The 69150-nt window shown below is 37.9% G+C and overlaps 2 protein-coding genes across 4 annotated transcripts in view; both read right to left on the bottom strand.

The window, feature by feature from the left end:
- Positions 1-9168: 9168 nt before the first annotated feature.
- tbx15 (T-box transcription factor 15) lies at positions 9169-47895 on the bottom strand. Its single transcript, XM_017430185.3, has 9 exons — positions 47736-47895; positions 47414-47604; positions 40695-40902; positions 37834-37935; positions 27966-28137; positions 19234-19401; positions 19009-19073; positions 14462-14559; positions 9169-11188 (listed from the first exon to the last, which is right to left on the bottom strand). The coding sequence occupies exons 2-9, from the start codon at positions 47598-47600 to the stop codon at positions 10356-10358; spliced, it is 1833 nt and encodes a 610-aa protein (XP_017285674.1). The 5' UTR covers positions 47601-47604; positions 47736-47895; the 3' UTR covers positions 9169-10355.
- A 4604-nt stretch (positions 47896-52499) lies between these two features.
- Positions 52500-69150, bottom strand: part of wars2 (tryptophanyl tRNA synthetase 2, mitochondrial) — a 68305-nt gene continuing 51654 nt past the window's right edge. The window contains exons 2-6 of one of the 3 annotated variants that reach the window (XM_025009054.2): positions 66829-67089; positions 59447-59527; positions 58435-58517; positions 56552-56640; positions 52500-53811 (exon numbers count right to left, since the gene is read on the bottom strand). In XM_025009054.2, coding sequence (XP_024864822.1) covers positions 53363-53811; positions 56552-56640; positions 58435-58517; positions 59447-59527; positions 66829-67089 — 963 coding nt within the window. In that variant the 3' untranslated portion in view covers positions 52500-53362. Of the gene's footprint in view, positions 53812-56521; positions 56641-58434; positions 58518-59446; positions 59528-66828; positions 67090-69150 lie in introns of all 3 variants that reach the window. The other 2 variants (XM_037976310.1, XM_017430140.3) reach the window with 2 other exon arrangements.

The raw sequence follows: 69150 nt of genomic DNA, 5'->3' as shown, positions 1-69150 counted from the left end.
AGTGCACAACACAAATAGAATACTTAAAAGAGTCTTCACAGACACAAGAAGTTTTACAAAGGCTTGGCACTTTACCACGAAGGCAAAAACAATGCTCCAGCGCTGGTCTGGTTCCCACTGCAGCCTTAAGTACACAGGTGCCTGACGAGCCTGATCCGCTGCAGGTGTGGAGGGCGTGGAGAAGGTGTTGCCAATCAATGGCCAGGACGCCCACCAGGAAGTAACAGCAAAAAATCCCAAATCATCACAGCAGTAGAGCTACAACTGCATCTCAGCTGAGGCGGGGGACATTAAGTTCAAGTGGGCCATGTTCACCACCGCTATGGGGGAGGCGGCTGCCCTGAGCTGTGGCCCCAATGTTGTTGAGGCCTCTCGTGGCAGCCATTCTTGAACCCGATGGTGGACACCCTGGGTTAAAAAGCCAGTCAACTTGAGGAAGGTGTCCTATTGTGCCTTGTTAGCTGGTAGGACTCCAGAGTCAGCTGAGTGGTATTAGTGGGCCAAGCGGGCTACCTTCGTGGATGTTGCTGAAGAAAAGGCTTTGGTGTGGGACGAGTTTGAGGAGCCTTGGATAGAGGTTCTTGATTGGTTCAGAGAACATTCTGACAACCATCAGGCAGCTGAGGAGGGGGAAGCAGCACTTTATCAACACTGTGTATATTGGAGGTGGGATGCTGTTGACCTCAACCAGTAATGTCGTTCGGCAGTGGAGTACTTTAGTGACCTTTTTAATCTCATCAACATGCCTTCCATGGGGGAAGCTGAGTCTGGGGACTCTTTGAGCGGGTCCACCCATAACTAGAGATGAGGTCATTAAATACGTAGTTCTGCAGGGACAAGGCTCCAGGGGTGAATGAGATCTGCCCTGAGTTCCTCAAGGTTCTGAATGTTACTGGGCTGTCTTGGTTGACACGCTTTTGCAACATCGTGTGGACACTGGACTGGCAGACTGCGGTGGTTCCCCTCTTTAAGAAGGGGGACCGGAGGGTTTGTTTCAATTACAGGGGAATCACACTCCTCAGCCTCCCTGGTAGGGTCTATTCAGGCGTGCAGTGGTGGTCATCTTGAATCAGGTTCCCGCTACATGTTGTTGTTGTGAATTGTTTTGAAATATGGTTACATTTGTAAAACAACAACAATAAATATTGTAACAACACAAAACTCCAAATTTTTAAACTGATCTGGTTCAACTTTTTTTTCACTGTGTTAGTAAATCTTTTATCAAATAAAGTTTTATCATCTGTTTACTATTTTTAAAAAAAATCATTTTATCTATTACTACGAGCATTTTATGTTGCTGAATAATTTACACTGAAGATCTGACAAAAAGCTCTACTGACCAGTTGACAGTTTGAGAAAATGGAGCAACTTTCTTGTAATTATCTTTTTATTTGACCATCCTCCTTATATAACATGTGACTCATCATGTGCTGTTTCACCCCATCCAAATCTCCAAGTCTCCTCATTCCCTGTCATCACACATCTATTCTTTTACATTCAGTATGTGTTCATCATTAAAAGTGAAACATTCTGATATTTATTATGAATTATTTATTTTTCAATGATTTATTGGTAATATTATTGAACATGATTTTAACACTTCATGTATTTAGGCTTCCCAAAACTACATAAAGTCCAAAATCAAGTTAAATAAATAATTACCTGATTAATACATTAATAAATAAGTCAAACTTTTTTATGTAAAGCAAAGGGAAAAGGTGATTTTGTGCATTTTAGAGGTCATAGATCTGTTAATTGCAGAGTAAATGATAATCAGTAGTTTTTACAGGCAGTTTTTTTACATTCAGCTAAAAGATGAATCAGTTTCACTTTTGTCCAACTTGACCAGCTAACGTTTAACATTGCACACCCCTCTGATGCTCCACGGCTCCAAGTCTCACACTCTGAAATCAGGCCCCTGTGGGGTTTTTGATATCCGGGTCACCTGCCCGGTCAGTCACCCAATCCTTTGGATCTCTGAGGACCTGGCTGAAATCATTGCGTTGCACCGGACCTCTCTCATTTAGAGCCTGCTGGACGTATTTGTACTCAGCAGGCGGGGGACCACGGGACAGCCCTGGATTGCTCTGTCTTTATCAGAACCACCTGCCAGAGGGTGGACCATATCTCCAAAATCTTTTTTTCCCCCATCCTGAGGAAGAAGAAAAATCACTTTGTTTTCCTGTTGATCTGCATTCTGAGGCTGAGGTTCTGAGAGACTGTGTGTGCGTTTTGTTGTTATTGTTTATTATTATTATTATTATTATTATTATTATTATTATTATTATTATTATTATTATTATTATCATCATCTTACAGATGTGTTAGGTTTTAATGTAAGAAGAAATAAAGCGGTTGGATGTTGGAGAAATTTCATTTACAACTTTTTTTGTCTTGTAATTAGTGCATACAACAAATAAATAAAAGATATACTATAATTAACAAACATATTCTGTCCACTTTTAACATTTCTTTCTTTATTTTGAGTTTGCATTGCACTTGCTTTTCTTTTTTCCCAGTATGAAATTGGTGAATTTATTCACCTTGCAACCAGCTGACAAATTATACAGAAGTGGCTGTTTAGTAGCAGCAGAAAACTTTTGTTTTTAGGTTTTGAGTTTTATTTAAAAATGAATATACAACATGTTTTGTATGATTAGCAAAAATAACTATTTACATACAGTTTTGTACTGTAAAATAAATGCAATAAATCTTGAAAATTGCTTGTTCAATTGATGAACCAGTTTGACATATGCATAAAGTTTCAATTTCACAGGATCATTTACTTTGTCTGCACTTTTTTTTACATACACTTTAAAGTGTGAATTTGTAAAGAAATAATTGTTAAAACTGTTTTATTTTTTATGGATTTAGGCCAAAAATTGTTCAATTCCGGATTGGGTGTGGTTGACATTTACACAAGCAGAGTGCTTTAATCCAGGATGAGTTTTATTCTGAATTTAATCTGCATTTGTTTGTGACAAATTTATGCTTTTCTGACAAAAGAAATCCATTACAGTTTGTACTGCTCGGTTGTGTTACTGTGATTTTTTGGGGGAAAACAAGAAAGTATATGACAATTTGCCCCATTTTCTAATTTCCCAATGCCACCACTGATGATGTTTTACTTCTTTGATCCGAAGTGAATAATAGCTAAACTAAATAATTGAAACTAATTGATTGGGGGAAGGATAGTTCCAATTTTGTGGGGTTTTTTTTTAGAAAGGTCATGAACAATTAATATTTTATCTGTTGCAAATAGCTCTTTGAACTGCCTCATTTTGGAAAAATAAAGGTTAAGTTTAGGCAAAAATAACCAAAGGCACTCCAATCTCAAAATGATGACACTTGTTTATTTGATCACTGTTTTATAAACTTTAACAGTGTTGTCAGTTTTGAATTGCATGGGTAATCTACAGAAATATTATGAAATTCCTGCTCAAGGTGTCTCAGGCTGCACCAGAGGTGCTACAGCTAACTGCTGCTGCAATCTGTACTTCCTAACAGTCATAGAAATTGACGGTAGTGAAAAGGGTTATTAAATAAGGTTTGAAAGAACTTCTATGGCAATTTTGAAATTAGTTGTTTTAACATGACTAATTCTTTTTAAAACTCTATCTTCTAAAAATGATAAAAGATCAACATAACTACAGAACAAAAACTGCTGTAAAGATGTTAAAAATCATTAAGGCAAATCAATCCTACTTGTACTCCTGTGGCTGTTCACACAGTGGCCATGTCTCCAAACTCTGCTCCCCTTTTTTAAGCTTGACATCTGTACCATGACTCTATCAATCCTTGAATGTTTCAAGATGTTCCTCACAGAAAAAAGAAGATTGGTGTAAAATGGCTGAAGTCATGAGATGGTCCTTTGGAAAAAATAATGATTTATTGTTTCAATACACATGTCAGGTGAACAGTAACACCTCAGAAAAGAGCCTCTAAGCCCCTAAGTCTAGTGTCAGTGATAATTTACTGCAAAGATGAGGAATCTCAGACATAAGAAAGAATTAAACACAAGAGGGCAATAGTTTACTAAGATTTTCTGATTGAAGTGTCTAAAATAAACTCATACTTTATGAAAAACAGATTCAGATCTCAGAAATGATTTCAGGGTTTCCAGGCTCTTTTACACGTGGTCTTGGCTCTATATCGCCAGAATAGCATTCAGTAAAATTCCTCCAGAGAGCAATCTCTGACTCTTAAAATGTCTAATGTGTTAAGAAAAACGGATCAGTGACTGAGGCTGGCAGATCAGGGGATACCTTCCAATCAAAAAGTTGTCATTCAAAATGACTTAAAGTGACATCTCTGTCAGAGGACCTTGTTAAAATATCTAGACCTGAATTTCAACTTCTCTAAGTTTTATGACAAGAGTGGCCACATTGTACCATTAATCAGTCAAGAGGTAATTGCCTGATTTTACTCAAAAAGAAGAAGCAACAATGAAAGCCAGAGAGTGGCTCAGATCATTCTTTTCCACCTAAGGCTCTGATGGATAATTTATAGCATAAAAACAGACCTGCTTTGTATTACATTATACCACCTCTCTGTAGGCCTGTACCCGCCTCTCCTCTTTAAAATATGCCTTCTAATTTACCAGGCCCTGAGGTAAATTTGCGGTGAAGACGGGTGGGGGCAAATGGGCTATTCCTATGCTGCTGGAACAAGAATGTGGGGTGCATATCTGACAAATAATGTGAATAATTATTGGAAATAATGTCCAGATAGGTGGAGTTGAGCCAAATAATGAAATCATGCACTCCTCTTTGGTGCATCACCCTGCTCATTATTTGAAGTCATGCTTGAAAAACAGGTGTTTCTAATACTGGGTTGCTGTCTCAACGGTCCTGCACCCCCATCGTTTTCTGATGATGGTTCAGATATGATATTTCATGGTTAGAGCTTTGCAAAAGATAGGAAGTGACTGGAGAGAGCTGCTCAGAAGACATCCATGTAATGGATGCTGATTGGGTTCATCTGAATCCCTGGAGCTTTTGCCTGAGCAACAAGAGGGGAACCACAAAGCAGGAGCAGGACTGACCCTAAATGCAACAGGTCCTCCCCCCTCTGTTGGAGGTTTAAATGATTATGGGGGGGATTTCTCTGTGTTGTTAAACAGGGGCCATATTTTTGCACTTGAAGCAGTGCAGCTGATTGCACAAGACCTTTATTCTTTATTCACATAATAAATAGAACCAGAAGGGAGAAGAATTTGTCTTTTTGGGTTCTTTGTCTTCCAGTTTAGCTTATGATCAATACATTGTGTCAGTGTTTAAAGTCTAGAATGTGTTGCAGAGCAGATGTGTGTTTTTATAAGCAGAGAACCTACTCTTGTGTGAAAAACAGTTCTCAGGCTCTGACGGACAGGAGAAGCAGCTTTTATACAGTTACAAAACAGGGATGCAAACAAGTAGCAATTACAAATAAAGTAACATGTTTCACATTAGGTGACTTTTTAAAATAACTTAGAGTGCATTATTTGTTTTTTTCATTTAGCAAAAAACTTAGATTTCAGCCATTTTTATAAAATAAAATAATATATGGATGCTTATCTATAATATCACACAAGTTTGTTTTTAGGTTTTCTGCCTGAGAGCTGCACATTGGATTAGTTTTATGTTAAGAAAAAAATAAACAATCAAATTTTTAGTGCAGTCTTTGGGCAGAAATTCCCTCAATTCTGTATCCTTTTCAGAATTCTCAAACCATTAAAACCAAAGAGAGCTCTAAGCCAATGAACACTTTCTTCACAGTGTATTCTAAATTGTCTAAATGGATGTTCTTCTGATGGGAGAACTTGCTGTTTGGGACACAATGAGAACCTTAGCTGTTAATTTAAAGCTGCAGAAAAGTGTTAAAGGATGTAATCTAAGAACAACAATCATCATGAAACCTTTTGGAAAAACAAGAATATTTTCAAAATCATCCAGAGTGACAGCAAAGAACATTAATGGTGAGTGAAACTGACTGGTTTTGCTGAAGTGGTTTTACTACAGTGGTTATTATTGAACCAGGTAGTTTCTCTTTTATTCCCAGACATACAGTAAATAATGCTTGTTGCACACTTGTTGAAGGTATGTTTTAAATGTGTCCGACATGTTGCAAATCCTGCATTTTGACTTGGTCTGCTTTGAACTTCAGTTGTGAGTGTTGCCTTAGGCCTTCTTCATTCTAGATGATGACTTTACTATAATTTAAAAATCTACCCAGAATATGGATGGTCTTGGTGAGAACTTTAGATGGGTATTAAGAACACAATGGGTGCCTCAACCTGTGTGGTAGGGCATGATGATGTTTTGAGCATACACAAAACTTTGGTAACGAGATCATGGTGGTTTATTTTCACAGTGGCAGCATACTGGGGTCCAAAGTGGAGTGTTGTGGCAGCATATTGATATTCAACGTATATTGGCGTGGCTTTGCCATCAGAACCTGAAGCATGACTGATCTAGGCTATGACTGTAATTGTGACAAGTACATAAAAATAGCCTGATGCAGATATTGTACCTGTGGTGATATTGTCATGCTAGCACATTTCCCAGCACACAGCTGCATCTTCACAGTCTGACAGAGCTGTGCAAATGCAGAGGCCTACACTGTGGTGAGGGTGCAGCAGAGTGAATGGTGACACAGAGAAACATCTATCATAACTTCTATTACAGTGAAAGAGTTGTTTTTTTTTATTTTGCCACTCCACCATGTATGATAGGTTGAGAATGTTGTGGCAAGTGTAGCTGGGTTATCATCAGGGTAAAGGTGGCCTTAGGCCTGGTTTATATCTCCTGTTCTCAACCTCACAAATGACATCTCTCACACAGACTGATGTCACACCTCCAGTTGTGCTAGAGGTGATGAGATGAGGTGTTGTGTCATTTTGGCTTGTCACAGACATCAGTTTTTGTAAACTGTTGCACTCTGCACGAATAATTGTAAAACAGGAAGAGCTGGTTTGTTTCTACAGGCATTAATACAACTGAACAAAAGCCAAGAAGGTCCAATCATTGCAGATATTACATAAACTTTAAAAACAATTTAGATGAAAAAAAACTTTTAAGTTATGTTCCTTTATTAAAAAAATGTACTGTGCACAACTTTTATTCTTGTGCCATTCCTGCAACAAAACAAATAAATAAAGGTGCCTCTTGTTTAAGCAGAACTGCTGATTTTAATGCAGGTACTGCATAAACAAAGTCTTTACTCTTTTGACATCAAAATTTGTTGGTACCATGAATTGGACACCAGTTATTCATGGACTGAGAGCTTAAAAAAAGTGCCTGCACAATTATAACTTATTATGTAAAATGTGAACAGGTGTGGGGGGTGGGGTTCAGTAGAGAAGGCCCAGCTGGAATAGGCATGTTTCCTCTTCTCCATAATAATCTGAAAACAGCACATCCACATTCTTACTTTATGGGATATGAAGTATCATAATTAAATCTCATAGCACTCATAAACTTTACTCAGTAATCATAATGTTTTACCTAAACAGAAGATCCCACACTGTCCAACTTCTTTAATGGTTGGAATATTTTTTTCTTGGGCTCTTTGCTTTCTGTCTTTGTATTTTCCTATCCTATGTGTCACATTTCCAAGTGTTTCAGTTCAAATTTAAGCACTTTGTAGGATTCAAAAAAGGTTAAAAAAACAACTGGACTTCTATTCTGGACATTTCATTTCTCAGGTATTGTCCACATATGTGCCAAGCCACCTCCTTCAAACCTCTCACCACAGGAAAGAAAAACTCACATCGCTCAGCCAGGACCAGAACATCACCATTTTTTGCCTTTTTTGGACTGTCTGCTTCACATGGAAAGAGAGGACAGTTGGGATGTTGAGACTGTCTCAACATCTCAACTGTCCTCTCTTTCACACATATGTGGACGATACCTGGGTCAAAATCCAATCTAAAGAAGTTGAAGCCTTCACCAGGCACATCAACTCGGTCAACAACAACATCAAGTTTACCAGAGAATATGCTAACTACAATAAGCTGCCTTTCTGGGACTGTCTGGTTCACATGGAAACAGAGGACAGTCTCAACACTGAAGTTTACAGGAAACCAACCCACACAGATCAGTGCCTTCTGTTTGACTCTCACCACCCTCTGGAACACAAACTCTCTGTCATCAGAACCCTACAGCTGAACACGTCCCAACGAAGACAGAAGGGAAGGAAAAGGAACAGAAGCACATCAAAAAAGCTCTCCAAACATGTGGGTATCCCAATTGGGCTTTTGTCAAGTCAGCTAGGAAATCCACTAAACACACCAGGGAACAGAACAAGGAGAGGAACAGAGGAAAGAACATTGTCATTCTTTACGTTGCTGGAGTATCCAAAACACAACATCCCAGTACATTTCAAACCCAACAAGACTCTCAGGCAGAGGCTGGTCCATCCTAAGGACAAAACACCCAAACCCAAACTGAGCGGAGTTGTGTATGCAGTTCAGTGCAGCGAAGAATGTTCAGACCTNCTATATTGGAGAGACCAAACAACCTCTCCACAGACGCATGGCTCAACACAGGTTCACCTACACCTCAAGGATAAGGGACACTCCTTTGAGGACCAAAATGTTCATATTTTGGACCGAGAAGACAGACGGTTTGAGAGGGGGGTAAAGGAAGCCATCTATGTCAAAAGGGAGAAACCAACATTAAACAGAGGAGGAAGTTTCAGATTCCAGCTTTCAAAAACATATAATGGAGCTTTAGGCCTCACTCCAATCAACATCTACACTCATGTGACCAGAGGGGCCCATCAGTGAGTCAGATGAACGAGCCTCTTTTGTTAGGAGAGTGAGAACAATTTGCAAGCAGTCCATCTTACATCACATCTCAGCTTTAAAAGCTCAGCTCCACACTCTCTATTTCTGAATTGAGAAAGCTCCTCGGATGAGAAGCGAAACGTCTTCAACTACAGAAAAGATGTCCAGTTGTTTTTGTTTTTTAACCGTTTTTGAATTTACCATGGCCTGGATGACTGAGAATCTACACCAGCACTTTGTGGGAGTCTTTCCAACAAAGTCCATGTTTGACCTGCTTTAAGCAGCATGTTTTATGTAAAGGGAGCTCTCAAAGTAATGTTTTTATAATCCATAAGCTATTTTACATTTGAAAACTTACTTCATTTGTTCATCTTGAATACAGAATTATTTAACACATCCAATTTTATATATTGATGGGTTTATTTTGTTCTGTTGAGGTTCAGACTGTAACCAAACATTTTGTTACATTATTTTCTAATACTGCACAATAAAATACATTTTCAGAGACACTGTGTTTAAATAAAAACATTCTGCTAACAAAAGAAAAAAAAGTCCATGTGTACGAAGTAAGATGTTTATTTGGGGTTTTACGTGCTTGGCACATGTATTTACATTTATTTTAAAATGCTTCAAAGAAGAATTACTTTGAAATTTCCCTTTTTCACACATTTTAATATCAGACTGGATGGGAAAATTGCTATATTGCCCAACACTTAAATATGCATTTCTAAAACACACCACAACTCTCTTATGCTATTTCTTGTATTTTTAACTTTTCACACAACTTTTTAAGCTTATCTTATTGATTGCATTCACCATCTCATATATATGTAGACTTTAAAACACAATTCACTCAATCATAGTGACAGTCTATTAGGAAAAACAGATTAATGAAGTTGTATGGTGGAGTCCTGATTTCATACGTGCTGTACATGTCTGTCAGAATTTTTAAAAGGAACTTCCTTAATAAACAGAACATTTTTTCCTCTTACTATGGTTGGTTCTGAAAGCAGCAGCTTCAGTGTCCAGATTTCTCTTCTCTTAATGAATGTGAAGCAGTGATTCATTTGGTGATTTTGTCCACTTGTCGTCTTCATTCCAGTCAAAACCTCAACCATGTCAGCAGTCCATTGACTCTTCGATATTCCTGAACCAAAATGGCACAAGTGCTGCATGAAGCAAAAACTTCTGGATTACAGTGAAAATGCCTTTGTTTGCAATATGGCAGAATAACCAAATGACCTTTGAGTCCCTAAAAATAAAATACAAGTCACGTGAAGAAGCTGTTATTGCACCTAAACGTTTTCACATGCTTCTGAACCAGAGCAACCCCGTTTTCTTCTTCTGTGTTTGTTGTTTCTTTGCTGTCAGACAGTAAGTGATTTCAGAAGCTGCTCTATGACTTTCATAGGTCATTTCTACTTGTTCTGTCATGCTTTGTGAGTTGTGGAGCATTTCTGAAAGGCTTCATGGCACCATATCATATTAATATTTCATGACATCAGCATTAAACCTTTTTAAATAGAGTTTTGATTTTCACCTGAAAGGGTTAAGTAACATGGATCACTGTGATGTTCTGTTCATGATCCTAGACCATGTGCATGGACATCTGAGAAGAGGAGCCATACTGACGTCCATCACAGGAGCTGCTGCCTTGCTGGCTGCTTGTGGTGTTTCCAATCATGTGCATAGAATCCATGCTGCCATTGGACAAGTATTGGCGCTCAGCGAAGGCTCCTGCAGGAGTAGAGGAGCACAGCAATCCACCCTGAGGCTTCTCAGGACTGGCAGCCAGGCGAGGAGAGGTGGGGAAGTTGTATCCGTACAAGTTGTAGGGGTTGTGGAGGGAGAAAGCATTGTAAGAGCCCTGTTGCACATGGTGGTGGCCTCCACTGAACATGTGAGCAGAGGAAGAAGAGGATCCTGATGAAGAGGATGATGCAGAGGTGGAGCTACCACCGGCCTGCATCACATACTGAAGCTGAGAGGCTGGGAAGGAACCGAGCTGACTGCTGTAGGCATCCATCTTTCCAGCCGGGTTACTGCCACTTCCGCTGCTGGTCAAGGAGGCATGAGTGCTGCCCTGCATGCCAGCAGCAATCAAGGAGGAAGTCCTCTGTGGCAAGAAGGATTCAGAGGGCTGAGTGGAGGCCACAGCACCCCCTGCTGCTTGGAGGCGTCCATAGGAAGTGTCAGCCAGGCCGCCGTAGCCCTGCAGGGCTGCCATGTTGCTGCGAGCACAGGCTGGATACTCCGACAAACCCAAGTTGCAGAGCTGACTCTCTCTGCAACCCACGTTGAATGTGTTTGGGGTCAGATGAAAAGTTGGTGGGGAGCAGGAGGGGGACAGGAGGTGTGCTGCACCAGATGGAGAAGGAGTTCCTGTGCTGGAGGTGGTGGGAGATGTTCCAGTGCTGCCACCTGGAAAACAGTAATCAGTGGGAGTCATTTGATAGGTCCTGATGAAAGTTCTTAAAGATTCAACACAAAATGTGAAAATGCCATCTGGGGGTGCTTTACTCCTATTACCCTACCTGCATGTTAAAAAATGTTGTAAACTTTGAGTTTATGGACTCTGACGATTCAGGGTGAGTTTTAAGTCAACCCATTGAGACGCAGTGTGATACAATGAAGCAAAGGATTGAACCCATAAAATTTAACAAGACAAACTATTTTTAAACCTAATTTAAAAATGACCTTTCAAAAACCTTTCATAACACATGATTTACAATTAGGAACACACTAAGACACAGTGTAATATTAAAATAAAAAAAAACTACCAGGACGCAGATGTTCTTTATAATCTTTCAGTAATTCAGAAATGAGCAGCAAAATAAATTTTCTAAATAAAAAGTCTATGGTGTTATCTGAAGAAAAATATTTCACTATAAATTTAATGTTTCTGGGTTATAGAACTAGTATATAAAGGATTTTAGTTCAAATGTTTCTTAACTACACAGTTTTGTTGTTTTTGTTTTGGCTGCTCCCCTCTGCTGGGGTCACCACAGCGAGCGACTTCACTTCAGAGATTTGGCAATTGTTTTACGCTGGATGTCTTTCCTGACACAGCTCAAACTCACAGCCTCAGGATTATTATTCATGCAATGTTATACCAATGAAAACAGAATTAAAGACGTTGCATTGCATAAACTGTTTTTCAACAGATTGTGCGAAATGTCACAAAATAAGCAAAGCCATACATTTTTCACCACATAATAAACAGTGTTGTTTTTATAGGCTTTGCTAAATTTATCTATCAAGTCTTCATCTACCACATGCTTGCATCCTTCTCATCTCAGTCCTCTTCTCAAAAACAGATGGAAAAATAGTGTTTAAAGTAATTGCCAATGGGAACATTTCCAGCTTGTCCACGTGCACAAAATCAGGCTATTAAAGACCGTTGAACATATACTGGATCCACCTGTTGCCAGTTAAATATATAACTTTGTAACCCACTTTTTTATCCTTTCCTCAGACTAACTCCAGATTTTACTATTTGAAAGTGTGCTGGACGTGAGCTCATGTGCAGTACTGTAAAATATATGGCCGCAGTGCAGAGAAAAATTCAGTTTGAATTTGTCTCATCTGTCTGGTCAACAGAGCAAAAAAATGATATCCATGAGTCAAGTCTTTTTGAGAGAAACAATAGCTGTGGGATATCAATCACATAGTTCTCTGTTAATGAGACTTTGGCAATGGTTCCTGCTGCTGGTGGAGAAATTCAGTTTGAATGTAGACTGAGGAGAAGGCAGAACTAAATAATCCAGGACTTGTTTGGCTGGAAGTCTCATTTTGCACCATATGTATTCGATAAGATCACTACAGCACTCTGTTCTGCTCAAGGAGATTGGGGGGAAAAGTCATGCTGAAAAAGATGGTGAGAAAAAGAAGAATCGTTTGGTGATGTCATGTTTTCCTCTGGTTCGAGGTGCTTCAGCAGTGGGGGAACAGTTAATTACTCGAAGGGAAAAGGATGTCTGGTGCCAAAGGGGGCAAAGCTGCATATGAACATACAGTTATTGCACTTTACACAAAACCACACGGTCCTTACAAGGTGAGACAGAGTTCATTGGTGGTGTAGCCACTTTAATTAAATCTTAATTACTGCAGAGGACAAACACATGTCAGCCGGATGAGGCAAAATAAAAAGCAACACGTCATGATAACCTCGAGAGGTAGCCAAGAAGAGGTCAGCAAGGAAAAAGCACAACTTTTCAGAGGCGAGACCCTTGATGAGAGCCATGACCAAATCCTTGTTGTCGACACAGGAGTGGAAACAAAAGGAGGTGGTGCAACTGACGCTGACTCTGCTCAAAAACCTGCAGCTTAATGGTATTATACTGATGGTCTGCGCATGTTATGATAAGTTCTGCAGACATGCCAGAGAAGCAGCAAATGTGGCCAAACCTGTGCAAAGGACGAACATAGCTGCTGTAGTGTGCGCTGATATATGCAGGGAAAATATGCAGAGAGAGTTCAAGCTGGGACAGCACCAGGTTCATGTTGAGTTCCACTGCACACTACTGTTCCTGTTAGCTGAGCAGCAAGTTCAAACCAGTTTTAAAAGAAACTGAATAAACAATAAGCTATAAATCTAAATGAAGGTTCAGTTTCAATTTGTTTTGTCATGTCAATTCCAGATGCTATAAACCATTCAAAAAAATGAAAAATGCCATTTCTGTTTCTTCTCCTCCTTGGCAATGAGGCTGTAATTGTGACAAGATCATGGAAACAACATAGTATAGATAAGATACCCATGACAGCATCATTGTATGACCTTGTTGTTTGTAGCTGCATCCCGATATGATCCATAGGATCATGCCAGAGAAGGCACAGACAGACTTTGCTTCATTAACAAATTACATATTCTTTGGGGAGTACAAACTCATCAGTCCAGAAAACAAAGCCCTTACATTTGTACTTTTAACTGTGCTAGCAACAAAATTGTTTCCCTGCAGTTTTGGAAAACGTCTTACAAAATTATGTAAAATACTGTTTGCAGCATGCAGTTTGCATCAAATATTTATCGTCTCGTGAGAGCTGGTGACATTTGCTTCTGAGGAGAAAGATCAAAGAGAGAGATGAAATCTACTGCACTGCTGTCTTCACATAAAGAGTAGTAATTCAGACGGACCTTTGTTTTTATTAATTAAGTGAAAATAAGAGAATGCAGTGACAAACAATAAGACATGTGACTTATTGGTTTAGAAATGCCAGGATGGCATTTCTAAATTGGCTGTGAATAATCTCTTATTCAGAGAGATGTTGTTCATACAGTTTGAAGAAGTACATTTGAACTTCATCCATTAAGACTTGGAGCTCGTTGGATTTTTTTTTTTTTTCTTTCTGTCACTTTTCTCTGTGATGCTTATGTGATGGACAGTCATTGAGAACAACTGTAATTGCATTCTGATATACAGAAAAGTGTAAATCACAATTGCCTTCACGCTGATGAAAGTTTTCCAAATTTGCTGCAATCCAGCTAATTGATTATAGAGGTTGTGGAGAGCATAGCGGGGTCTTCATCCAGTGTGAAGGGGGCCTTAGAACTGCTATGGTTTTTTTTTTCAACTGTTTCTGGTTATTAAATAAGAAATCCGAACAACGTTTGCTAGCCATCAGACTTAAATTTTTAAATGGCCAAGACAAAACAAGGGATTCGAGATCACAAGAATGTGCATTTGCTGTATATACCTTGTTGTTTCTGCATATTGGTGAAATCTTCAAAGGTCAGGGTCCTCACTGGAGGTCTCCAGAAAGCATATGTCTCCATGATCGCCTCCAGGCCGGTCCTGACAGAGAAGTATGAAGGAAAGAATATTACTCATTTTTCATTCAACAAAACAGAAAAATGGAACCATAATAATTTCTTTGAATGAATTTTCAGTGGGGAAGTTTAGTTTTAGAGTACATTTTGATTGAATTAGAGATTTTATTACTTGACCTGTTGTTACAGCAATCAAGATTGTTTTGTTTTATGTGTTTGTGTCGATTGTAGGTGGCAGTGTGGCCTCAAAGCAAGAAGGTCATAGGTTTGCCTCCCACCCTTATTGGGTGGAGTTTACATGTTTTCTCTGTGCATATGTGGGTTTATTCCAGGTACTCTGGTTTCCTCCCACAGACCAAAATATGCATGTTAAGTTAGTTAGTAACTTGTCCCTAGGTGTGAGTGAGACCATGATTGGTTGTTTGTCTATGTGTCCCTGTGATGGACTTGTGACCTGTCCAGGCTGTCCCCTGTTTTTTGCACAGTGACTGCTGGAGATAGGCACCAGTTCTCTGTGACCCAAAAAAGAGAAAAAGGTAAGGAAAATGGATGGATAGATGTGATGAACTTTACACTCTGTCACATTTAGATGAGGCATCAATACTTCATTGTATTCAGAGTTCAATCTCTCGATCAAACTTTTAATGAATAATTTGTTATTTATATACAAGCCTTTATTTGTATTTTAATTTTTTAAGTGCTGTGTAAATAAAAATCCTTAATATTTGTTGCACACATGGTTTAATTTATAAGAAGCAAACATCTGACCTGTGTATAAGTACAAAAAATATTCAAAAGATCAGTTGAGTTGGGAGATGGACTAAGAATTGAAGGTTAGTGCCAAATGTCTGAGAGATTATTAGACAGAGTGCGACAGAGAGGCAAGAAACTGGAGTCTGGTTGGAGGAAACTGGGGCCCTTAAAAAGGAGGAAGTTCTTTACTGCACACATAAATCTGAGGTGACATTTCATCTTGAATCTGTACAAGGTTCCCCATCCTGCTTGATTTACTTCCCTGCAGGCAGCTCAGCCTCTTCCCAGAGAATTCAGCACCCGTCCCTGCTCCCAGTGTTATTTTAGGCCCGCCAACTCCCAGAGCGTGGCAGCTTGTTAGTGCGCCTTGCTAATCTGCCCAGCTCCCCACCATCACTGCAATCATTCATACAGTCAAACTGCTGCGGGACCAAAACCCAACAAATGAGCTGTATGCCTCCGCCAGGCTATAAAGCCCACTGGCCTGACTCAAGTGACGACACCATGGAGCTTAACTTAGATCTATATTAAGATAAAATGAGAAATTCAGAAAATTAAAAAAAATAAGTTTAATGTTTATTATGAAATTTCCCCTGAATGAATCACTTTACTACTTTAATCTAAAAAGTACCATAATTGTGTTTTTTCAATGACTGCTTTCTGTATGCCACACTTATCAATCAGCTAATCAATGTTTAAAGGAGCAGGTGATATATATATATTGCCTGCTGCCTTTCATGCCAGAGTTTTAGACTAAGATCATAGCTGCTTTGGTCAAACCTTGAAAATACCATTATGTGTGATGTCATGTGATATTTCTAGGTATCACATGATCTGTTAGTGCTCAGAGTATATGCTGTGCACAACTCCCAACTACAGCTACACCAAATTTCAGTTCAATATCTCAACCATTAACCAAATAATCACTGTTTTGGGGTTTGCACACACAAAGACATAATCCAAAACCTTATTGCCCGCTTTGCGGCAGCAGATAGTATTGATTCAGACTCATCCATCCATTTGTCCATATTCTTGACCCGCTTCTCCATTCTGGGTCATGGGGAGCTGGTTCCTATTTCCAGCAGTCACTGTGTGAAAGGCGGGGGGACACCTTGGACAGGTTGCTAAATCAGACTCAGTCCTTAAACTAATATTGACCAAGCTCAAATAAAATTAAAAAATAAAACAACACAATGGTTTTGTCTTAAAAAGTAGTTATAAAAAAAGTATAATAATAATAATAATAATAATATAGAAGGTGTTTCTTCTTGTGAGTCCAGTCTATGGACTTTAAAGAGGCAGTAATATGACTTTTTCTTGAACTGATCTACGCCAGTTTGTTTTAATTGATAGTAAAAAATCCACCAAGTCACAAACTTTTATCCACACAGAAGGTAAAGTAGTTATTCTTTCTGACAAATGTATCCACTTTTCTAAATGCCCTAAACACCTAATTTGTAGCTGGGTTGAGGAAAAGCTCTTTACACAAAGACCTTACAGTGTTTAACTAATTAAACCCTTAAATCAACATAATTATACTCAAACAGCAGCATTGAAGTTGACATTTAGCAATGTACCTCAACAGAGTTCATAAATTATCAAAGAAAAAAAAACTGTATAGGGCATAATATGAAAATAGACTCTGTGGGTTTTAAGGTAACAGAGTCAGAGTTAACAGTCTGAATTCTTAAAGTGACTTTGATCTGAGTAAAACAAATCCCAGAAGGGCAACAGAGAAGGAACCCCAAGCCATACGTAAAGTTTAATTCATTTTCTGCTTCTCGACGGACAAATATCTCATTTTCTGTTATCTTTTCATCTGTAGCTTTTCTCCAATAAAACTCTAATGCCAGTTTATAAATCAAACAGTCTATTGTTTGAAAAACAAAAAAAAGATGTCTCAAAAATCTGTGTGCCATTAATGTGGACCAGATGACGGGGCTGCTTTCATGTGAGAAGGGTCTGGTGGTTCGGCACATCCTACTCATTCCCTTTTTCCTCCTCCACTGTAAAATATATTAAAATTCAAAGACTGAGAGAAAACAAGAGAAAACAAGACAAATCAAGACGGGGAAAAAACAAAAACAAAGGATAAAAGTAAGGAGAAACAGATCAGACAAACAAGGAAGAAAAGAGATGGTTTTCATTTTCTGGCAGATTAAATATTGTTAGTATTATAATGATGATCATTATATTTTATCATTCTTAAGAGGCAAAAGCCAACAGGAGTCCCCTCTCTGTTTGATAGATCAGTGTGTGGTTTTAATGAAGAAGACATTTAACATAAAATGGTTCAGAATGATACACAACTCATCTATTTCACTGTAGTATTTCAAAAACTCCAACATCATGAGTCTCGACAGTGTTGATAACCATAATAATGGTAATTTGCAAGTCAAAAAAGTCTAGACATTAAAATTAAAATGGGACAAGTTTTGTTACTCAAAACTGCTGTTACTAAAGGACTTCACAGCCATATTTTAATTTGAAGCAGGTATGTGTTAGATAATAATGTTAACTAAACACTACAGCTCAAGTTTTCTGACCCAAGCTTTCATAAATAAGCAATGATTTACAGCTAATTTTAGAGAAAGTCAGACTAACAAAGCAAGCTAGATAGAGCAGAAAACTGGTAGAAATGTTGACCTGAACACTGTTGAACAAGATGACATTAAAACATTATCAAGAAAGTTAATTAAAGCCTCTTGTTAAAACCTCTGAAAAAATGTGATCAAAAATTGTTAACACGATTCATCTGGACTGTGTAAACTGATCATGACATATATTGTCCATCTGTTTGGTGTCGTCGCTCTGAATTCTTCACACAGCAAAAAAAAAAAAGTGCTGGTTATATCAATTGGAGACTTCTAAGGCCCCAGCTACACCCATCTGGATATCTGTTAAGCTGATACTTTTCCCACAATTTGAAAACAATAAATGTTCATCTAAATGAGAGGCCGGAAATCAGAACCTATCCACGCTACTTTGGTCATTTAAAAAATATTTTTTCTGCTGTGTTTGCACCTACAAGTCCTCACACTAACTGTGCTTTTAGTGAGAAAAACAAATATTTTTTTAAAAACTGGAGATTTAAAAAAAAAAAAAAACTACTTTGAAGTGCAGACAGGAGGTGCAGAGCTTTGCAGAAACAATGATGCAGCGGCCTGTTTTTGCATAGAACCATTATCATTTTGTACCATTGAGACCAAATGAACAACGGTACTGTTTACCTTTTTTATGTTAGTTTCACTTCCTCCTGACCCTGCCGCAATTAAACTTTGATTGTGTGCTAAAATGGTTAACACCTGAGAAGAAACTGTAAATGGTATCAGTGAAAAAGGAGTTTTGAAAAAATCTTTTGCCAAAGATTAGGCTAGTTAAATAAGGACGTGTCAAAAACCACAATTACACTTGTTTTATTGACATTTAACAACATATTTTATGTCTCATAAATAGGCATTTATCTCTCTTGTGTTGCATCTCATAGTGGGGTTCGACTCCAACTTTGGGAACCACTGGTTTAGACAGGGATTCAAACTAAACCACTGTAAAAATCATGCCACATCAGTAGGTGTGAAAATGGTTCAATACACAAATCAATACTGACTCATTTTTATGCCTGTGAATATTTGAGGCTATCAGCAGTTTCCAGTAAATTGGGGTTACATAATGAGTAAGAACAAGAAGCCAAAGAGACACCGTTACCTAGTTTATAATTTACCTGTTTCGACCTGAGTCTCGGAATCCTTTGGCAAATGGGTTGCGGTCGATCTTTAATCTGGTAATCTGCAGAAAAAAAGAACGGGGATTTTTTTTTTTTTTTAACTGAGTGAATTCATCTTTTTCTTTTTGCAGAATAAGTTCCACAGATAAACCTCCTCGTGCCTTCTTGTTTTTGCTGTAATACGTACAGTTGTCCTGTATGTATGGAAGTAGAGCTGTTTACCTGCTGGTTCTGGTAGGCAGTGACGGTGGTGAAGACCGTCTCAGGGAAGCTGAAGGTCTTCACCCCCTCGCCGGTGGGAACTGGCTTGTTAGGGGACAGTTCGCTGCTGAAGTCCTTTCTGATGATGTGAACACGAGGCTGATACTTGTGCATGGAGTGGAGGATGATCTGTGTGAAATGATAGAACAGAGAGACTTTACTGGTTTTGTCTTATGGTCAGAAATGATGTAGTTCAGTTGATTTATTGTCTGGATTAAATGTTTCTGGGAGGAGTTGAGATGAATTTTGCAAGTAAAGACATTTATTACAAATAATGTAAACCTCTAAACTTGTAGATGGAAACACAAAAACTTTTCCCACATTTTCCTAAACATCTGTCTGTAAAGTTTAAGACTTTGTCCACACAGAAACAATCTTTTCATTTTTGTTTTCTTAAAATATCCTTATACACACACCATTTCTCGAAGTGACTTCATTCACCCAAAAACACAGAAAACAAACCTAATTACTGTAGCAACTAAGCTAGGTCTGTATGTGATACTGTAATGAAAATAAACCAAAAACAGGAAACAAGAGTGGTCCTCAATAGTTTTATCCCAAGATTTCTCCTGTTTTTTTTGGTTTTGTTTTTTTTGTTTGTTTAATTTCCCTCCAGAGAGTCGGGTTTGTGTTATATGCCATTAGTCTGCTCACTGAAGTAACACAGAATACAGTTGAGCAACTAGTTTCCATAGCATCTGCATCACAAAAACCCAAATCTAATCTGCCAATATTGTTGTTATTGTTACGTCTGATACGATTGGCGTCATCCTCATTTTCAAAAGGGTCACATTTTGGCTGTCTACACAAAAATTCTACTATTTTATTACAAATGTTTTTGCTCTGGAACTTGGAAAAAGTACAATTCTGGGTCTTCTTAAACACTGTTTCTATGTGAACACTAAGCTAATAACCATGTAATGTAAAATGACAGAAGTGTAGGAGTTTATAAAGAAGCAGTTGCATGAAGTGCTATGAAGTTTTGAAGACTGGAGCTGTTTTAGGAGGGCAGCACTCAGACTAGACATAAGCTTGTCAGTACTGTTAGAATTAAACTGTATTTCAAGAGAAACTGTTCATAACCTTTTAACAGAACCCCTTTTTAAACTAACTCCCCTCTGCAGTGACATTGACTCTGGGATTATTTCAGAACAGAGGCGTCAGACGGTGCCGGCCCCAGCCTCGCCTCAGGGCCTCAGTCTGCTCCTGATTAATCTGAGAGGGAGAAAACTTCCCCAGAGCCAAACACCCCCGGTCCTCTGCTACAACGGAGTGGGTCATTTCAAAGGAGGGCTGCAGGGGGAGGAAACACCTCTGAATATCAAAAACATTACACTAAATGTTCCAGACCGCTAATCACACACTCAGACAAACACGCTGCTTGGTGCAGACACACAGAGGCATGCTCTAATCTGCAATCCTCATTTTCATAAAACCTCTTCTCCATCTGGGCCGCTCGGCATACTTGTTGTGGTCATTTGCCATGATCCATCCTGTGATCGCCTGTCAATCAAAGCTGTGTGGGCGGCGTTTTTTTACTCGGGTGTTCGATGAACGTCACACAGACTGTATCCCGCAAAGAAAGGCAAGTCTCCTGACTGCATGTCTCGACTTTGGTTTCACACTATGAAAGACATAACTTCATATTTTTGTGGCTGTTTTTTGTAACGCAGCACCCTTTTGAACTGGTGAAACAGCATTTTGAAAATGAAAAGGACTAGGATTTTAGGTGGCCTCTGGAAGTAAAGTAAAAACAAAAAAGACTTTACATAAGGCTTGTTTTACCTATTCTATACATTTTCCAATGAAGTTCAATGCCTGGTAATGCCTTTCCAAGTTTTAATGGGCATCAGACAATGTGTATTTATTGCCATTTACTGTCATGAAAGGTAGGCAGTTGCACAATTGTCTGTCTTTGTGTCTGGTAGCAAAATATCAATATCATGAACAACTGGACAAATTTTATTGGATGTACATCTACAATTGATTAACTTGTTTCAAGATGACTGCCACATCTAATTTACTTTAGCAAACACAAAAATAGTCCCAACTCTGTCTATTTTACAGATATTGAGCTAAAACTTGATGTAAAGTGGCTGAGAGTCCTCCCATCTTATACTCTAAGCACTACTTTTGGCATGCAAGGCAGTGGGCGATATGCATTCCTTCAAGGATTGTTGTTTTTTTAACTGGTGTAAGGGTTAATTTAGCTGTTCTAGTAGCTTCAGAAATAAATTTATTTTATCATTATAAAATAATGTTGCTTTCATTTCATTTTTCATTTTACTTGAGGAGACCAATCAGAAAGCCTTTAAAGACAGATTTTCTTTTTATTAAATGAGTAAAATTGAACTTAAAACACATTTGAATAACATAAACTTTAAAAAACACACATACACAGCTGCCTTGTGACCAAGAGGATTGATTTCTTTAGTCTCTCGTCAACCTGAAGTGATACAAAATCAAAGTAGATGAGTTTAAATGATTCAGGGAGCAGCCAGGGGACAACAGCTGACAGTTGTTCATGCTCAAATAAAATGAGATGTTTTTTGTTTTCATGGTAAGTAAGGATGTCCATTCAGTCATCTTCAAAAATCATTTGGAAATACACAACAAAAAGACCTACATGAGGCTACAACACAGGATGTGAACAGTTTCACAAGCTTAAAACAGCAGAATCAAAGCATTACGTTCCACTGACTGTAGAAAAATTCAATTAAAGACTCTCACCTTCACTCAGAGGTAAGAATTATCTCTGTTTATATGTAAGATACATCCCCTCACCCCCCATACGGCTGAAACCAAAAACAAGTGGCATCTCTCACAAAGGCCAATTCAAATATTTTCAGGGAAAATGTTCAAAGTAAACCGTAAAAATCTTTACTGTTGAGTTTTCAATAAATTTATAGAACAGCTGACAGGTTTGTTACAATGCATCGCATCATTAACGACAAAGAACAAAAGAAAATGAAACATGTCTTGGCTCGTTCTGCCTGCTTTAACATTTTATTAGGTTTTCCCATAAAGCAGCGAGACAGAAAATACATGAAAGAAGAGAGTGACAGCAGCGAGGGTAATTGGTTTATAAAATAAAAATTTAAAAAAGATGCTAGTAACTTAAACCTGCATGATGGATCAGTAATTTGACAGTAAAAAAGTTTCTTTCTGTAACAATTTAAAAACAACTTAAAAAGAAAAAGCATTTAGTATAATTTGGCTGTTTAGTCCAGTGAATTTCTTTTGCTGATATGACACTTTCAATACTCCAACTTTACACAACATTCATTTACATTTACACCTTTTATTTGATCATTTCAGTTATAAATTCTGTTTCAAAGGATTTAGTTGAAAACCCCTGTGAATAACTGTAATGCAAATTTGACAGCAAAAAAAAACAAAAGTTTGAAATGTTTGAGATTGAAGCTGTAACCACAACAGAGGAAAATTACAGCAATTTTATGCAGCACATAAAGACATGAAAATAATCATTGTGTGTTTATCATAATTTATAGAGCTATCATATCATCTGCTAAAGAAGGAAAAGAGATGTCCAACTGAAAGGTACTTCAGTGGAAATATTACATTGTGTTTAAGTGAAATTCTCAGGGACACTTTTAAGTTTGTTTCAAATGTTTTACACCATAATTAATTCTTCTGACAATAAACTGTGTATTTTCTGTTTGAAGTGGGATGGATGGATGGATGGATGGATGGATGGATGGATGGATGGATGGATGGATGGATGGATGGATGGATGGATGGATGGATGGATGGATGGATGGATGGATGGATGGATGGATGGATGGATGGATGGATGGATGGATGGATGGATGGATGGATGGATGGATGGATATGAACTCAGTCAGCAGTTTAAGTCATGCAAAGTATAGGAGATTCTGTTTGTAAATTAACCACTTAAGGCATAAACAGTAATTTAGTTTTCACAGACTCTGCTTCTGTTGTGACATCTGATGATTCATGAAATTTTTGCTGTCTGTTTCTGATGATGCCCACATTTTGTAAAACCACAATTCAAAAAGATGAACGAGAAGTCAAGAGGTTTCTGACACAAAGGGCTTCAAAACCAATTTCCTATTGCCTTTAAACACCCACCAGGAAAACAAAGTGCTTAAACTGAGCAGCAGAAGAGGGAAGACAAACTCCCCGCGAACACACATGTAATATTAAATTTGTTTCCACTGAGCTGATGTGATCATCTGCAGAACACTGACAGAGTGGGACTCTTTCAGACTCAAAGAGCATATACCATCATGTTTTAGTGCTAGAAAACCTACAGATCTTGATATCACTAACATAAACAGATCACCATTGACCTTTTCACTGTTTTCAAAGCAGATAAGTAATTTTGACTTTGGTTTCTGACAAACCAAAAGTTTCTGGGGTCAGGCCTTCATTAAACAGAATCTGCACTGCCATAGTGAATATGATGTGATCAAACCCAGTTCCCCCTCACTGACTGATGAAAACTACTAAACTACAGGTGAGGACACAGCGACTAGGATGAGCTGCAGCTTCAGCCTGAGGAAAGCCACCAGAACTCACAGGTGTGAGAGCAAAATAATAAAAACTTACAGCCATGCAAATTGTGGATATTGCTGTTTTGCAGTGTTGAGGGTCTTGTCCTGAGAATAGCCTACTACTTCTACTTCTGTTGGCTCTGACCACCATCTAGAGTGTCTGTCTGTAGTTTGAGCCACAAATGGCAGGCTGAAGCGGCGGTTACAGAGCAGGTGCCTCGGCTGACATGGCTGCAGCAGGCAGCTGGTTAAAGAATTTAAAGTCACTGTGCAGGTTAGTTTCTAAACATAACCCAGAATTGTTGAGCAGCTACAGAGTAAAGCTTTGAAATATGGTGTTTCTAACTCTGGTCGTCATAGACATAAGTATAGCCAAAATGACAGAACAGACCGTCTTTAATGTGCGGGTCTAGAGGTTTTGTCAGGTGATGCTGTGCTTAAATAGCAAATTGAGGAGTAATGTTGTGCTTTGAAAGCAAACAGGATAAAATTTTGCTTTTATGGACAGCTTTTCTGTAATAAAGGATGTGACTCAGCACAGCTTTACTGAGAATTTGATCATATTACCATACGACCTCATGTTTGATCTTGAGACGTTGATATCACTACTGTCTTCTTGGATGGCCATTATATTCTGCCAGGATTGTATCCATGCCAAGCTCATGGTGTCTCGCCTCACATCATTACGCTACAGCAGCTTTCACCTGTGTGGTTAGATGCCTTGTGGCTTTTTTTCCCAACAACTTTTATGTATTTATCAATTTCAAACATGAAAGTAAATGTTACTATTGTGAGTTATGACCCAGACACAATTTAAAAGGGGACTGCAGCACCAAAACCCCAGCATTAAGTAAAGCTAAGACATCCTGAGCACTTGTGAATTATACATATAAAGGACAGTAACTCAAACAAATCCGCCTGTTGCATTACATGTAAATACTGAACCAATTAAACCTACATTACACACACTCTGTAAAAAGAGATGAGAACTAACATTAAAACACCAACTCTGTTACTTGCTGTTTGCAGTAAATCAGGCACATTGTGGTCAAAGTTAAAGTTTAACTCAGTTCTGTGGTTATCTGAGCAGAATTTAATTTAAATTCACTGATTAAGTATGCCTAACAGAAATGATTAATAACAAAGCCCTTGTGCCATGAAGGAAATAAATATTATGTATTAAAACAAACCGAATGGTTCAAATCCCAGACTTCTAATATGTTTCCTGCATAATATTCAGTCAGAGTGGACTGACTTCAAAAACAAACCATGTGGGAGGGCAGTGTGCGGTACAGCAGAGAGAAAATCGATTCTGAACAAGTCTCATGAGTCTGTGAGTCATAAAAGCATATAGTTCATGAAGATCAGTTTCAGCTTCCCTTTCAAGCAAATGCATTCAAAATATTTCCATCCAAGAACTGCCACACAGCTCCAGAAGAATTTCATCGCTACAGCACCATGGAGTGATGGGAAGCTCACGGAGCGAAAATGAAAATCGCAGCTTGGACATTTAAACTCAAAGCATCTTGGGTAAAATGGGGTTTGTCATGCAGAATTCATAGCAGATCTGTGATGGTATTGTGTGTTGTTACTTCCCTCTCTATGTTGTATCTTTGTGTTGTGTATACCAAGCAGAATATGTATAAAATCTGTGAAATACTTATTTTTTGTTCCAGTAAAAGTAAAGGAACTGAAATAAAGCATTTAAGGCAGTGAGTAGATAGATCTCTTTTGTCATTTTGATTTATACTCAGAATATATGAATATACTCTTGGTGATAGAAATACATTTAGCAAATGATGTCTGATATGGTAAAACTTTTAATGACATGGATCATTAGTTATTTCCAGTCTGAGCCTCCACAAAGTAACCTCATGTGGATAACTGATGTATTACCTCGGAAATCATCAGAGTAAAAGCATTTCCTAGAAAAACAAAAACAAAACAGAAACACTAACCTAACCCCTTCCTCCTCATGGTTTTTTTGTTAGGACAAATACTTTTTCTACTGAACTACAATCCCAATCAGCAAAGCCTATAGTACTATCCTGTGGTAGCTTCACACCAGTTTATTTACTTCAACCCAGTTAGCAGATAAGCAGAGGCGTAACAGCACAATTAAATCCAGGTTCAGTACATACACCTCAGCTTTAAGTCATGGTTTGGTACAGATTGAGTTCAGCAGAGGAAAGATCACCACCATTTTTGTAGTGCTGACTGTTGTGACTAGACTTTTCCCTTCTTGTTTCTCTCATTTTCATTATGATTGGATGTTCATTAATTGGTCTAGTTTACAGAAAATGGTTTTCCAGTCAGGTGTGATGTTATGCAGAGTTAACGTTAATCAACTTTTGGTAGCCATAAATGTCTCTATGTATCCTGTCATGAACAACTATAGCTTGTACGTTTTTATGAAAGCTCAGAAGCAGTGTGTTTGTGGCTATAATGCTGACAAGTGTAAACTTAGCAATGTGTTCTTTTAGAGTATGGTTGCATGTTTGCTGCAATATTGCAAATATTATCCTTGTTTAACAGTAAAATATGCTACTATATTCAGCATTAGATATGCACAGTACAGTACAGCATCTGTCTGTTTTTCAGTTCTCTGTTGTTATTCATTGGCCTTGACGTGAAACGTGTGTTGGTGCTTTGTTTGCATTTTTTCATCCACCCATCCATCCATCCATTTTCTTACCTGCTTCTCCATTTTTGGGTCGCGGGCACTTTTTCATTTATGTTAATTTAATTTATTTGTAAATGTGACTTAAATTAGGATTCAAATTAGGTGCAATCAATTAGTATTTATTTTAACTGTATTTTTGTTTGAAAAAGTATTTCAAAAGTGCCTTTTTGTAAAACTGTAGTTGTGTAAATATTTGGCACAAATATCTTACAATATTGCATGATAAATAGGCATATTTTCAACTTCCCTGTCAACTTTAATCATTTTTTTTACTAAATCATGGTTGGCCGGCGAATGGCTGGCGAACGGCCACCTACCACTGGGCTTAGCCTCTTTTCTGGGGGAAACCCTGATATCACTTAACATATACATATTCTGATTCATATAACATATAGATTCTGATTCTGATTCTGATTCTGATTCTTCTACATACACGCCTAACAGAGACACATAAACATATTTTTGGCACTAATTGAACCCCATACACCTCTAGCGTCAAAAGCGGCGTCATATTTTCTGGTGTCTCGTGAGCGTGCATGACGTTCACGCCCCTAAGAAGGAACCAGCATCAGGTGTTGGGCCGAAAAAAGCGCCCCTGCCATTTTAAAAAGAAAACGAGGTACTGGCATCAACTTGACCACGGACCAATCAGATGAGTACACAGCCAAGTTCGGGCGTGTACGTAAGTATGGCATAACAAGAGGGCCAAGATAGCTTCAGAAATGAGCGGGTTGTCACAAGGTCTTTCTGTGTGGAGCATACATGTTCATGCGTGGGATTTCTTAAGGTACTCTGGTTTTCTTCCACAGTTCAAAAACAAACATGTTAGATTATTAGTGATTATTAATTCACTACTAATTGACCTTAGTGATCAGGGATCTAAATTCTTGGTTGTTTATTGTTGGCCCTGTCATATATTGGCGACCTGTCCATAGCACTGACTGTATATTAAAAATACCAGACATCTGATGGGAACCCAGGACTTAAAGCCAGAAGGGAACCAGAGTCCCTGTCAGATTTAAGTCCCTACAATTAATTATTTCATGCTTTAAAGAAAGGTCATGTTACACAACAATTGTATTTGGGGGAGGAGGCAGGACTTAAAGCTCCACATTATTAGTGCTCTGGAACCAAAAAATACAACATGGCAGCGCCCATAAGTTGGTCCTGCTAGTTTTAATGCCCAACACCAAGAGAAGGCAGGGAGTCAGGGTTTAAATTTCTTAATATATACAGTAGTCAATGGTCCAGAGCGACCTGCTGGAGACTCCAGTCCCCAACAACTGGAAAATGGCAGTAGAAACTAAATAAGTGAGTGAGTGGGCTCTTTAAATGTTGCAATATGACAAAGAGTTAAACATACAAAATAATATTTCTCTAAAATATTTTGTTAAATTCCATGATTGTTTGAGAAAAAAACACTAAGCAGCAGATGACTTGAAAATTTATTCTTAAAAAAAAGCTTTTCTTACATGTCCCTGGTCATCCAGCTCATTGTTGGTGAGTTTGAGCTTGTCGAAACTGACCACCTGCCTCATCCAGGTGTCTCCTGAAGCCAGAGAGTCTGGGTGGATGTAAACCCTTGGGGGCACCGGAGAGTCTGCATTTCCTGCCACCATCCACTTGGAGCTGTGATACACATACCTGCATGAAGAAATGAACAAACCACTGCAAATTACACAATTAGAATCTAATTTTATTTGCAAACCTTACTGATGATGCTGAATACAAATAGATGGTTTTAAGTAGTTCTGATAATGCCTAAATTCAGTTAGTTTAATTACTAATGCAATCTTTACTTGAATGTCACATTTAATACAGAAAGTTAATGAAAATATTTTATGAGTATAATATAGTTGCTTTAAATATAATAACACAACTGTCAGAAAATGCTAAAACGCAGGCAGTAATGTTTTTGCCTACGTCTCGGTGTGTGCATTTATGTGCGTGCATGTCTGTAAGCAAAATGCCTCATGAACCACTGGGTGGATTTATTGAAACATTCAGAAAGTAATCATTGGATATGCAACCCCAAATCTGACAAAGTTGGAACGTTTTGTAAAATGTAAATAAAAATTAATTGCAACAATTTGCAAATTTCAAAAACCCTATTTTATTCACAATGAAACATAGTACAAAAATGAAACATTTAAACTAATAAATTGTACCTTTTTCTAAAAATAAAAACAAGGTCATTTTGAATTTTATGGCAGCAACACATCTCAAAAATACTGAAGCATAAAACCTGCATTTAAATATAGTGTAACCATTTTAGAATAATGTTAGCCCCCCCCCCCCAAAAAAAGAGATTTTCTGATCATCTACAGTTCATAATATCATCAAAAGATTTTAAGAATCTGAAGATATCTCAGTGTGCAAAATACAAGACCAAATGTCTGTGTTCTTCAGGCCCTCAGAGGACGCTGCATTAAAACCAGGTCTGATTCTGTTCTGGACATCACTGATGGACTCAGGAACACTTCCACAGATCACTGTCTGTAAACACAGTTCACTGTACCATCCACTAATGCTGCTTAAAGCTCTATCATGAAAGAAAAAGCTTTGATAATCTTTTTTTTTTAATCTGACATGAAAGGTGTCGGGTGATATGCCATCTACAACTGTTTCTGACTTCTTGTTGTGCTGGTTTCATGCTCTCAGATGTTTGTATGAATCATGTTTAAGTTCCACAGAGAGTTAGTGAAGGTCTAATATTCCCCCTTCATCTTACTGTTTTCAAAACTTGTTTGAGGTCACTTCATGGTTTTTCCAGTTATTTTGAAGCCTGGTTGGATTAAAAAATGCCTCTAAGTGAGATCTATGTACTGGAGAAAAAAACTCCAAACACAAGAGCAAAATTAAATATTCCATATGCAGTCACTCGCTCGTCTGCTTAGTTTTAATTAAGCCGTAATGTTTGATGAGTTTGATCACAGTGGGGCATTCCAGTCATTAAACAGCAGGAAGAGGGAAAAATAAGAGTGAGGAAAGGAAAAAAAAAAAAAATTGTTTTTTTATTTTTTATGCAACTGACAAACCAAAAGTTAACTTCGCATAATAAAAGAAAACAGGCAGCGTGAGAGTTGAAAAAGATTTAATAATTCAAAAAGAAGGACAAAAGAAAAAAAAAGAATAGAAAAGGATTGTGCGACAAAGAAAACAGAGTTCATCATGAGAGAAAACAAAAGAAAAAACAGTGATATAAAAACAGTGGACAGAAAGTAAAAATAAAAGGAAAAAGAAGAAGAAGAATGAGAGAGTGAGGTTAAAATAAGTAGAGGAGAGAGAGACTGGGAGGCACAGCTGTTTGCTTTTAGTTCAAGCCTTGCACTCAGTTGAAAGTGCTTTATCTGCAGCGTCTCTGCCAAAGTCATCACTCACTCCTGAAACATGGACCAAACTTTCATTGGGTACCCTGCCCTTTTCTGCCACAAAAAACCCACACATGAACACAAAAACAATAGAGTACATTTCTGTGATCGCTAGCAAATATACTCACAGACTGCCATATCAAATAAAAAAAGTCCACTCTGCGTGAAAATAAGCTATCCATATGTATTAGATTTGTGAATTTAAACCCTAGCCTTTCTTGAAGTAATGCTTATTGTCCATCACCTTTTATGCTAAGATCAGTTTATGTTGAGAATTTCTGGAAGTGTAGCAATTTTGGTCAAAACCTTGGTCCAATCTAGAAAATAACATCTCATGTAATATTGTGATAACTTGCATGATCTGTTAGCAGTCAGGGTATGTGTTGTGAATGACTCTCATCTACTACCTCACCAAATCTTAGCTCAACAGTTGCAAAACTCACTGAGTTATAGCCATTTTGTGCTTGCTGTGATTGTTTTGTTGTGGTGACCATCTATCATTGGGGTGACTAAAAAGTGAATCAGTAGTAGATGTCTACCCAATTATTATTGTCTAAAAGAATTCATTAAAATCTGTTTAGTGTTTCAGGAGATATTTTGCTAACAGAGTGGATTCTAGTAGTTAATGGCAAAGTCTTGCACTCAGCCTATTAGTAGGGGATCAGTGTCAGCCATTGACACAATAAAGTGTCACTCAGTATTTTTAAAACTGTCAGAGTTGCAGCTATATTTGTGTTTGATAAGATTACTTTGCTGTGGTCACCATCTTTAATTAACTCCAAAAGTTGATTAGTGTACATGTATAGCCAATGGCTACTTTTTAAATGTTTCATCAAAATCTGTCATTTTGAATTTGATGAAAGCAACACAAAAAGTTGGGACAGGCCCATGTTTCCCACTGTGCAGGCCAGTTCAGCACCCAAACTCTTCTACTCTTCTACTATGAAGCCATGCTGTTTAATGTATGCAGTATGAGGTTTAGCATTTGTCTTGCTGACATATGCAAGGCCTTTTCTGAAAAATATCTCTGGATGGGAAAATGTTGTTCTAAAACCTGTATATACTTTTCTGCATTGATGGTGCTTTTCCAGATGTGTAAGCTGCACATTCCAGAGGCACTAATGCACCCCCATACCATCAGAGACGCAACCTTTTTAATTGTGCATTGATAACAGGCTGGATGGTCTCTCTCCTTTTACGTACACAGGATATGGTGTCCATGGTTTTCAAAAAAAAATTAAAATGTTGATTCTTCTGACCACAGATCAGTTCTCCTCTTTGCCTCAGTTCATTTTAAATGATGTTTGGTTAAGAGAAGACAGCAGTGTTTCTGGATGATGTTCACGGTTGGCTTCTTTTTTGCATGATAGAGCTTTAACCAGCATTTGTGAATGAAATGGCAAACTGTGTTTACATACAACCATTTGTGGAAGTGTTCCTGAGTCCATGCAGTGATGTCCAGAACAGAATCAGACCTGTTTTTGATGCAGTGGCCCCTGAGGGCCCTAAGATCTCTTTGTTTGTTAATGTTTGTATGACCATATGATTTTTAGATGTGTTGCTGCATTCAAATTGAAAATTACTTTTGTTTCTTAAAAAGTGGTACAATTTCATTTGATATGTCTATGGTGTTTTATTGTGAATAAAATATGGGTTTATGAGATTTGCAAATCATTGCATTCTGTTTTTATTTGCATTTTACACAACATCTTTTGAGAACTGGGGTTACTAATGAACAAACAGCAAGATCTAAATGCAGGTCATTTAGCTAAGTTTTACAGCATACTCACTAGATTAATAACTTGCTTATAACTTGTTGTCCAGAACTTTTTAATGACACTAATTATTTGTTGTGGCTTGAATCTAAATTATGAGAGAAAGAATAGTCAACTAAAACAGTAAGCAGGTGTTTGCTCATAACTTTCTGCAAGTTCATCAATAACCCTCTTCACACAGTCACAAAAATACATCACCATCACAGCATTTGTGCAATCCCATACCAATTTGCTTAAACGGCTTATGAAAAATACCTCCGCTCTCTGTTAAAAACTAAAATCTAAAAAACTGTAAACAGCTAAAATAGAAACTTATCTACTATATCAGCTTCCTTACACACGTTTCTCTGACTTCTGACCTTTACACACACACTCACAGAAGGTGCTAGGCGTTCCTGTCATTTCCTGTTTGGAGTGCTGTTTATAGTTATGATCGGCGTAGTGAGGAAAGTGTTAAGGAACGAAGAAACTTTAGCCCCAAACAGGACTGGAAATCTGATTAGTCCCTCCGCTTTCATCTTCCATAAATCTGCCATCTGGTACCGGCAAGATCAGTGAAGACTAGACTTTATGTGACACTCTTACAGGACAGATGGGGGATGAGGAAAGGGGGAAAGGGTGGGGGTGGGGGGTGGGGGCAACATCAAACCATAAAGCTGAGAAAACTGAACTGTAATGAACGCTCTCCCTGTCTCATTGACATACACCCAACACGCAGCTTCGGGAGGTACAGAAATGCGCACATCCAGAAAAAAGAAGCAAAAACAGGTTGTCAATATGTGTACATGTGTGTTTTATTCATGTGGCACATTAAAACACATTTACACACACTGCTGAGGTTGTGTATTGAGTTACTTTACTGACAGAGTAAATATTCTAGATCAACTGGTGTGTGTATGTGTGTGCACACACGTTGTGAATTTATAAAAAGACTTAAAGCTTTGTGTGAGATCAAGTGTGTGTTCTCATATTTCCATCCATATGACTCGATGTCCTCACAAAGATTCATGTTTCATGTTTTCATTTTCAGGGTTATAAAGATGACTATTTATAGGGTGATTATGATTACAGTGATTAACCTAAAAATTAAAATTAAAAATCCTAATTGGTTCAGATCAGATTCAGGTTCACTATAGTAGCATGACCAGCCATGAGAGTGTTAATAAAATAGAAAGGGCATAATAGAAAAAACATATTTAAATAAATTAAAAAATATATTTACAAAAAAAAGAAATGATGGAGAGTTTTAGATCAATTTCTGTTTTGAAAATGTAGATGATGATTAAGCCTTACGAAAAGATTGTCCTCTCAATTTTGATAAATACCTGTTTTTTATTTCTGTTTATGTACTACTGAAAGCTACGTGTGATAAACTCAAATTTATTAGGTTAGTGTTAAAACAAAGTGTGGCTGTGTATTAGAGAAAAGTGGTCTCATAGTTAGGACTCTAAAAATAAGACGGCTTTGTTTTCGGACGGTAAAAAACAGAGACAGGGAAAAGGACCGTGCATTACATTAAAATTACCTGTGGATAGTTTTGTCTCTTTGGTCCTCGGCAAGATTTAAGTTTAAAAACAATTGATCAGATACTGTTATTCTGGCAGAAATGTTCTGATATTTCTGCATGAAGTGCTACACCGAGCTGCTGCCATATGTGCTTGAAAACGACCACCAAACCCTGTGAAAATAATGGCGTAGTGCTAATTTTCAGCGATGTAAAACTTTATAAAACAACATTCACATGAAAAGCTATATTTTTTTTTAAGATTGGAGTCATTTTAAGATGGCAGCAGTCTACTTGCCATTAATGTTACATTAAAAATGGGATTCTGTTCAATTCAGTGACTTTGCAGATGAATAACATCAGTGTTGGAGTTTAAAAAAAAAAAGAAAGTCCTCAGATGTTTGGAAACACATTCCTGTAGATACATTAGTGTGTTTCTGTGTCGGTGTGGATACCTGTGTGTTTTTCAAGCAGAGCTGCAAGCCCCCTTGAAACACATTTAAAGACTCAATGAGCCCCAACATTTGACAATGCAACCTGAGCCAACGTTCATATAAAAAGGCTGCAAAGCAAAGCCTGAGCAAAGCAGGCAGATCATACAAAGACCATATTTCCAGACACCAAACTCCCAAAGACTATGAGACACACCAGGGACAGATCCCAGCTCAGTTTGTAAAACCCTGTGATAAATTGTCCAGCCTGGAAGAAAATCCTATTTAATTTTACAAGACCTTCTGGCCCCTAAAAGTCCTCCATGATGTCTTGCTTTGCTGGTAGGGGGAGCAGGGGGAGCAGGACAAGCAGCGGCGCTGAGCTCAGTGCTCTGGTGGAAACTTTACACTTTTAAACTGTGATGAAACGAGTGCAGGAAGGTCCGATCACATGATCTGATCTCAGAGTACATTAACGTTACATGTGTTTTTATGGTACTTTCATTTCTTTGTGATGAATCTGGTTCAAATCAACCTGCCTTGCAGAAACAGATTAAATATATCTTTGCCCCACTCCAACTAACTCACTGTTTTTGTAACACCGAAGTCTCTGCGTTAAAAAACACCAAACTGCTGTTGAAATAAACTGTGCTGGTCTTTAATTAAACCACAGAGAAGACACAGAACTTAACTTTTTAAATTATTCTAAGACATTTTTCACATTTAGATTGTCTTTTTATTGTTAATATTTATTTTTTAACTGAACGTATTAGGAAAAAAATGTAAATATGTTTTGTTCACATAACTGGATTCCAAAAACGCAACATCTGCCTTTAAATAAAGCTGCTCTCTGTAGCTGTTGGACACTTTTTCAACACTTTTTGTTTTATTATTTCATTTTTGCGAAGCAGTTTTCAGGGGTTGTTTTTTGACAAGTTTAATACAGAATTATGTCAAAACATTTTCCAGTGCTTTTAAATTACGTATTTCTCATTTTACCCTCAGTTTTACCTGTTTTGTCGTTAGGTTTAGATATTACTTTGTTAGGGTTAGGAAATTATCATTGTTGTTTTCCACAACATCCCAGGAATGTGCTGGATTTTGTTTTACAGAGATTATTACACGTCCTAAAACCTGCTCAGGGGTTGGACGAGTTGTTTACCATCTGATACGCAGTTTCTCTGCTTTGCTTTGAAGGTTTATTTTTAGACCCTGAATCCAACTTTATTCCTAATGTGCTCATCAGTTTATATGAATGTGTTCAGGACCAATACAACTAAAACCAACAGTAATCCACTAATTTCAGACCTAATCATTGAAACTAATTCAATCAAAACAAATACCTGACAGTCATTTAATAACAGTTTGATTCTTATTACCTTTTTTTGTAATATAATCACATCATGAAATTACAACAATGACATCTCATTTGTGGGATTTAAAAATTCATTGTTTACTTCAAGTGTTTGGTAAATATGTTAAATTAAAGATTTATAAATTACTCAACAATATTATTAAAACAAAGGTTTACTGATTATCTTTTTCTAAAACAAACTATGAGACTGCTAAGTATATTTTATATATAAATATATTTTATGTTTTTTTTAAATATACATATATCAGAGGAGCTGATCGGTATTAACTAAATCCCTTTAACAAATTGTCATTTGAATAGTATAATGTTATTTGTTGGGGTTTTCTTTTTTAGATATTATGTGTTTTCTTATTTATCTGTTATAAAAATGATATTGAGTTTTGCAGCTTGAAATACACACTTTTTATTTGATGATTTGTATTAAAATTCTTGTCTTTGTTAAACCAGACATGGTGGATCAATGTGCCACACAGCTGTGATGTGTTACTGTTTCAGGAAAGTTGGATGAAATTATGTTATGAATGAATTAGTTTTGGGATGAGTAACACAAACAGCTCGAGGGATTTAGAGGAACGGTTCCTAAACTTTTCAGCTTCTGACCCACAAAGTAACAACGTCAGAGACATGTGATCCCAGCTACTTCTGGATTACAAACCTCACTATTAGATCAATTAAGCAAGACAATCATAAACTTTTCATTTCATTTTAACTACACTAACCGCACTCTCTTGGAACAATCATGCCGAAAATAATATGATGTTTGCAGTCAGTTTTAAATTAATTTTTTAATTCTGGAAATCTTTTCAAGACCCCAAAATTTGATGTTTAATGACCCACAGTGGGGTCCTAACCCCAACTTTGGGAACCACTAACTTAGAGTTTATGTGCAAATAAAATGTGTTAGACATTAGGCAAACAGCAGCTTTACAGAAGTTTTTACGGGTCTAGCTCTAATTGAGATGTGGCGATGGATGTTGGGGAGTTTACTCCCATGACTTCAGCGTACCCCTTTCACACAAGTAGGACAAGATTTTATTTCCAGAGGGTCATTTTGACTTAGTTAACTGGTTTAAAGGGCCACAAATTGAACACACAGTATGCTGTTTGCATCTGTTATATACAACATCACATCATTTTGCAAAAATACATGAAGAAAGAATTGCTTTTTGCATGACAACGAAAACCTAGCAAAGGCTTTGTAAGAGTATTCTTTCAGGCAAACATGTCAAAATCCCTTTAAGGGCTTTTTATCACCCACCTTTCACAGCAGCAGGCAATAATATGTCTCATGTTTATTTGTCTGCCTGTTAGCAAATTATCTCATGAACCAGACAATGAATTTGAATGAAATTTTCAGAAAGTAATCATTGGATGCACAGCTACACTTGATTAACTATTGGAGTCAGACCAATTTAAAATAGCCACCACACCTGATCCTTGTAGACACAAAAATGGCTATAATTCAGTAAATTTTACAGATATGAAGCAGATATGAAATTTTATGTTATAGTAGTGTAGAGTCATCCCCTTTAAATTTGTTTTTCTTATTTTGATAAGTTTAGCCCAGTTGCCATGATTGGTCAAAATATACCATTACTTTTTTAGCATATTAAACATAATGCTTGTAAACTGACACTTGTGAAAGTTAATTAAGATGTCGATTCTATAAATACTTAGTCCTTTTTGTTTGACATGTCATCCTATATAATTGTCAGCACAACCTTTGACCTTAAAAAACTTTCAAAAGAATGTTGAGGCCCATTTTAGTAAAAAAAAAAAAAAAACTCTTTTCATAAACTGTTTATGCAGACATGTTTTCACTTTCCTTACAAGTCATTACTAAAATTCTGTTTTTTATTCTTTTATTTTGAGTAGTTTTATTTTCTTTGAGGACATTTAGGATCGGATTGAGAGGGCTCAAAGGCCACTCCTGGCCCTCGGGCCTCCTCTTGCCCTATGAGCAACAAACCGAGACACCGGTTCTGAATCTGTTGGTGAACATCTCACATTTCTCTTAGCATCTTCATTTCTAACAAATGACAAAAACAAACCAGTTAAACCTCCACAGCAGCAGGTACACACGCAGCTTTTCATTTTCTTTCCATTCCAACTTTTTTTCCTCCTAAATCTACCTTTAGACATGAATGTTGAATGTTATCCTTCTTGCAGGCAGCTCCTGGCTCTGCTGTAGTTTTCAGCAGGATGATGAATACATTTCAATCTCCCTGCTCTGGCTCTGACTTCAGGGACCAGAACTATGAGCCAGAGCATCAGTCTTATAGCTTATCCAGAGAAATCCATCACATACAAGCCGTTCTCCAACACATGCATGCTTTAATCACTTTTACTTCACTTCACTGAGGACAACTGAAGTGACTTATTCCTCTGTAGTGCAGTTAGAAGATTAAAAGTATTAAAAAATGAAAGAAAAACCTGCTGCAGTGTCCTTGTTTAATCCAAATCCTGTTACGAATGACTCTAACATGATAAATGTTCTGCAGATGAGACAAACCTAACAAGAGCAGAATATTTATGCAGAGACTGATGTTTGAAAGGGGTCCAGGAAAATGCAGATTTGTGTCCAGTTATTGCAGCAGTGGGGTGCAGCTCTGCTCTCGACTTTGCACACAGAACTGCGAATTCTGCGAGCCGTGCATTTAATAAAACTATTACTGAAGGCTCTGAAGGCTGACGCTGCTGTTTTCAGACTAGAGTTCTTTGGGGGGGTTTTCGTCATGATCAACAGCATCTGGAGATTTGACCTTTTTTCAAGCACAAGAAACAATTCCAACGAATTTTAGCAGCAGAAAAGCATGTGAAGCCCTAAATGTCTCATTAAAACTTTAAAAAACCTCTTCTTCTAAAGCATGTATCAGGAACATACCTGTATCTCTTGTTGTCCACAGGCACGATGTCCATGGCGATGTAATACTGCTGATGGGGGTCCAGGCCTGCAATTTTGACTCTCATAGCAGGAAACATCCTCCTGACAGGGACAAAAACAACAAAAACATCTGATAAAGTGATGGCAGTTTGTTCCGATAAAATGCATCCAATCGGCCCTGAAAAATAGTTTTACAGGTGAAACCACGAGGCCAAAAAAGCCTGCTGGTTATCTAAGACATCAGGAATGAAGTGAAGAAGTCGAGTGAGAGTGGATTAAGGCACAGCACATGTTCAGAGGGAATTAAAGTCAGCTTTTGATTGATGTGGGGGAATTATTAAAAACACGTACGGAGGACAGCATCAGAAAAGTCAATGTTTTTGCATTTGTGATCAAAGGTTTAAATGACTTTATATATAGTGTTTTTGTTTTACCAAAAATTGCAAAATTCTTCCTTCTGGATCTAATTTCTTCACTGAAATACTGAATTATCTTGACAACCACATGTGCATTAATTCATCAAGTAGACTGAAGTTATTGTATTTGTACCCTCAATTTTAAGTATAATCTGCTTTGCTACACACTTCCTCATTAACTATTTTTTGATTAAATCCATTTTATTCATCATAAATGTTTGTAAATACTTTTGCTTATCAGATGCATCTGAACATTTTTCCCCTCAGGACTAAATACATTTAAAACCTGAAAAAACGGAAACATGTTATTTTCTAACAAAAAAGTGATGAAATATACCCTGAAAAACACAAAAGGAAGAACTGTTTCCTAGGTTTTATAAACATAAGCTATTTCTTGGAGTTTTTGAACTCAGAAGAGCAAAAAAGTGGATCTGTCCAATGTTTAAATAAATAAATTCCTTAATAGGTTTGTTATTATAACCACATAATGCACACAATTTTACCTTTTCATAATCATGGAAATATATTAAATCCTAAATGAAACAAAGAAAAGAATGAAGCGGGTGGGGTTAAAAAGGTTTGTTGCTCTGGACACATGTGTTGGTGGTTTTTTAATGTTGTATGCTGACTGTTGTTGGTCTTTTTGGACCAATAAGTCATAAAACCACTGAAATAATCTACATTAGCTGGGTCCTAATTATTGTCTACAAAACAAGAATTAAAGAGGGAACATTTTAATTTAAATATAGTACCCTTTACCACAGTAATAAAAAGGTATTTTGCAACTCAAAAAGAAATGTTTTCTTTCTTTTCTAATATTTCAAATGAAAACATGCGTGTGTCTCCATCATTCGCTGAAACAACAACATGACTGCTGTTTGTCAGACAGGAACTTTTTATATAAAAACATTAAATCTCACGGGCATTGTTTTTCCTTCAAGCATTTTTATTTCTTCTTTACCATGAAAACAAATCAGTCTGCAGCTTTTCATACAGTAATCTGGTGGTAATGAAGACATATTACCTCATAGTTAATGAAACAGACTGAAAAGATTCTTTTTTTTTTTTGCTCACATATTTATGAAAATTTTACTAATCTAGTCTTTTTTCAAATGTGTCAACAAATCCGATTTATTTTTCTATCCCTTTTTTAATGTAAACGAATTTATCTTTGACAAAGTCGTTAAGGAACAACTTTAATTTTCACCTTTCAGTCAATCTGACCTTTGGCTTTTTTTTTTGGACATTTTTATCTCAGTCCTTCGCATCAAATTTTCTTTTTAAAGAAGAAAAAAACTAAAAAAAAATATAAATCGGCACAAGTGACCAATAATATTACTGCTGTTTTTAAAGGCTGAAACTGATGTAAAGCCTACGAAGATGATAAAGTCTACTGCTCTTGTGTTAAATAAGAGTTGGTGGACACATGTCATCCTAATTCTCTGCTTTGCCCCTTTTTTCATTTAAAGCTCATAAATCCGGACCTGCCTAATGAGAACACAGACCTGTTTTCCTGTACCCCTCACCCCCTTACCCACTCCTCTCTGGATTTATGGTCTTATTATGAGCAGGCCGTGAAATCCACACACGGCTGGGTCCTCCTGCACTCTGCTTCAGCGCAAACTCACCGCTGCTGCTGCGCGCTTTTATTTATGAGCAGAGTTACCAATTTCATCCTAATTTCTAGCAGCAGCTGAAGGCAGAGAGTAAGAGGTTTCAGCCTGACGTCTGAGCAGGCAGCGAGGAGTTAAGAAACACGAAGTCTGTGTGTAATAAACAGAGAAATAGAAAGTTAGATTAAATTTGGTCTTAGATCCGTGACGCAGACTGTGCTAAAGATCAAAACGCGCAATTTTGTCTCTTTGCGGGAAATAAAAAAATCAAGTGTTAGTGTCTAAAAGCAGCCTAAAGGGACGGGGAAATGGGTAAAAAGTGACACAATAAAACCCCAAACTACTTTTCTCGTTATTAGAAAACTGTAATAATTCCAGCAATGCTGCGCACTTGTATCAAACATATGTTCGTTTAAACTTTTTAAAAAAAATCCAAAATATTAAATGCATACGAAGAGAAAACAATAAGTGGATATTGTTTAATTCATTTACAGAGAAGATGACCGGGGTCTCCCGGCGCTGCGGGCCCCAGCAGCGGAGCGGGCCAGCGGGGAGAACAGGTCCTCCTTCCTTCAGGACCCGCAGGTCAAACCTGTGTTCCTGCTCGGCTTTTGGGACTGCAGACCCGGGCATGTTACAGAGGGGTAATTAGAAACAGCTCTCCCTGAGAAAGGCCTGAGAGGAGCGGCGCGCATGTGCAACACATTAACACCCTCCAAAAGGCTCAGAACCGCGCGCGCGTTTCTTATTTAAAAAAAAATAAAATGACATGCTTGTGAGGTTTTAAGCCAAGCTTTTGCTCTGAATATTTGATAACTCTATGTGCACCCACCTGCCCGCCTTGGTGATGATCATCTCCGTGCCGATGTCGTGGAAGCGCTTCCAGAGGTCCGCGCACTGCAGCTCCACCTGGATCTCCTCCATGGAGGCCGGGGGAGACGCGTCACAGGGGCCCGGGGCCAGGTCGGCGGGTGAGCCGAAGGAGCAGGACGTCCTCTCGGCCAGGCCCTCTCCGTCCGAGCCGGGACTCGCCTCCGAGTCTGAAAAAAAAGAGAAGGCTACATGAGAAGAAACATCGGAATTGATGCGCGTTTTACGCAGGAAACTTGGCGCAGAGTGAGCGCGCAGCTGACTCAACATCAGCTGCAGCTCAGAGAGAAGCTCTGGGTGGGTGTCAAAAGCAGAACAAATGCTGCGTAAAGCCTCAGAAATGTGACGAGGGAAAATGATTCTATTTTAATCTGCTGCAAATGAGATTTCCCGACAAGTGATCCTTCTGGAGCAAGTTTATTAAAATCACATAAAGAGGCCATATGAAGCAGATAAAAGCTCATTTCAGCCTGACATAGATCCAGACCTACAGGAGAGCTTTCCATCCATTCATCAAGATAACCTCAGCCTTTTCTTAGAATTTAACCCAGCATCCTAAAGACGCAGGATGGGAAGTACAGGGTCAGCAGACAAACCTGTACACCTTCACAGTTTAAGCTCACAACTCAGTTTGTTTTAAAGCCATAAAGTAAACCAAACTAATTGCTTCAGACTTTAACACTTTTAAGCATCCAGTTTTCTCTAACTAACTGTACCCCCCTCCAAACAAAGATGTGCTCTGCTTCATTCTGTTTCTTAACACTTGTGCGATCTGATTTAAACTTAAAAACCTTCTGAAATTCAATATTAAGATGTATATGGGTGAGGAATGGAGGCGTGGGAGTTGTTCTTTCACCTCAGAGCTGCATTTTGCTGGGATAATATCCTCACAGGCTGGTCAGATTTAAAACTGCATATGAAACTCCACCAATAGCGTCATGACAAACAAAAACGAGGAATCTAATATTTTATTATTTACTGCAGCCTCCGACACGAGGCTTGGCAGAGTTTAGAGGTGCACAAACACAGTTATGCCAACGCCGGAGAGAGTCCTGGGCCAAACCGCTGCAGAGCAGGCCAATCCAACCCCACTGGAAACAAGAGAAGGAAGGGAAGAGATGAAGATGGGAAGAGTGAGACGAGGAGAAGGAGTGCTGAGAGATGTGATGACCCCAGAGAGACAGTGAGAGAGTCCTCCCATCATCTTCTTGGGAGATACTGAGTGTCACTTCACCCAGAGAGGACAGTCTCACAATTCTTTCTCTGAGCTGTTCACACTCAGGCAGCTGCTCCTTCACACTTTGTAAACACATACTGCTGGGATAGAAAACGAGCAGGATGGACAGTTCACATTCCTAAAAACCACCTTTAACTCTGGAGGTATATACAGCTGGAGTCATAAAAAGAAATCAAGCAAACAAAAGGCCATGCGTTCAGCAGATCTGGCCTATAAACAGACTTTTTTTTTATTCTCCATCACAAAACTGCTGTGTAGTTTTGCTATTGAGGTGTTTTTCAAATATCGGCACCTGCATATATACTGAAGGTATTTTATAGCTCAAATAAACAGGAAAAAGAGATTTAAGCATGCTACAAATCTGTCATTAATAAATATATTCTAAACTAAAGGAGAAATTTCTGAAGCAATTTTTAAAGATGTCATTGTAGCTACTGCCTAAAATTCCAACACACATCAGCTTTTTGCTCTAAAGCCCAAAAGTCAATTGGGACTTACTTTAGAAATAATCCAAGATGACAAAATGCTCATATTTTGATGTTTAAACTGCATAAGAAGAGCAAAGAGAACCAAGAATTTACAGTTTTACAAACAATTTCTAAGCTCAGGTGTGCTGGAAGTCAATGAGATTCTGGTTGTCCACACCCTGCACTCTGTGAGGGACTTAGAGAAAACTAAGGACTAAAGCAGTGAGACACAAAACCTATATCTGAATGTATAAACTGTATAAGTGGAAAATGTCAAATTTGCTTAAAAGTCATGGTGTGGGACATCACACTTAGTTACACATTCTGGAGTAAAAACAAACTATTAAAGACATCAAAAAGTTTTAGAAATAAAACTTTCTGTGGACTTTTACTTATGTTTCTGTGAAGTATAAGTCTGTGCTGCAAAGCTCCAAAAAGGACTGTTTCCTCATTTATTTGACTAAAATCCCATAGTAGCATATCAGTAAATTATTTACAATTTGTTTTTTAGAATTTTGCCGACATTGTACAATTTACTGCTACCAAAAGTCATAGCACACTACTTCCAATCAAGTCGGTTTTATAATCTTTGGAAATGGTATTTCTTCCAAAGAAGAAATGAATCAAAATGGACAATTTATGGAAGAATAGTAATATGAATTTAAATAATTTAAAGGCTTGTATATGCTCCTTTATAAAGGCTTTGTGATCAAATCTGAAATCTACTCTAGTGTTTGCAAAAAGCTTGGCCTAAAAAACTATACTTAGCACTCTAGTGTCTGTTTGTTGGTGTTTGAGGCAGAAGTTGTTCAGAGGAGTCAGATGGCACCAAAAAAGAATATTCAGCCTGAATAACTCTGAAATACAGGCGAAGGGAAAAGCAGGTAAAGAAGAAACCTGTCGTTAGAGTGGAGAACCTCCTCTGACACTCAGCAACTACACACACACACGGTCAGAGGTCTCATCCAAACATCACAGAAGAGAGACAAACAAATCTCCATACAACTGATTCATGCATCTGTTTAACTTTGTGTCGAGTCAAAGATCGGAGCTAGAGTTAGCTCCAGTTTTTAGCCTCCTTCTGTGCTCATCCTACCAAACATCTAGCATGCAGAAGTTGCTGCAGGTTGTGTACAATGATGTCATAAAAAACCCAGAGGGTGGAGTGCTATCCACATGTTTGCAGGAGTGAGAACATTCAAGGTTCAGGTCTATGCAACATCTGGATTGATCTGTAAACAGGAATATTGTGACAATCTCTTATCCCACTGATCCTGCTTCTCACTCAGGCTGGTTGATATTTGAGAATAACTATGCTCTTTTATATTTTATGTATACGTTTTAGAAGTTAACAGATATGACTTTCTCTTACACCGTTGCAGATGCAGAACTTTAGAAATCATATCAGATCATACAAAACACCAATTTTTAAAAGGTTTTTGGCCTAAATGTATTTTTATTTAACAAATTAAAACAAAAATTGCTTAACTTAAACAGATATTTAACAAGCCTTCGAAGAATATGTACACTAAAAAAACATAAATCAGCATATTCGCCAAAAAAAAACCCCGTAAATTGTGGCCTACAGAGAGCTGGTTGCTGATGCAGCTTCATTTTCTTACTTGGTAATTCAATAAGTATGCACAGGCGTAGGCATGTGACAATTTTTGAAGAAATTGCCAATATTGGCTGATTAAAGGCACTTGTTGCACTTGTTGAAGTCAGTTCATATATATATATATATATGGTCATATGGTTTTTGATGGTTTTTGTAGCTTTAAGTTCAAAATTTGTAAGAAACATTTGTGAATGGCTGCCAAGTACCTGCATTTATTGGCCTATGGAAACAGTTGAAGGGACTGAAAATAGGTCAACATTGGTATCGCCCATGAAAGAGCCACTTCGGAATGAGAAGTCCAACAATTTTCATGTATTTGTGCATATATTTACGCTCAGAATTGTTGAGTAAAGTATGCTTTGTTGACACTGAGTGTGGACCTAGAATTGCATATAAATACATTTGGAAAGTAAACACTTTCAAATTGCAAAATTTTAAATTCAGGAAGACCTTTTTTATGTATATCTTTAAAATGGGTTGTCCAACTAATTGGTCTATTGTATATGTATATACTAATTATACTTTTTTTTATTTTTAATGACATTCTGTGATTTGTTTTCATATTTATGCATGTATTTATGGACCTGAGTTGGCTAAATTAAGTTATGACTGATTGATTTATTTTTTTTTATTTTTTTAAATAAAGTCAAATCTTTAATGTCTGATCTGAACTGACGGGAAATCTGTCCAATATTTGCTGTGGACTGACTGTCTACTTCTCTCTCTCTCTCTCTCTCAAACACACACACACACACACACATTTGGACTCTGCCTCTTGTGGTTCCCGATCAGCTCACACCAGTCCTTATTAAAACGAGTCAAAAGCTGACATTTGGTCCCTAATGAGTCACATTTTAAGCAGCTCAGTGCTGCACATCAGACTTTCCTCAGAGTTCATTTAGTCGCATCAGTGTTGGTCAGGAAGCTGAACTCAGAGGCTGAAAGGTGCTCGGAACTAAAATAAATGGGTCCTATTTAATATATAACAAATAAATTAATTTAAAAACAAAACTTTAATGTGAATTTTTAAATATAAAATACTTATTAAAAGTTTTTGTTGAATTATCGGATATATAATACAGGCTCCATTACAAAGTAAACATTTATTGATTAATTAAAAAAGCTGAAATCCACACAATTTGGGGGCTACTATAAGTCAGTTTAAAGAACAGGCTCCTGCCTTGATTTTAAAAAATGTGAGCGTGTAAAAAAAAATTTTTAGACGTTCAAAAAGATCCAGACTGAAGCAGCCAAGACATGTAAAAGGTTGCGGGTCAAATATATAAAAGAGGGAATACCTGTTCATTACATTCAAAATCGGTGGATTTTGGCGAATTCGTGGAGCTGAAATAGATTAATTATTTGGTAACCTTGAACCCGGCGCGTGACTCAGAGAGAGAACACCTGTCCCGCTCGAATAGATGTCTCTGCACCAGGTCCAACAGAACAGCCTGCCTCGGGGGTCTCAGTTCTGTCCTGGCTCTTATCTTCCTGCAGCTCGAGGCCTGCTCTCCTGCAGCTGCAGGAAGAAATCAGATCACTGCGTTAAAGGATTCCTCTAAAACCGCATCATCTCACCGCAGAGACTCACTGTTCCCCGCCGGCGCTGCCTCTGACCCGAGCAGGACCCACAAAACCTGTCAGGAACCCGCCTCAATCAGAGGGACCTGAGGGGTGTGCAGTAGCAGAAAACTGGGGCGGTTATTCACCCACAGACTATGAAACCAGATAAAACAGGAAAATAAAATAATGTCATCCGGGGACTGAAATGACACGAAAGTCCTTCAATTAAGCTTTCAGTTTTCCGACTTATTTTTACCCTTTTAAACACACACAGCGCGGCTGCTTCTAATCAACGTTCACTCACACCTCCATCATTTAACCGCAGCGCAGACAGCGCTATACTTGAACAACAACAAGTTGATCGGAGTTCATCGGACTCAACTCTCCTCATCAAACCCGCGGAGAAACTGGAGGTTTCTGATCAGTCTGACGCGCATTTAGAGCGGAGAGGAGCCGCGCGTAAAGGCGCAGAAGGTCAGACTGCAGAAACACTGATTTAACAAGCTGAGAAAAAACACACGAGAGGTAACATGACTCTCTGACATGTCTGAAGGAAAATATATTTAAATGAGAGGCATATCTCTATTTTCACAAGATGCAAAGTTTAAATTGCCAAGACGCAAAAGAGGTTAATCAGAGCTTAAATTCTAAACAAATCAACAGGCTTTTTTATCTACCATGAAAGCCCCAAAAAGCTGAGGCATCAGGTTAGAACTCCAAGCAAAGAGTTCGTGTTCAGATCAAATCTGATGGGGTTTAAAGCTTCTTAGGTCTGCGTGATCTCCCGCTCACCTCTAAAGACTGAGCACCCAGATCAGCAAGCGGCAGGACAATTTTATTACACGTGGAATTGTGATACTCTCTTGTTATTATTTATAATTATGTTAAAGTTTTGTAATTTGATGTGTTTAAATGAACTCCAAAGACGCTAAAATGACAAGCGTCGCAGGACTTTCCAAACGGAAATTTGCCAACAGTCTGCATGTTTGTTTTCAGGAAATAGAAAATAATTTTTAAATTGATATTTTTAAAGAGATCCTAAGGTAGCAGCTTTTTTAAAATTTTAAAGTAAAACATAAAACGTCTTTCTTTTTTATATAAATATTTCTGTCATGTTTCTTCTTTTACGCACAGCGCGTTTTTCCATTTTTGCAACATGTCTGTTCATGTTTTGGCGAAATATTTAATGACCCTAACATTCTCCCATCATGCTTACATGTTTTCTTTAAATTTTGCCCACTTTTTATTTCCACCTGATGGGCTGTCCAACCTCACAAATGCCTGGTGTTCTGGTCTGAGAGCGGCGCGTTTCTGTTTTTGTTTTTTTGTTTTTTTCCACAAACATTTAAGAAGGTTTTTACGTAGCGGACAATATCATGATAAGCATCTCCTCTTTGGCAGTAAAATGCATGAAATGGATTAATTTATTTGTCACATTCAAACAGCAGGTCGAGGTCGAGGTCGAGGCCTTTTGATTCTGCGGGTCTGAGACCAAATTTAGCCCAAACTGAAAGCAGATCTAAACAAAACTTTACATTTTGGCGCATAATTAAAAGTATTATTCTACTGATGTTCCCACTTTCACAAAACTTTTATAAACTGTCTACTTTAATAAATCTGTGTTCCTGTCAGAAAGCGAATACGCCACGAGTTTTAAAAAGTTCATCTACACCAAGGATTTAAAAGAATCTGTGGTGGCTTTATGGGAAATGGGCTCTGATTCAGATCTAACGCAGGTCCGGACCTCCGGACCCTTGAGGCGGTGTTGGTGCATGCGTGTCTGCGCGCAGACTGACCCGGGTCCATGTCCAGACAGTGAGCCGGATCCTCTCCGTCCGCGGCCAGGCTCTCCATGGACAGCTCCAGCTCCTTCTCCTCCCAGCCCCGGAGCTTCCTCTTCTTGTTGGAGCCGATCAGGGCTTCCACGGAAAACGCGTGGGCTCTAGAGCTCAGGGCTGCGGCCGATCGCCTCCTCTCACTCATTTCTCTGAGATCCACCCGAAAACAAAAAACAGATCCAGTCCGTCCGTCCAGAGCAGTGAAGCAGAACAATGAAAAACAAAGGGCAGAGGGGGAGAAACTGTACACGTCAGAGTTTACAGCAGGGCGCAAACTCACCAAGAGTCCAAAGTAATCCAGACTGAGACTAGAAGCACCGCGGGGAAGTTCTGAAGGCGGACTGAGCCATCCCGAGCTCAGGTTCGAGTCCGGTCCTTCTCCTCCCTCTGTCTTTCTTTTTCTCTTTCTACCCCCTAAACCTCTCTCTGATTGATACTCACTTCTGGAAGAGGTTTTTTTTTTCTTCTTTGGCACAGGGGTGGACTGGGGCGGTCCTCCCCTGTCTGTCTGTCTGTAACTTCTCACCCAATGAGGAGTTAGCAGATGGTGCTGCGCGAACTGTTCGGTCCAATGGCAGTACGATGAAGACGTGAGTTCTGGAAGAGGAGCCATGTAACGCAAACTAACATCCACAATCGATCCAATTGAAACAAAAACATACGTTGGATCATTTATGTGCGTAAAAAATCAACTTGGAGAAAATAAATAAATACACTAAAGTAAAAATAAAATCCTCACAGCTTCTGAACCCGATCAGCTGCTCCTTCAGTCAGATCCTCTCGTGGATCAGCTGCGGGACTCAGAGTTGGTGCTGGTCTCCGGGGTTTGGGACCACTCTCCCCTCAGCTTCATGAAGCCGGCAGAGCGGGGGGCCCCAGGCCGGACAGGTGGGCCCGTCTCAGAGCCCGGACACAAACAGCTCTGTACCTGCTCAGAGTTCACTTCTGCAAATCACAGTTTAGGTCGACAAACGTTATCTCATCATTTCGGATTTAAAACAACAAAACTTGTATTTGAATAAACTGTTCACTCAGCTTGTCTGCTGTTATAACTGAGGTGCCATGAAGCGTTCTGAGATGGTTTCGAAACCAATAAATCATCGAAATGAGCCATAAATTTGTTTGATTAATTAGCAGCCAATTCCACTTTTTCACGATTAGGAATTACATTTGTATTTAATGTTCTGTTAAGAAAAGAGGGGGAAAATGTTTATATATCGTATTTACATAATAAAAGACAGAATTATGTTCAGCAATTGCTGTCAGTAAAATCTGTTTAAGTTCGATTATTGTGGAGAGAAGAGTGAAATCAGATTACAGCCATCAGATCTGAGATGATAGGAAGAGAAGCAGCACGGAACAGGCTTTCAAACGTTTATGTACTTACTTATTTTTAAAGATTAAAGCTTAAAAAACAGACCTGGAGCTCAGTTCTAGCGCAAAAGAAAAAAACAAAAAACAAAAAAAAAAAATCCCATGGGAGTTTGTTTTTTGCATTTTTTTGTTTGTTTCTTTGTTGTTGTATTTTTTTATTTTTTATTTTTTTGCCTTTCGTGGATGAGTCGGTTGGAGAGGGGGCACATTTTAAATGTTTCAACGAAGGCTCAGACTGGGGAAAAGGAAGAGGATGACATAGATAGATAGATAGATAGATAGATAGATAGATAGATAGATAGATAGATAGATAGATAGATAGATAGATAGATAGATAGATAGATAGATAGATAGATAGATAGATAGATAGATAGATAGATAGATAGATAGATAGATAGATAGATAGATAGATAGATAGAGTCTGTATGGGCTTGCTTTGTGCGTGTGTGTGTGTGTTTGGAGATGATGGCGGTGTGTGTATGTGTGGAAGAGGGGTAATCCCTGTGGGAGGAAACTCGTTAAACTCGAGCAGTAAAATCTAAAACCAACTGTTTGCTGCTTAGTGATAGACCCGTCAGCATCTGATTCAGCTCAAACTGAAGCCTGAAAGCAGCCTCTGAGAGATTCTTCGTTTGTTTGTTTCTCTGTTTAAAACCATTTCACGGAAAAGACCTAATGGCTCACTTTCACTCTCTCCAAATATTTTCTTCCAAACACCTCCTGATTTTTTTTTCCCTCTTCCAAACCAGTGTTAGTGGGCTCTTTGTTCACAGGCCTGCAGTGACTTTGTAACGCGACTCGTTAAAATTTGATTTCCAACGAGCCAAGAGATGCTGCGGCCTGCAGCCAAGGAGAGGAGAGAACACACCGAGGACGGGAACAAGAAAGGGACACATCCAGAAACAAACAAACAAATAAATCAACCCACCTGCCCTTTAGTATGCAGTTCAAAGTAAGAATTTAATCCGAGCCCCTTCAAAAAAAATGAAATAAAAAAGGTCACAACATTTGTTTTACATAAAATAGGTCGACCACACACTGATACCCATCCGAAAACAATACAAAACAATAATAATTAAATAAAAACATACAAACAAATAAAAATCTGAAGTCAAATCCAGTTTGGCGGCTGTGCGAAGGGTCACCACAGAGACGGAGGGTTTTATTATTTTACGTTTATTTAATGTTGCTTTTTATTTTATTTTATTTTATTTATTATTGAGTAAAGAAACTGATTTCTGACAAAAAATGCATTTTGCATAAATGCTGCTTATTTAAAAACAAACATGAGAAATGAATCTCATGGCGGAATGAAATGAAAGGTTTGGCAGAAATTAGAATCGAATACAGATGTTTTAGTAACTTTAAGGTGTTATTGTTTTTTTTTTAGCGGTGATACGTGACTAAATACATTCTGCGTCGATGGGATTTGTTTTCCTTTACCTACTGGCCCTGAATGACAAAAGAGACTCATTTATCCTTTCAGCTGTTGAAGATAAAGTCCAGTTGTAAAGACCTAATGTGAGGAAAATAAAGCGCAGCCGCTCAGTTTGTCTCAAACCCAAACCTTAAACCTAAAAGCGGGTCTGGTTCGACTTAAATCCATCAGCCTAGCAGGAAAAACTGGAAGGAAATCTTTTCTCTTTTTTTCTTCTTCCATTTGTCATCCCTGTTATGTGGCGCGTTGCCTGATGGAACAATTTCAACAAATAGTTATTACTAAAAAGATATATATATATATATATTTTAAATAACAAACACACACACCAGTTGGGTTTTCCTTCTGTGTGCAAAAGAGATCAGATGGTGTCGCCTTAAAACAGCAAAAGTAAAATTTGAGTTAGTCTGAACAAACTTCTTGTTTTAATGTGAGTCTAAAGAGTGGTTCACAGCCGGCGGCGCTGCTGTTGGTTTATTCATCTGGTGTTTGTCAACAAAAACAAACAAACAAACAAACAAAAAAATCATCCGGGGTAAAGAAACATCTGATCCAGGTAAAGGTTGAGATGGAAAAATTAAAGTGATTCGTATTCATAGTGTGTGTGTGTGTGTGTGTCTGTGTGTGTGAAGCAACAGACAAGAGAAGGGATTACAATGATGGTTAATGAACGGATTTAAGTAAAATTAAAAAGAAAAAATCTAAACGAAGCAAAATGAGAAACAATCAAAGCAAAAAAAAAAAAAAAAACGTCTAAAAAGCAGGAAGAAAGGATTGAAACTAACAACAAAAAGGGAGTAAAGATTTATTTTATAGCAGAGACAATATAAACCAACATGTTTTATTGTCTTTATATACAGTCTAACTAGTCTCCTACAGTGGTACAGTCAGTCCACACAGAACCTCTGCAGAAATATTGTCGGTACTTTACAGGATTGGACCACTATATTGCACAGCTTCTTTTAACAAACTGCATTTTTTTGTTTGTTTGTTTTGTTTTTGTTTTTAGATCCCTTTGGATTCAGCACCTCACCTGAATTCAAAGAAAGTAGCTCAGCTGCATGCATCTAATGTATTTTTGGGCTCTTTATCTAAACATCATATGCTGCCCAATCACATTAAACTGTATTTTTACGTTTTTCATAACTGTAAAATAAAAAAACAACCCCCCCCCCACACACAAAAAAAAAACAACAAAACAAAAACAAATCAAACCAGTGAAATAAGCAAGTTTAATCAAGAAAGAAAAATCAGGTGATGATGCCCACTCTGTGTCAAAAGTATACAATGCTGGTCTCCTAGACTGACTTTTATTTACTTAAAAAAACACTTTTGAAGTGGGGGTTTTGAAGAACCAACATCTTACCTGTTGTAGATAGCTGTTTCAGTGGCCTCAGTTTGGAGACATACAGTTTAATTCTGACAGGACTGAAGAGCTAGCAGCTAGTCTGTAGGGATCTGGAGTTTTCTGTCTCCGCCCTGTTGGCAGTACCATTAACCTCTTTTTCACAGCTGAAGCAGATTCCATCTAATGAGCAGCACCGGTACTTAAGTCTCCAGTTGGTTCCAGATCTTCGCTGGAGCCTCAGCCCGTTAAAGCCTTGTCATCAAGTCTATGGTTACCATAACCTTCGTTTTTGTGCTTACCCTTTGCTTCAGGTTAAACTGCCTTGCTTGCTGGTTTTTGTGTGCCTGGAACTTACCTTATACCCAACCCGGAGGACTTACCTGCTCCTGGATAACAATCCTCCTCTTCGTCTTGGATTACCTCTGCTTCAGCCTGTTTCGCCTCCACGCCATGTCGCCCCAACAAATCTTTAAGACAAAGATTATTCTCGAGAAAGACTTTCCACCCTGCTCCTTCATGCCGTTGCAGATCCTCCTGGGTGTTCCTCTGCTGTAAATAATTTCACCTGTAAATAAAAACACGTACCTTTTTACGCTGTCTCTGTGTCTGTTTCTCAGTGCGGTTCCTACGGCAAACTCTTGTTCTTGTCGTAGTCTTTTCCAAACTTTTACACTGCTATCAAATTCACATCACATGGTTGTTTACAAAGGGTGATTATTTGCAAACACAAACTGCTGAACACCTTGAGATGCAGCCTGGGAATTACCTGCACAAATAATGTATTTTATTATTTTTATATATTTTAGTGGTGAGACAGGAAATTGAAGGGTGTATGATAGTTTATAAAATAGCTTTTGTTTGAAATGCCAGGTTTGTTTTTTTTTGCAATTTTATGTGCAGGAATCTACTTTTGCCTTAGTCTCTGTCTTGTTGAATTATGTACAAAAGGTAAGATATTGTTTATAACCTTTACACAAATATCTGATTTATTCCTTTAAGACTGCACATGAATAAATAAGGTGAACAGGTTTCTTGTACATTTCCCATTTGAGTTTCACTTTGTTTCTTTTTTAGGCTCATAAATTACTAGCATCTGTGCTTGCTTTGAAATATATTCTTACACAATTGTAGCTCATCAGACTATATAACGTATTTCATATTTTGTATAATTTTAACCTGAGTTGCTTCTGATAATAAAGCACAAACTATATCCTAATAAAACAAAAAAAATCTGATATTTGTCACTTGCTAAATCAAGGTACAGCTGAATCTGAACAATTCATTTTGTGGTTTTCACATTTAAACATCTTTATTTGTGTGGTTTTCAGAGTTTTTTTATTGTTTTGTTGGGACCGTAGTTTGGCTAAAAACAGCAAGAACAAAAAGATGACTTACTGTAAATAACATATATAAAACAAACTGGTGTGATCGTTGGTGAAAGACATTCAGAAACAAACAGTCGAGGCTCGAAGATTATTCTTCCCCTGTCCTCTGCGTCAAGTGGACGCAGGCCCCTTGTTCATTTCAGTGGGTTGAACACGAATCGCCTGCAAACAGGTTTCCGTCTGAACCACGTCCACTCTGCAGCCGAGGCTGTTCCACTTTGCTTTCAACAGTTTTTCTAACTGAATGAGTTACGCTCTAATAAAGCCCAACAAGAAAACAGTCACTGGAAGTAAAGTTCACATTAGTGAGCACTAATGGCCCGCAATGCTAATGGGACGTTATTTTCCAGGCTGGATGCCTCTCAGCAGAAACCCACTCTGTGTCGGACCTCTGCCAGCACAGGTGCTGCCAGCTCTCGAGCACTGCTGTTCCCCCGAGCCAGCAGAGCCTCCAGGTGCGCCCGGTCCGACCTCAGTCTCTGGATCTCCTCTCTGATGGGCGTCAGCCTCTGTATCACAGCCTCGCTCACAAGCGTCTTGTAGGCTCCCGTGTCCAACCCTTTAGCCTGCAGCACCGCCTCCTCCACGCTGATGGCTGCCACGGCAGCGTGAATCGTCACCAGGTTGGACACACCTGGGCGCGTCTCCGGGTCAAAGGTGACCTCAGAGGTGAAGTCTGTGACCGCTCGGCGGATCTTCAGGGCGACGTCGTCGGGAGGGTCAGTGATGCTGATGGTCGCCATCGCTTGGGGGTCAGACTTGGACATTTTGGCAGATGGGTCACGGAGGGATTTGACCTTCTGTGTGGAACCTGTAAAAACATTCATAAAGTTTGTTAGAATGAGGAGGAAAAAACTGACAAAATAGAGAAAAGCACCACTGAACACAAAAGAGGTAAATAAAAATGTGTCCAACTCACTGATGGACAACTGTTAAGCTGTTAATGTTCAAGTTTTGCATCTTTGTTTAAATATAAAAATTAAAACAACAACAGACCCAACGTCTGAGTCAAAATGTGTGAAAATGTTCCTCACGGACTGTTTTCTCCAAAAATCTCCACTGATCAAATAGCAGAAGAGTCTGCAACTAACATGACAGACAAAGTAAAGAATTTTAAATTTACACATATAGTAATACTCTCCAAGGTAAAAGCTGAAAATGAAAGAACTGAAAGAAATCTAAACACTCTTCAATAACTTGATCAAACTCAACTCAGTCTTCATTTCACTAAGTGGATTTTACAGAAAGATGTTTTCTTTTTTTCCCCCACGTTAGATTGAAGTTTCACTTAGTCAAATTATGGCCAAGTTTACACTACCAAAAATAGTTTTTGAACTGATATTTATTTTCCCATTTATGAAAAACAAACATCTGTAGACATGATTCTAACAAAAGTGTTGAAATACCCATGCTGCTCCACTAGATGGCAGGAACGTCCAAGTTCATGACATATAAAACTAATAAGACTAATTTTAGTTGGGTAAAAATTGTCTCAAAACCCATTTTCTTCTTTAATACTGTTTACAATTTGCTCTTAGGAATTAACCATTTCAGCACATGATCAAAGTTTGCTGGTGACAGGATCAGGATGAAGCGAAACAGATGCAGAGAAAATGGCTTCATTGTTGTTTCTTGGACACAAAATGTTAAACAGTATGTGTTAAATAAACTGCTGCAGTAATGTTTCTGAAAAGCGACATATCTGGAACCCTCATGAATTCAACAAAAACAGCATTTAAAAAAAGACAACTGTTTAAAAAAATATTCAGTTTAACATAGAGGGGTACTGAAAGAGGATAAATCAGACACTGGATTAAAAAAAAATGTGATGTTGCCCAAACTCTTAAACAAGTTGTTTGAAATCTAAATTATATTAGTCCCAGATTCTTAAACATACACTAATGAAAAGGTTTTCTTGGGAAAAAGATTTAAGAATCTTTTTTATTAATCCTTTAAAGTCTGAGATGAATAACCAGCTGAGCTGTTGCAACAAAGACAATGAAATGATACAATAATGAGCACAGTGCATGTATGAATGTGAACTATAGTCCTAATATGGCTGCATGGTGTATATCTGTGGTGTGAAGTGATGAGCAGACGAAGGGAGCCGGGATTTCCTTTCCTTTTTCATCTATCAGCGGCATCCTTCCGCCCTCTTGTGAGCTCCATATGAGCCGTCCACATGTGTCCTGTTTATCACTCCTGAGACGTCTTCATCTTAAGCAAATTAAAAGCCTTCGAGTCTTTGGTTTGGTTTCAAAGAGAAGGTGGTTCCTCTCAGCTCTGCTTTGTTACAGACCAGAAAGGATCCAACAGTTGGAGGCAGAAACTGCTGGCTGATTAGAAGTAAGTCATCTTCAAGACGTACTGCCAACTCTATTATTTGTTCATTATTCTGATACAAGGAGAAGAAAAATTATATATCTTTAATCAAAGCTTCACTGCATGCTTGACTGAGCCCATTTTCTGCTTTTATGTCTGTGGTAATCAGAGAAAATCAAACAGAGGAGGGTGGGATCCATCAGCATGTTGGCCATGTGTTTTTAAAGGACCAGACTACATCTTGGAAAGTCTGCTGTACTCCTTTTAAAATTAAATAGTAACAATAATGGCAAAATCTGGGGACTGATACTCAATATTGAATTCAGTTTCATCTTTAACCAACTAATGAGGACCAAGACTTCTTTAACCAAGGAGGTCTGACTGAAACGAGATTTATTTTCATGTCCAGATTATTCAAAGCAGTTCAGCATCAATTTTATTTCATTAATCTCTGTCCAACTAATAGCAGATATATAATTTACATTCAGTCTATTTAGCAGTTTCCTGTCTGTGCCAAATACTCCAACTGAAAAAAACAACAACCCTCAAATTAATACCATTAAAGACAATTAAAGACAATATGTTGTCATCATTCCAAGTTTGACATATGTTTGTCTCATTTGAAACAAAACCAACTCTTTGAACTCCGGGAAATAAAAATCGCAGAAGATATTACAAATACACAATACATTCAAAAGTACAGTATTGTAACTTTAAGTTTTACAAACCTGCCAGTGTAGTGTCTGCATGCACTTTTATATAAAAATGAACCTTTTTGAAAGTAAAAGATGAGACTTTTAGCTTGACTGTTTTTAATCAGCGAGTCTTTTTCCCCCTCATTCTTATTTAACCAGTAAAGAGAACTGAAACAATTAGTTAAGCCAAATAGTTATTCCCTTTATAATGTGCAATTAAAGGTTAAATTGTAACAAATTCAAGCTGAAGAGAAACATAAAATTACTCACTATTAAGTACAAGAACCCTCAGAGTGACAGTTTGTATTAACAGAAGGTAAGATTAAAGAAATCTCTTTAGATTCAGTTTTCAAACTTGTTGAATCTATACAGTAAAATATAATTTAGTAAACAGATGCTTTGATAATGAAAAATGGATAATTATCATCTACCAAACCTGGATCTTAAAAGCCTCAGGTATAATAAGTCTTTTAGTGTGCACAATGTATCTGCGTGTTTTCTTACTGAGCAGCGCCCGGGGTTCAGGAAACAGACCTCCGTAGCGGTTGTTGAAGATTCGAGCGAGATCTTGAGCCAGCTCCAGATGCTGGACCTGATCCTCTCCGACAGGGACGTGGGTTGACCTGGAAGAGACCACTTTAGCATAAATGGTATAAATGGCATTTGTTTAGATTTGGCACGTTGACCTTTTTCGAGTCTTTCAAAGTGTTTTATGATGTTTCTCATTCACCCATTCTCACACCCATACAGAACCACTTTCTACATTCAAAACACTTTTATAGTGTCACTCACACACCAAACAGCATATCAGCCATGGTGGGGATATTCTTGCCCAAAAGCACTTTGGCAGGCTGCACAACAGGGCAATCAAATCCCTGATCCCTGAAATCAACCACAACAGGAGGTCCACCAAACTGAGGATAAATTAGAGACAACTGGAGGCACATCTCGAGGCCTCTTTAGTAACTCCACCTGTGACTCGGCAGAAAGTAATCTAAAATTTATCAAAGTTCAAAAGCAAAATACAAAGAAAAACCTGTACAATGCATCAAAACTTAAATTTGTTTATTTGTTTGAACCATGATCTACCAGGTAAAATGTAAAAAATTAATTATTTGCAGGTTATTTACTGACCGGCTTTATTGTTTTTAGAAAACTGTAACAGATATGATTCCGATGATACATTTAAAAATCTGGTCAAGAGAAAAAATACAAGACAAAGTGAACGTAGAAGTAAAACTGTTTTGAAAAGTCTTTACTCTTAAATGAAATCTCAGCATTTTAAAATGTTCTCTCAGTAGTACGTACAACATACACTCCAAAGGGGTTAAGGTAATAACTATTTTTTGTTGAACTCATTTTGACCAAAAGTAACACCATTCTGCTTCAGTATATATTTCAATATGAGTGGTAAAACAAATAAAATAGCTAAACTTAAAAACCTAGAGGAAAGACTGAGGCACCTTCATTGCACAATATTAAACAAATGTGCAATTTTACAGTTAATTACTACAGTGATATTCTCAGTTGTTATAAACCCTTGTTTTCTTTACTCCTCTCTTCTTCTGCTGTCATCGCAACACAGTTTAGCGTTGCTTTAGCATTTGGCATCCGGTTTGATTATTCTATCATCAGTGCAGCATTGTTACGAAGAGTTTTAGTTATTTTGGTAGGACAATATGTGATTTATAAAGACCTACGTGTTTGTTTTTGCACTGCCAGGCGAACCTCGTGACTGTGCAACACTCAGTCGACGGTCAGTGTAGCCATGACACTTATGTGACATTCCACCAACAACAGTGGAGGATGTCGTAGTTGGACTTTTGTGCATTTGGTTTTATTTCAAAGAGGAATTTAAAAAGAGCGCTACAAACAATCAGTAGAAGGCGTTACAGGAGCCGTAACTCATACAACAAATCAGTCTACAGCAGACAACAAAGATGGCTGAAAGAACTATGCAAAGATGCACCTAAATCATGTATTTATCAAGAAAAGAAGTTATTAAATTAAAAGAAGTAGGTGGAAACTAAAATCCTAAGAACATTCAATATAAAAAAGGAGCTTTTCTAGAATTTAGACCTCACAAACATATTTTTTACAATTAGCTTTTAGGAACTGATGTAGTATCTGCAGCAGTCTTTGTGAAATTAAACACAGACAAAGATTTTGGCTTTGAAACACTAAATGATGAATCTACTCCTGAGAACAGGATGCTCCCAGATGTCCGGGTATCCTAACAATGAGAAACTTTGCATTCTCTGCTGTCTCTGAAATGAGATTAAGACTTAATAATAAGATACTTATTGGAGTGCGGAAGTTTATTATAGATTCTGCAGATTTTTATTGAAGACAAAAATAAAGTTCTTGACCTTAAACAAACACACACACACAGCATCATACATGAATGGAGGTCTCACTTGTAGAGGAGAATGTCGGCAGCCTGGAGGACAGGATACGTGTACAGACCAACGCTGCCCTCGTTCTTCTGCTTACTCTTCATCTTTAGAAAAAGTTGAGACAGAAGACGAGAATTAAGTGGGCCAAACAAAACAAATGAAACAAAAACAAAAAGGGATTGAGCTGATTTGTTCGTTTATTCAACAAAGAGCCGTTTTTACTTTAACAACTCATCAACCTTCACACAAATCCATTTGAGTTTCAGATCGACTCATTTGTCGGATAAACAAAAAGCATTTTCTATAAAAGCAACAACGACCAGATAGTTCTCCGACTCTAAAACCGTGCAAACAAGAAAATAACTATAGGATTTAAAATCTTTGGCACATGAAGCAGAGAATTAGAATTAAGGAACCAAAGAATTATAATGCAATAAAACACAGGAAACTAGAAAGAGTCTAGCACAGAGTGAATTAAATCGACATGAATTTGGACCTGAGAGAAAGTATAAAAAAGTTCAATTTTTATTATAATAACAAAAAAATAAAAGTCAAAATATACAAACTTTATTTATCTATAGGTTGTGACTTATTTGGTAATAAGTTTGGCCGAAAAATTAAATTACTCCTGGAAACTTGTGTTGGCTTTTAGAGCTGGCTACTTGTCTCTACTTAATTAAATATACTGTAGCTTTGATGTAATTAACTTCCATGCAGGTGAGGATAAATGAGCAGAAAAAAATAAAAAGGACCACACAGAGCTCGCAAGTTCAGACTGAATTTTGTTCTGATTTAACATGAATCAATTCCTAATTAACACATGGATTGTCTTAAATTTATTCGTTCAGAAATGTTTTTTTAATCAGCGCTTTTTTTGTACGTCAGGAAGAGATTTATAACTGCTGCTAACTTTAAGACAGAGTAATACAATGCAGCGATGTGTATTTAGCTAACAGATTATACAGATTTCATTTCTGTTACATGAACACACACACGTGTGTGTGTGTGTGTGTGCACAGCAGATGATCTTAACCTTCCACTGTGGTAGGTGCCGTAGACGCGGCATGCTGGTCAGACAGCTGAGGATCCAGGAGAGCTCAGCGTGCTCAGACACCTGCAGGGTTCAGATAGCTGGAGTTAGGTATACTTACATGAACTCACACACAAATCCAACAAAGCCAATAGATTTTAGTCATTTTGATAACACTTTTTTTTGTCAGTTTATAGCAATGGACATATTACTGTTGGAGAGCTTACATGAGCTAAGCATCACTATAATATTTCCTGATCAGTTCTTTGAGAGGTTAGAACTTACCTAATGAGTGGTTTCTGTAGCTGCCTAATTTTCTTCTGTGTGATTATAAATATCTCCAAACACCCATGCATATACAAACTGATTCACTTTTCTTTCCATTATTAAAGAAAATGCTTGGAACCTCTCAGAGGCATTCCAGAGCAACAGAGCCGAAGGAGGCAGATTAAACTCATGAACAGATGAAGAGGCTGCTGTGGGACAGAGAGAGGGGAGGGGAGGGGGGAAAGTCAACTCCCTTCTGCCTCCTAGTGGATAGGGGGAGTGCTGCCAGTCCATGTCCCAATCAGTGTTACACACACACACACACACACACACACACACACACACCCCAGTAAGATCATTATCTTCTTTGCCTTCAGCAGTGGACAGATAAATATCAGATTCAATATTTCTTTTTTTCCAGGAAACATTTATTGTCTTATGTTGACTGATTCTTTCCTCCAGTAATAAAAAAACCTGTCCCCCCCCCCCCCCCCACACACACACACACACACGCCCACACAAAGAAATTAAATACAAAAAAAGAGTTTATGTCAACCAATGTTGATTGGTGAGTTTTAGATTAGATTTTTTGAAAACATTATCATCATCATCATCATCATTACTATTATGTTCAATTTCTTTATGTGTACATCAATAAAATTCAGTACTTGTTCATCCCAATAACAGTTTGTTTTTACTTTAGAAATATACAACCACTTTAAAATAAATATGAATAAAATTTGAATACACAAAAAGATATTTTTTTGTAAATTACTTATATTTAATTTAAAACAAACAAATAAATAAATAATGTGTTGTAATAGATTAATAAAAGCTGAAATGATTTAATAAGGAGAATACTTAAAAATGTAATTTTAAATTTTTATGTATTAAAATAATTTCTTTAATTTCTTTTTCTTTTAATGTTTACAGTTTAAATTTGTATTACCACGCTATCGTCTTCAAGCCACTGGGCTTTTGTACTAAGAGTTTTGGTATATCTGTAGGAACATTTTTAGATTTATGTTTCTATTCAGTAACAAACACTTAACATTTTTTTTGTCACATTTATTTATCAATTATTTTTTTCAATTTTCTTTCTGTCATAAAAAAACACCTCAAAAGCATTATAGCAAAATAACAAAAGCATTAAAACTGTGTTAGTGCATGTATGGAAGAGTTTTGTGTGTATTTAAAATTAAATGCATGAATTGTTCATTTGAAAAGAAAAACATTTATTTCTAACAGTGTTAAAATTAAAAAATAGCTTTAATTTCCTGCTTAGATTAGTGGCTGAAGGTCAAACATTATTTTTTTTGTTTATAAAAATCCAACAATGATTGGGTTTTCATTTTGTTCTTTCTCTTTTTTGAGATGTTTGATCCTAAAGTTTATCTGCAGTCTTCAAATTTGATCTACACTTCCAACAGTAAACAGACCCATTTTAAACTCTTTAAGCAGGCCCTACTTTCAGAATTATTTTCCACACTGATGTACAGATATGTGAATTTAGTCACTTCAAGTTTTGGTTGTGTTTTTCTCCCTGGTAATGATGTAACCTAATGGACCTGTCTGTCGGATATGTACATATCTCCATCCCTGTTTTAAGAGTGATGAACATGTAAATGAGGTAAATTAAACCCAACCTATTATTGTCGTTTTTGCAGTGGTGGGCCGTCAGGACCAGCAAGGCCTTCTCTGCTGGCCTAACATAACCAAGAATCATCATAATTATGATAAAGGTTAATTTAATTTACTTTCCCTAGATATCTAAAAGTATTCATATTCTCTTCATGTCATATTATGCTCCTTCCAGTGCTGTTGCTTTTAGGTTAGAGTTTTTATCCAATCAGAATTCAGCTATCTTATGCTGCCAGGCTGTACGAAATCTGCCCCGGCCTTCAGAATCAGCAATGAAGGCGTCTGTGCGCTGTAAGTGAACAGGCGAATACGGTTGATAGACAGTTGTGATAGCCAATCAGATCACGAGTTGTGTCAGTAAGGCCCTCTAGCTGGCCTCACGTTGAACATGACATTTACGCGTCCTGTGATTGGATATAGAAACTTACTAGTTTAAGCCACGGCAGTGCTATGCAGAACAACAGTCACACCCGGGACTGTTAACGGTTAAAAACTTTATTAACCCACAATGGCCGAAGAAGAGCAACACGTTGATTTGGTTGCTGATATACTGGCAAGACTGTTTTCAAGACAAACCTTTCAAGAGAAGCTAGATCTCATTAGAGGAGGACGGCCGACCCCGAGCCAGCTAACCTGTTCCAGAATGGATTTTGTGTTGAAATAAGTGTTTTGGGGGACACAACTGTTTTGGTGAGTGCAAACATTTTATTTATTTTATTCTATTTTATTTAGTTTTGACAGTAGCATACTAGATGTGTTTTAATAGCTGATGTGGGTTTCTTGATTTTTAAAATGCGCAAGATAATAGCCCATTTTGATTTTCATCCTGGTGTTATAAATCCTGGCGTAATGAAAGGTATTTATTAACTAAGTTGGACATCACTGAAGGCCTAAGTGTGAAATGCACCGCCCGCCACTGCGTTTTTGTAAAGGTTGTTTTTAATGTGCACATAGTGTGGGTGTCTGAAAGAGTGTGTGTGCAGGAAAAATCCTGTTGCTTCAGCAAATGCGGGCTTATTCTTGGCCTTTCCGCCCCTGTTTGACCCCTGTTGTTTTAAGGCTTAGAGCCTAGCAGACGTCAGGAACATAAACCACGATATCAGGCTAACATGTCAGGGAGGAGGGATTCATTACACACAGCAGACAGACAAGAGATGGGACGGATGTTGACAATGCAGAGAGTATATGATATGGTTTGAAGAGCAGTAAAACTGATATTTAAAAGATGTGGGAGGAACAGGGGGTCCATTCATGCTGCTGAGAGAAATATGTTCATGCTACAGATCATATCAGCGCTGCTGTGATGATGAGTTATCATTCAAACAGATTCTGAAGACTAAAGTAAACAACAATTCACTTTCCTCCTAAATACTTCTAGAAAACTGGAATCCAAATTGAAGTCAGTGAATCAGCAGATTCCCAAACCCTCTGAGTCCAGCTGGTCACTGGCTTTGCTCACTTTTCCAATAAAGCTGAGTATTTTCTTTGGTCGGCTGTCGTATTTTTACATGTGGAGCTGGCGTGTTCGACACAGGGGTTGCTTCGCTGCCAAGTTATGTGGCATGAGGCTAACCGGGAATAAAAATAGGGCTGAATGTGTGTGCAGCGGCAGAGGAGGAGGAGGAGGGGGGAGGTGGTAAAGAAACACAGATGGACTGAACTTAGCTCAGACCTACTCACACACACCAGCTTCCAAACTTAAGAAAAGAAAACACACATCCAGCGTCAGGGGAGGACAAAACATACCAGCTGTTCTGACTTCTCTTTCTGCTCCTGATGTGACTTTAAGCCTAAAATCTGGGTTGACCTGAAGTTCTGTAAATGTAAAGAGCGTTATTATTCATCCCAACTCCTTCATGTGGCCAAAGCTGGCCGTAATGGTGGTTTTAGGACAATTTGTGTTTTTGCAGTCACCATGAACCCACAGCTGAAATGATGGCCATAAGAATCAGCAGTAATGAAACACACATTTTCTGTGGCAGTCAGCAGTTCAGCAGGTAAACACCCAAATCAGCTGCAAATAAACAAACTTTTCTCTTTATTTTTGACAAACATACAAAGACATAAAAAAACTGTGGGGAAAGAAAAAACTCACATATTCATATATAAACACTGTACACTTGGTAATTAGTGTAAATATTCTCTAAAATAATCCCATTAAATAATTACATTATGATCCAGAAAGGGTGACATTTTTTGATAAAAACAATTCTGTCCAGTTAGATGTGATTTAATGCAGTCTAATATTTTTGATTAATTTTAGCTTATTTGCTGTTTAGCTCGTCTGATGTCGGTGTCTCAAATATTTAGATCAAATAAACCACTTTACACCATCAGTTAGGAATTAAATTTATTTGACTGGAAACCCTAAAACAACCCAAATACTCAGTCTCTTAATGCAATGACCTTATAAGATCCCAAATCAGAGTCTTTACAATTATTTGGCTCTAAATTACTGTTTACTACTGATACCAAAGTCTGAAGTAGCAAACCAAGCTTTCTACAAACCAACCTGAGAAATTCTAATTTGTACATGTGTAGATAAAAGAGATATTAGTAAAAGATCAAATGTAAAAAGTAAATGACATTGAAGTTACACAAAAGTTTTTGTGAACATCTGTTTAGAGTTTCAAAGCAAAAACTAACAAACAAACAAAAAAATTGCTGTGAAACAGGTGCCAGTTAATTTGACCTGGGCCAAGTCATACCCCCACCTTGGACTTAATGATTACCATTTTGTGAACAGTGGTTACCATTTTGTACCCATGCACTCAATGTATGCAATTAATAACTATAGGCATGAAGCTCTGCAACCCTGCTAGACAGACTCTCAGTACAGAGAGAGTATGGAGCAACTTAACTGGCTTCTGTTTTTCTTCAAACCTAATACATTGTTCTAGCGCAATGCTTAATTTCAACAAAATTCTATCTTCAGATTAAGGCGTGCTTCATAAAACCATGAAGGCTACAGCCCCAAATATCTAGGCCTAAATACATTATTATTAATATTGTTGTTAATAATAATAACAATAATAATAATAATAATAATAATGTGACAATAACATGTTCTTCAGTCTGTAATCTGAGAGTTTGATTTGTCTATAAGGCTGCATTTACACCTGATAGTCCAGTAGACTCGGTTCGACTGGAGACCAAAACTGCAACATTTGTTCCATTTTCAGCTGCTGCGGTTCTCATTCACACTGCACTGAGTCAAACGAGCCAAACCCTTTGAGCAACCTGTTCCCTCCCTCGCCTGTGGTGGCGCTGCACCAAGAACTACTGAAAAAAATAACATGAAAACCTCTGAAGAAGACACTGAGCACAACTTCCTTCTTCTGGAAAAGTAAACAAAAATGGAGTGGCGTCAAATTTTAGCTGTTTCAGGATTTCTGTTTTGTCTGTGGTACATGTGCCAAACAAACATTTTTCAACAATGGACTCAGCATGAGCGGTACAAGCTATTCCTCCCGCTAGTGGTAGAAATACGCTTTTGTTTTGGTTGTATTTACCCAGAAGGCCCTGTGCTATAGAACGCTTCCTGCTTTTGGAGCGGTCTTTGGTAAATACTTTATTTATCCCAAAGGGAAATTAAATGTTGTTGTAGCTCATAATCCTGGTTTTGTTAAAGAGTTGTTATAGATGATGATTACTGTGGGCAGGAAGGATCTCTCGTAGCAGTCTGTCCCGATGTGTCCTCAGTCCTGGTGTCCTCGAAGAGCTCCACCAGGTAAGCTTGCTGGCCTCCTGCAGAGCCATGATGGCTGAGCTCTGGAAACACAGGTCGGTCTTGAAGTCCTGGGTGATCTTCCAGACCAGGCGCTGGGAGGGCAACTTCCAGATTAAAAGCTTGATGGACTTCTGGTAGTGTTGAATCTCTCTGAGAGCCACGGTACCGGGCCTGTAGCGGTGAGGCTTCTTCACTCAACCAGTGGCTGGCGTGTTCCTGCGGGCAGCTTTGGTGGTGAGCTGCTTCCTGGGAGCTTTACCTCCAGTGGATTTGCAGGCAGTCTGCTTGGTTCTGGCCATGACTGAACTTCAGGTTTTTTCGTGTTTAAAACTGAAGATGTTAATCAACTGCTCCCGATTGGGGGAAAAAAAAATGCTTCCAGATGCACAGCATTCAATACCAGAAGAAATAATCATCCAAAAAGTGATTTACATCAAGAAAAAAAGAGGAATAAAGTTTTCAAAAGCAATATCTCAGAATGAATGTAATAGAGCTACTCCAACATGCAGCCACCTTTAGCGGCGCAATTCTAGAAGACCGATCCAGAATTAGTACTTATAAACTAGTACAAGTATGACGTGCAAAGTTTAAGTCCTGAGTTTCACACTAATTCCCTGTCTATACTACTCTGGACATTTCAAAAATATATTTGTTTTCGCTGTTTATAAAAAATCTACGTCAAATGATGCTAAGAAAAACATTATATCAAACCACTAGATGGCAAGAACATCCAGATTAATAATATGTCAAATTACAGAGAAAAACATTCATAGGTTGCTTAAAGATTTTTGCAAAACAACTGTAGTTTCTTTCTTCTTTGATATAAAACTATTTACAATATCCTCTTAGTTATTAATCATTTCAGCATACAATCAAAGTTTAATGGTGACAGAATCAGGATGAAGTGAGACTAGTCGAAAGAAAACTATTAAAAAACAGCTCCACTGTTGTTTTGGTTTCTAGGTCACCAAATGATAGTGGGCTTCCATAAAGCAGGCTGCTATGATCTTTAGTCAACATGGATACACAAAAAACTGTTTTTAAAATCTCCTCTTCAGAAAACATTTTTCAAAATCTTAGTTTTTCTCTCCAAAATCCCACATGTGAATAAGGTGCAAACGCAGCAGAAAATAGTTAGTTTGGAGTAGTGTGGATGGGGCCTCAGTGATCTGCATTCCCTCACAGAAAAAAACACATGAATTTACCACGATTTGCACATGTGATCACATAACCATATTCCAGAATCACATTTCCCATGTGCCAAACACATTTATCATATTTTAATATGATGCCACAAGCAGCGGCACTTACGAGCAAATGATGATTTGAAAACATGATCATTTACATGTGAAGTTCATGTTTTTTTTGTTTGTTTTAGATATATCAACACACAAAATATGAAACAATGTATTTCTGTTTTTGTTTTGTTGTTATATTTACATATAAACAAAATTGTTTACCACTTAATAACTGATCATTCACTCATGATAATAAACAACAAAGCAAATCTTCAAAAAAACATAAACACAGCATTTATTATGTCATGTTTTTGATTCTTTCACTCTAGTGCCAATGACATGGAAAGCAGTGTTTTGTCAGAGAAAAAAAAAAAAAAATCACATGAGAATCACATTAACAATTTTTAAACTGAAGTACATCAGCTGAGTGCAATGATTTAAATTACAGCTTTTAAAATACACAGCTGGCAGCCATCTATTTGTCCGTTACCCCTACCCCCCTTACCAACCTGGGACTGCTGGAACAGTATCGCCTTCTCTGGGTTGATGCCACAGGCCAACAAGCTGGCAGCCATGTCCAATATGTTATTCCGGAGCTGGGCTGGATCCTGAGGCTGAGTAATGGAGTGCATGTCTACTATGCTGTAGAGCACTGAGGGGTACTGGTTTTGGAGGGCCACCCAGTTTACCAAGGCACCCAAGTAGTTGCCCAGATGTGGCACTCCAGTTGGTTGGATCCCTGAGAACACAAGACCACCTCCAGTAGGATCCTGAGAAAAAACAGGGAACATTCTTTGTTTGGTTTCATCTGCACGTTGAGAGTTAAAAAAATTTGTTTGAGAAGCATCCTAATGAGATGCCTGAACCACCTCAGCTGAACTCCTTTTGATGTGGAGGAACAGTGGCTCTACTTACCACTGGATCTCTAAGGCTGAGCCCAGCCACCCAACAAAGGAAGCTCATTTCAACTGCATGTATCCAGGATCTTGTTCTTTTGATCATGATCCAAATCTAATGACCACAGGTGAGGTTTGAAATGTAGACAGACCAGTGAGGCATGAGCTTTACCTTTAAGCTCTGCTCCATCTTCACTACTTATACTACAGAAGTATAGTTTAGTTTCATTTTGATTTAACTGCCTTAAATAAACAAGATAATACGAGACAATTCAGTTTCACAGCCTCTATCTTTTTTTTTACTGCAAGTGTTTTCATAATATCAGTCTCAAAACTAATTTAATGATGTCTAATTGATTGATCTATAAATTCTAGAAACCAGCAGAAACTCTTCAACTATAGTCCAAATAATGTACTGTATCAGCTAATAACATTTATTATCCATTTAACCTACATTAAAGCATGAAAAGCACTATGAGACTATGGGAAGAATCATTAAATAATCCTACATGCAGCTCAACACTTAACCATAAAACATGGACACAGCTTGAGCTGTGTTTGTCTGCTCTTTGTGTGATTGGGCAAACACTGATTTTCTCTTTGTGTAGAGTCTAACTGTGCCAAACCACTTCATTTCTTTTGGCATCAATCTCCACCTCATTTACTCTGCTTTGCTGGCAGTGTTTAACCACTGCTTGTGGCATCTTATCCACATGGTACAATTAGAGGGGCAAGAAAAGTAGCACCTGTCACCAGACATGAAACCACACTGGCATCTAAAATCTTAGGCTTCTTCATCAAAGCTGCTTTGGACTCAAATTGGTAGTGAGTGAGCTGGAAGATACAAAAACGTGAATTGAACTTTTTTTGTTTCAGTTGGGCTGACAAAAAGACAAAGTGTTGTCAGCCAGAGCAATATAAACCACCACTGAGAGGACACACTGATCCAGTTTGGATCCGAGGTCTGATGGATGCACAAAGTAAAGTGCTCAATAAGACATGTTTAAAAAGTGGAAGGAATTGATTTTTTAGATAAATTGAGCTTTTCCTTATTTCATACTGGTTGACAACTCCACGATCCACAACCTACAAGACCTATAACAACATAGTTGGATTAAGAAATATTTGGAACACCTTCTTCAGTGTGAAGGCAAAAGGCACTTTCATTAAACACTTCAAGCCAGGACTTTGGTACATTCTGGCTGCCTCTGTATGAATTCTGAAAGGACCAAGGCAGAAAGGGAGGGGGAATGGGGGGTTGAAGCCACTTGATGTGTCTTTGTGCTGCCAAGCGAGGTAGTAACAGAGCCGTAACATTTAACATGTGAAAAGGTAACCCGGCTTTATGGCCCAAGAATGTGATCTAGTAACAGCATACAGTCTGTGCATACAGCACTACATATGAGCTTGATTAGTGATTTATGAATGCAGGAGGCAGCCTAAAGATGGACTCGTAAGTGCTTGCCAAATAGGTTTATTCAGTTATTTTCCGCATCCTAGAGACCCTCTCCTGCATCCTCACCACCCCATGTACAACCAGTCTGGCATGACACTCATCAGGATTTAGCTACGTGCTACAAGATCACATCCTATTTGTACGATACTGCCACCACAGGTATCAAGTCTGACGTAAATTGTTTCCATGACCTTGTCATGATATAAAGATACAACAGCAATTTACTGATCCCCATTGGGGAAATTCATGTTAAAGCAGCAACAAGATTACAGTGACAAAAAAAATAAATAAAAATATAGTAAAGCTATATATACAAATTACTAATGACACAAAATGGCATAAAAAAAACCATTAGTTTAAATTATTAGTATGTTAGGGTTTTTATGTTATCAGCCTTGTGCTCATGTGTAAAACTGCCTACGTGAGAAACCAAGGTCAGATGGCGGGCGGCACACCATCTGGCTTTCCCAAACAGCTAT

This window comes from Kryptolebias marmoratus, linkage group LG6 (genome assembly GCF_001649575.2).
Source record: "Kryptolebias marmoratus isolate JLee-2015 linkage group LG6, ASM164957v2, whole genome shotgun sequence".
In the NCBI taxonomy this organism is placed as follows: Eukaryota; Metazoa; Chordata; class Actinopteri; order Cyprinodontiformes; family Rivulidae; genus Kryptolebias; species Kryptolebias marmoratus.
The sequence above is the reverse complement of the archived record's forward strand: the minus strand, read 5'-3'. Positions and strand labels throughout refer to the sequence as shown.

Bases quoted from the DNA above. Each gene is read 5' to 3' on its own strand.
- tbx15 (XM_017430185.3), bottom strand. From the start codon at position 47,600: ATGAGTGAGAGGAGGCGATCGGCCGCAGCCCTGAGCTCTAGAGCCCAC. The intron at 37,936-40,694 runs GTGGGTGCACAT...TGTCCCTGTCAG, and splicing joins ATCATCACCAAGGCGGGCAG to GAGGATGTTTCCTGCTATGA. The intron at 19,074-19,233 runs GTAAACAGCTCT...TTTTTTCTGCAG, and splicing joins CTGCCTACCAGAACCAGCAG to ATTACCAGATTAAAGATCGA.